Genomic DNA, 69,663 nt, shown 5'->3' with positions numbered 1-69,663 from the left:
GGCTCGCCCACCAAGTCCCACCATGCCCACCAAGCCACGCCCACTGAACTGGTAGTAAAAATAATTTGGATTTCACCACTGCCCCATACCATCTTGGACAAATGACTGTCCAGTTTCTTCTTGAAATCCTCCGGTGATTGGATCATCAATTTATCATAATTGATGTTAATTTATACCCAGATTATAGGACAAAGAATAATAGAATTGGAAGGGACTTTGGTGGGGGCTAGGTGGCTCAGTGGCTAAGACGCTGAGCTTGTCGATCAGAAAGGTCGGCAGTTCGGCGGTTCGAATCCCTAGTTTCGGTCTCCTGCATGAGTAGGGGGTTGGACTAGATGACCTCCAAAGTCCCTTCCAACTCTGTTACTGTTAAGGTCTTCTAGTCCAACCCCCTGGTCAACCAGGAGACCCCATATCATCTTGGACAAATGGCTGTCCAGTCTCTTTTTGAAAACCTCCAGTTAAAGATCCATCTTATTCTGGGTTCCCTTTTTTTTTGAACTATTACCATTTGGCAGACGGTACAGGATAAAAAAAAAAACCAAGGACAAATAGGCTGAAAAACAGCTTCTATCCCAGAGCAGTAACTATATCGAATTCTACTGTATATAGTAGAATTAGGGGTTTCCAATTCAAGTGTATAGAATGTGAAGGATGTGTATTATTTTTATAGCTTTCTTTATGTACGATGTACAGTGAAGGTGGCATTTAATTTCATCGTACGAGTTGCGATGACGATAAAGTAACCTAACCCACCACTTCTGGCAGGCAAATCGGTCTACGGATTAATTGTTCTCACTGTCAGGAAATTTCTCCTTCGTTCTAGGTTGGATCTCTCTTTGATTACGCTTCCATCTGTTACTTCTTGTCCTTCCCTTAGGTGCTTTGGAGAACAGGTTGACCTTCTCTGTGTCAGCTGCTGAAGTATTGGAGGACTGTTATCATGGTCACCCTAATCCTTCTCTTCGTTAGACTGGACGTACACAAAATGTTTTTTTCCAAAGCACTCACATGAATTTCCATGGCAATCTATACTGGATTATCAGGCTAATATTTTCACTCAGATCGCCAAAGTGGAATTTCCCCTTTCTTCTCCCAGCAGATCCCTTCCTTATCTATCCTCATTTCTCCCTTACTTTTTTTTAGAATAGAATAGAATAGAATAGAATAGAATAGAATAGAATAGAATAGAATAGAATAGAATAATAAGTAGAATGGAATAGAATGGAATGGAATGGAATGGAAGAATAGAATAGAATAGAATAGAATAGAATAGAATAGAATAGAATAGAATAGAATAGAATAGAATAGAATAGGTTCTGCAACCCAAGAAGACAGACACAGACTTCAGAGGATCATTAGAACTGCAGAAAAAAGCCATGGCTACCAACTTGCCTTCCATTGAGGATCCGTATACTGCACGAGTCAAAAACAGGGCTGTGAAAAATATCTTCACATCCTGGACATAAACTGTTTCAACTCCTACCCTCAAAATGACGCTATAGAGAACTGCACACCATAACAACTAGACACAAGGACAGTTTCTTGCTGAATGCCATCACTCTGCTAGACAAATAACGGCCAGATCCTGAAGAGGAAACTCAAATACTTTGGACTACAAGAAACTCAAATTTCTTCGACTACAGCCAAGAAATTAAAAGAGGCTTGCTCCTGAGGAGGAAAGCTATGGCAAATCTAGACAGCATTCTAAAAAGCAGAGACATCACTCTGCCAACCAAAGTGCGTATAGTCAAAGTGATGGTTTTCCCAGTTGCAATGGATGGCTGTGAAAGCTGGACCACAAGGAAGGCTGAGCATTAAAGAATTGAGGCCTTTGAACTCTGGTGCTGGAGAAGACTCCTGCGAGTCCCTTGGACTGCAAGGCGATCCAACCGGTCAGTCCTAGAGGAGATCAACCCTGACTGCTCTTTAGAAGGCCAGATCCTGAAGAGGAAACTGAAATACTTTGGCCACCTAATGAGAAGGAAGGACTCTCTAGAGAAGAGGCTAAGAGGGAACGATGGAGGGAAAAAGTAGAAGGGGACAGCAAAGAATGAGGTGGCTGGATGGAGTCACTGAAGCAGTCAGTGTGAGCTTAAATGGACTCCAGGGGATGGTAGAGGACAGGAAGGCCTGGAGGAACGTTGTCCATGCTCTGTTTGGGTCAGACACAACTTCACAACTAACAACAACGACATACCCATATACATCGTCTATATACTGCTCTGTTTGCTAAGCATCCACACCAACTCTTTAAACAAGACAAAGAAAGATTTACCGGCTATCAGTAACTGGACCTTGTGGGTATGGTTGGTCTCAGCCAGTATCTCCCTGCAGACGTAGTGACCTTCGTCCTCCAAGCGCAATCCCGAAATGTGTAGGGAGCTGTTTCCCACAAGGGAAAAGCGGCTGTCTGAAGGCAGCGTTCCATCGGAGGAGAAGAGCATGGGTATCGTACCCGGCTCGCCGTTAAACCACTGGACCACCAACACTTGAGAAGACTCGTTCCAGCATCGCAGGGACACCTCCCCGTTCAGTTCGCCAACTGCCACTTCTTCCGTTTCTGGGGGAGATAAAGTTTATTTATCTAAATTTTCCTAATTTCTGGGAGCGGAAGTCCACATTGCCTTAAAAGTTGCCAAGGTCGCAAAACACCAAATTAGAATTTCCATCCATCTAGCCAGTGGTGGGTTTCTACCGGTTCGCCCCGGTTCAGGCGAACAGGTAGCGGCGGGGGTGGAAGGCTCTGCCCATTCGCCTGGACGTCATCACGGACACTCTGTGCATATGTTCCGAACTGTTCTGAACCAGTAGCGAAAGTAAGTGAAATCCACTACTGCATGTGAGAGCCAGTTTGGTCTAGTGGTTAAGTAGCAGACTAGAAATCAGGAGGCTGTGAGTTCTAGTCTCACCTTGGGCTTGAAGGCATCTGGGTGATTTTTGGGCCAATCAGCAGGAGACTGTGAGTTCTAGTTCTGCCTTAGGCATGAAAGTCAATTGAGTGACTTTGGGCCAATCAACAGGAGACAGTGAGTTCCAGTTCTGCCTTAGGCAAGAAAGCCAGTTGGAGGATTTTTGGACCTATCACTAGAAGCCTGGGAGTTCTAGTCCCGCCTTAGCCATGAAAGCCAGCTGGATGAGTTTTGGGCCAATCAGCAGGAGACAGTGAGTTCTAGTTCCTCCTTAGGAATTAAAGTCAATTGGGGGACTTTGGGGCCAATCAGCAGGAGACAGTGAGTTCTAGTTCCTCCTTAGGAATTAAAGTCAGTTGAGTGACTTTGGACCAATCATCAGGAGACAGTGAGTTCTAGTCCCATTTTAAGCAGGAAAGCCAGTTGGGGGACTTTTGGACTAATCACTAGAAGCTTGGGAGTTCTAGTCTGACCTTAGCCATGAAAGCCAGCTGGGGGGACTTTGGTTCACTCCCTCCCTCTCAGCCCAACCTACCTCACAGGGTTGTGGTTGTGGGGAAAACAGGAGGAAGGAAGTGTGCTAGAGATGTTCGCCAAGTTATTCGTACAATAAAGGCGGGATGTAAACACAAAATACATTGGGCCTGTCACCCTAAGCCGCGATTTAGACACACTTGAGTAAATCAAACAGGGTGTGCTCGGTTTTAACAAAGTGCACCGAAATCCCATTAACTCTTGGAAGGTGATATGAGAGAAGAGCATCGCAGTTGCACTAAAAGCAGCGCCTGGGCTTTTATCCTTGCCAAGCAGAATGCAGACTCATCCTGCTCTATTAAGTCTGTGTCCAAGAGCACCATTCCTCCCTCGGAAGTCTGCATACAAATAGCAGCGTTTTAAATTTTTCATTCTGTCAGCCTACTTAGCTTGGTTGAATGGGTCAGACTGAAATGCACTGAGACATCGTCTATAAATTCATCATCATCTGGCTATTTTTGTAGGCTCAAGAGTTTGGGGTTGACCAGGAAGAAGCCGGGTTGAACTTTGTCCAATTCACAAATTCATTCTAGTTTCCTTTTGTAATTCTACTTGTCTTCTATTCACAGGTTCTCTTTCTTTCTTTCTTTCTTTCTTTCTTTCTTTCTTTCTTTCTTTCTTTTTTCTTTTTTTTTCTTTCTTTCTCTCTCTCTCTCTCTCTTTCTCCTTCCTTCCTACTACTTACCTTCCTTCCTTCCTTCCCTCCTTCCTTCCTTCCTTCCTTCCTTCCTTCCTTCCTTCCTTCCTTCCTTCCTCTTTCTTTCTTTCTTTCTTTCTTTCTTTCTTTCTTTCTTTCTTTCTTTCCTACTACCTACCTACCTTTCTTTCTTTTCTTTCTTTCTTTCTTTTCTTTCTCTCTCTCTCTCTTTCTCCTTCCTTCCTACTACTTGCCTTTCTTTCTTTTCTTTCTCTTTCTCTTCTCTCTCTCCTTCCTTCCTCCTTCCTTCCTACTTTCTACCTTTCTTTCTTTCTCTCTCTCTTTCTCTTTCTCTCTCCTTCCTTCCTACTACTTACCTTTCTTTCTTTCTTTCTTTCTTTCTTTCTTTCTTTCTTTTTCTTTCTTTCTCCTTCCTTCCTACTACCTACCTACCTTTCTATCTTTTTTCTTTCTTTCTCTCTCTCTTTCTCTTTCTCTTTCTCTCTCCTTCCTTCCTACTACTTACCTTTCTTTCTTTTTCTTTCTTTCTTTCTTTCTTTCTTTCTTTTTCCTTCCTTCCTACTACCTATCTTTCTTTCTTTTTCTTTCTTTCCTTCTCTTTCTTTCTTTTTCTTTCTCTCTCTCTCTCTCTCTCTTTCTTTCTTTTCTCTTGTTTTCTCGCTCTCCTTTCTTTTTTATTTCTTTCTCTTCCTTTCTCTTTCCTTTTTTGCTTGCATTTCTTCTCTCCCTCCCCCCTCCCCCATCTCCCTCCCTCCCTCCCTCCCTCCTCTTTTCCTTTCTCACAAAAGTGTTTTGCGTCTTGTCCCTTTTCCTAACCCAAACAGGGCAAACGTATCAACTGCCTCTCCCTCACGCTCACCATAACCCAACACTTAGAAAAGCTGTAAAATAATCGTAGAAAAATTATGCATCCGACATCCCCCACCACCACCCGCCCCAATTTTAGCCTTCGGAAAAATAGGAACAGGCAGTCGCGACCGGAAGCTCTTTTGAAGCTCGGGGAAACAAAAAACAAACAAACAAACAAACCGAAATTTGTAGTTGTGGGTCGGGGAGGTGTGGGTGGTGGGGAGAGAAAGAGGGAGGCGAACGGCGTCATAAACCCCTCTAAATCCCGACCGGTTTAAAACTCGGTGGAACGGTGATCTCTTTTACGCGAAGCGTCCCCTCCACGATCGTTGCAAATCAATCTCCGCGCCTTCAATCAGATTTCAGCGAAGGAGAAAGGAGGGGACCGGTGGGGGAGGGGGGAGAGGGAGAGGGATGGGGCGACGATCCCGTCCCGCAGAAACTTCGGAAGGGAGGCGAGAGTTACGATCCTTGTTTGGGCAGAAAAACAAAACCCCAAAGCGAAGGCGACGTCTCCTTCGCCCTTAGCGGAGAAGAATCCTTGGCGGAGGCGTAAGAAAGATGCTTTAACGTCTAGTCTAGTGGTCCCTCTTTCCGGGGGGGGGAGAATCTCCTCGTGGTCTCCTTTCGAAATGGGACCCCCCCACACACACACAGAGGCTCTTCCCGGCTCAGCTGCCATCTCTCCAACCTTGACACCTGCTCTGCCCTGCCCTCTCCTGCCCCGCCGATCGCGCCGGCCGAGGGGTACCTGCAGCGCCGCCGCGCCCGCAAAGGATCAGGACCAAGAGGACGCAGCAGGCGGCCACCCCGCTCGCCATGGCAGCTCGGATTGGGGGAACCGAAGCCAGCCGGCTCAGCTCCGCGGATTTACGGCTGGGGAGGGCGGGCAATGTGGATGGAGAGGCGGGGAAACTTGCCTCTCGTCGGAGGCGGAGCGGCTGCGGGCGTCGCGCTTCGCTCTTTCTTGATCTACCTGGCCGCAGGTGACTGGGAACTTCCCAGCCATCCAGTACAGCTGGTCCTCGACTTACGGCCCAAATCGAGCCCCCACATTGGTGTGGCTCAGGGAGACATTCCTTAAGTCAGTTGGGCCCCATGTTACGAATTTTCTGGCCGCCGTTGCTAAGGGAATCATTTGCCGTTGTTAAGTGAGTAACCCGGTTGTTAAATGAATCCGGCTTCTCCGTTGACTTTGCTTGTCAGAAAGCGGCAAAAGTGGGATCTCACAACCCCGTCGTAAATATGAAGCAGTTGCCAGGGGTCTGAATTCTGACCACGGGGACGCAGCGAACGGTCGTAATTGTGAAAAATGCTCGTAAGTCACTTTTTTCAGTGCCGTTATAACCTTGAAATGGTCACTAAACGAATGGTTGTAAGTTGAGATCTAGGACCCAGCCGTGCACCTCCAACGAATTACAAATCAAGAATGACAGAATTGGAAGGGACCTCGGAGGTCTTCTAGTCCAACCCCCTGCTTGAGCAGAAGACCCTATACCAGTGATGGCTAACCTTTTTGCCGTCACGTGCCAAAAGTGGGGTGAGCGTGGGGGGGGGCGTGTACATGCCTTCCCACACCCATAATTTAATGTCCCCCAGCGCTCCCTCCACTTTTGGCACGCGACTGCAAGAAGGTTACTGGTGGGTCTGGAAGGCCTGTTTTTTGCTCTTCCCCAGGCTCCAGAGCCTTTCTAGGAGCTTGGGGAGGGCAAAAACAGCCTCCCCCCCACAGGAGGCCCTCCAAAGGCTAGAAACAGCCTGTTTGCCGGCTTCCAGTGGGCCCGGAAAGCCCAAAAATAAGCTGGCTTGCTTGCGTGCGCATGTGTGCTGGAGCTGAGCTAGGGCAACGCTCGCGTGCCCACAGATATGGTTCCGTGTGCCACCTGTGGCACACGTGCCATGGGTTCGCCATCACGGCCCTATACCATTCCAGAAAGTCCAATCTCTTCTTGAAAACCTCCAGTGATGGAGCCCCCAATATTTCTGGAAGTTATACCGGTTAATCGTTCTCACCGACGGGAAATTTCTCCTTAATTCCTAGGTTGGATCTCCCTTTGATGTCGATGCCATTTTAATTTGGCCGGGAAGATGCTTCGAGCCCCTGATCTGTTTAGGAACCTCACTTGGGGTTGCTGGGATGTAAGGCAGGAAGTGGGTTTGTTAACACCTGTAGAGAAGCATCGCTGGAGGTTTTCCAACATTGACTGGACAATTCAGTTGACAGGGATATAATAAGGTCTCCTGCCTTGGGCAGGAATGTGGGGGATGGACTAGAGCAGGAGTCACCATCCTTTCAGACCTCAGGGGCCACTAAATCCATAATTTTACTTCCTTCCTTCCCATCATTCTGAAATGATAGCCAGGCAGCTCCGATCTGGAAGGAAGTAGAAGAGAGAAGGAGCTAGGAAAGAGAAGAGGAGGAAGAGGAAAGGAAGGAAGAGGGATAGAAGAGGGAGAAGAAAAGAGTAGGGAGGAAGGAGGAGAGGAGGTAGATAAGAGAAGGGGAGGATGGTCGTGGAAAGTAGAAGAAGGTAGAGAAGGGAAGAGAGTAGGAAGGAGGCGGTGACCGGGCAGGTCCGATTAATTGTATATGATGGTACATTAAATATGTTATTGGATATGAATGTTAAAATAAAACTTTTTATTAAAAAAAATCAAAAAAATTTCCATAATTTTAAATCCCATGGACCAGTAATAGGATCTGCCTAATGACTGGCTGGGTGGGTGGGCGTGGCCAATTCAATGTCACTCACGTCGACTCACTTCAAGGGGTGCCTTGTTAGCCTCTGTTCGCCCCTCCCCTCCCCACCTGGGCTCCTTAGGGCCCCAACAGGAAGCAGGAGTTGGAGCTAAGAGAAAGAGTTGGCAAAACAGCTCAGTTCAAATTGGATCTGATGGAGAAGGAGGCTCGGTAGAAACACCTCACTGAGGACTAGGAACATAGACTTTCCAGGCAGAGAGAAGACCTGCAGGAGTGCAAGGCCAGGTACTGGCGCCTGGAGGCTCAGCGGGCTGAGATGGTCAGCCAGTTCCAGGCCATGATGCAGTCCCACTGGAACGAAGCCCTCCAACTCTTTGCCACCAGCGGCGCTTCCCTCCAGCCAGCACCAGGAGGCCAAAGCAGACCCCAAAATGGAATTTCTGCCCCCCCATCCGACCCACACAAAAAGACCCTCGAAGGGGAAGACACTCCGCAGCAACACAAACGTTCATTGCACGTATCCGTCCCAGGGGCCGTAGTTTGAGGACCCCTGATTTAGTGCAAGAGAAAAAGTGCAAATAACTTTTCTGTGGACCACCAAAATTTTCTCGCGGACCACCAGTGGTCCACGGACCACCAGTTGGTGACTGCTGGACTAGAGGACCTCCAAGGTCCTTTCCAGCGCTACGGTTTTGTGGTCCTGAGCCTGCTGAATCCATGACAGGACAAGGCCAGGCTCTGAATCCATCAGAACCGACTCTCCTTGCTTATTCCGGAGTCATCCCTCCTGAGTCATTCACCTTTGCTGCAGTGTGCCGAGCTAGAAAACTGTATTATCTCTGCAGGCATGGCTGCTAATGGTGGGTGAGCATGTGAAGAGAGACACCAGGATGTGCTGCCCAGGATCTGGAGGGACCCCACAACTTTGGGGTTCACTTACCTTCACTATCAGTTCACAAATGTGAGTGAGTGCGCGCAGTCGCTTAGCTGACATGCGCCGCCTCCGCCCACGCACAGGGGCCTTCCGCGCATGTGCAGAGCATCAACAACATAGATAAGTGGGATGTGATAACAGCCGGGCGGGTGGGCGGAGCTACCGGTTTACTTGAACCGGATGGAACCAGCTGAATACCACCACTGGACCCCACTTGATAATGTTAACTAGCTTGGCAGTGAAACATCTTGAAGAAAACAACAAAGCTTAGAGAACATCAAGGGCCCTATACTCCCTCCTCCTCCTCCTCCTCCTCTCCACAAACCCTTCTAACACTGATGATGTTACCTACTTGGGTAATAAAACATCTACAAGAAAACAACCAAGCTCAGAGAGCATCAAGGACCCCACAGTTGTCCTCCTCCTCCTCCTCCTCCTCTTCCTCCTCCTCCTCCTCCTCTTCCTCCTCCTCTTCCTGCTCCTCCTCTTCCTCCTCCTCCTCCTCCTCCTGCTCCAACCTAACTCCCTTCTAGCACTGATGATGTTACCTAGTTGGGTAATAAAACATCTACAAGAAAACAACCAAGCTCAGAGAGCATCAAGGACCCCACAGTTGTCCTCCTCCTCCTCCTCCTCCTACTCCTCCTCCTCCTCCTCCTCCTCCTCCTCCTCCTCCTCTTCCTCTTCCTCTTCCTCCTCCTCCTCCTCCTCCTGCTCCCACCTAACTCTCTTCTAGCACTGATGATGTTACCTAGTTGGGTAATAAAACATCTACAAGAAAACAACCAAGCTCAGAGAGCACCAAGGACCCCACAGCCCTCCTCCTGCTCCTGCTCCTGCTCCTCCACCTCTTCCCTTTCTCCTCCGCCTCCTCTCTGCAAATCCCACTCCTTCTAGGACTGATGATGTTACTTAGTTGGGTAATAAAACATCTACAAGCTCAGAAAAGCACCAAGGACCCCATAAAACACAACCTAATAAGATTTATTAGCGTCTTCTGCGAAAAGGATTTTTATTTAAGGAACTCAGTGAGATTCAGGACATTTATTTGAAATCAAGGCCCTTGAAGAAGCTAAATTATACTACCCACATCCAAAGCGTGCAAAGACTTCAGAAAAAGTATTTCATCATTCCCACCCCCCTTTTACTATCATTTAACGGAGGAAGATTTCTCAGATGAATTATCATCAGAGTTTGCTAACATGGGCAACGCCCGAATGCTTTTAATTGCTCTAAAAAACAGCTTCATATATTAACAGCAGCACGTATAGCCTACGCGCAAAATTGGAAGAAGGAAAATCCACGAACAGAGGAAGAATTAATTAAAAAAAAACCACTAGAATGTGCAGAGATGGACAAACTTACAAAAGCAATCAAAGAGAAAGAGGATACAGAATATTATAAGGTCTGGCGCAAATGGTATGAATGGTTAGAAAATAGGAAAGATAAGAACAATGAACAACAAGGTAAAATGTAGATGAAAAGGTAGATAAATAGAAGTAGAATAAAATAAAATTAAAATATGTATAAATAATAGGAAAGGACTGCCTGGAATAACTGATAAGAAAACAGTGATATGTATATAAATGTTGTATGTTTTGCCTTTCATTTTAATGCGTTTAAAATAAAATAAAAACTTTACAAAAAAAATAAAAATAAAAAAACACTTAAAACTGGCTAGGTTTCAACTCCCAGAATGCCCCCAGCAAGCATTCCGGGACTTCAATTCCCAGAGTTCCTTTCTTCCGACAGGGCTGCTCCCCCAACTCAGCCAATAGGAGCAAGAAGGAGAGGCCCCGCCGCCTGGGATTGGAGGAGCAACCTGCCATTCCGAAGGCCGCCCCCCCTTCTCCCTTTAGCTGGATGAGTCTCTCGCGCTGCGTTTGCTTGCTGCAGCGAACTGGGAAGAATCTCTCGGGCGCTCGTTTCTTTGGTGCAAGCATGCCGGTAGACTTGAGCGGCTGGGGAGGCTCATTAAACCTCCCCGAGGTGGAAGACAAGCCGGTGCATCCTCTGCGGGTCCGCTACGGGTCGGTGGAAATCGAGGAGCTCGGTCAAGTGCTTACACCGACCCAGGTAGTAAAAGTGGGTAGTAAGGGGCCGCCTGCGCTGGGTTTGCAAAATTGCATCGCCTTTTGTTCTTGCAAAAGGGACGGACTTTTTCTCGTCCTTCGGCCGGCAAGGAGCTGGGGCTTTTGCACAACCCCATCCCTCCCTCCCTCCACGACTGGAATTTCCACGCACGTTTTTGTCCTCCCCCACCACCACTTATGCACCGGCGCAAAAACGTTTGCAACGGTTAAAATTAGGGGGAACCCCCCATCCCCCCCCCATAAGGGAGTTCGGAAACTCACTCCGCTTTGCAGGATCCCGATGCATTCATTGGCTGACCTGCATCTGGATCGTTTCAGATTCTTTCCACCCACCCACCCCCACCCCCCCCACCCCCAAATGTGCAGTCCCGTAATAATAGGGATCCCGTCTTTCCCTTGTTGCAAACGGCCAGCGTGCCGCAGATTGCAACCGGGAGGAAAGTCCCGTTTGGATGCCCTTCTCGGGACTCGGCTATTTGCAAGGGAAGCTCAAAAATTTATTTATTTTAAAATATATTTTATATGTAGCAGGGAGACCATAATACACATTCACATGCATGCTTTTATATCTATCTATCCATCTCTAGCTATCTATTTATCTATCTATCTATCTATTTATTAAAAAGCATGCATGTGAATCTGCATTATGGTCTCCCTGCTTGGCACGACCCTTAGAAGGCCCGAGAATCCTGCGTGGCTTTTTGGAAAAAAGGGAAAAAAAGGCACGCGATCGTTTTTAATGCAAACGCTTTGTTTTTGCAAAATCGTGTTTTTTTTTAGCCTGGCCTTAAAAATAGAAGAGCAAGGTGCAGGTTTTTTTTTTTTTAAATTAAAAAAAAGCCCACCCTAAAAATATAAAGGCCCCCATTGCCAAGATGGCCATCTTCCCAAAAAAGAGAGGCGGAGACCAGCAGCAGCCAAGCGGCTCGGTTCTCCCTTCCCGGCCCCGGCCCTTGCAAGGCCGGTTGCAAGGCCCGGGAAGCGCGTGCCCGCTGGGGGAGGGTGTGTGTGTGTGTGTGAAGGCCGCGCACGTTGCAACATTCCAGCCGGAGCCTTGAGCTGAATTGGAGGCGAATAAATAGTGCATGCAATGCAAAATCGTTTGCTTTGACAGGGAGCCGTTTTAACCTAGGAGGTGGGGTTGTGGTGGGGGGCATATCTGGGTGAAAAGGACACCACGGTTTAATTTCTAAACCCAAATGATAGCTTTTTTTTTTTTTACTTCAACCCGCTTCCACGTTTTGCAGATGTCCAGCTTTCCATGTTTTTTGTCAAGCCGACTGCCTGCCAATACAATTATTATGGCTAGTTTATGATGCTAAACGGTGGAGACAAGGGTGGTTTAAAAATCTAATTTCTTTATATTTCCACTGAAAATAAGGCCTCTGATCTCCATCGCTATTCAAGTTAAAACTGTTGGTGAATTGTGCCATCTTTGGTGCTTTCTGAGCTTGGTTGTTTTCTTGCAGACATTTCATGACCCAACTAGGTAACATCATCAGTGCTAGAAGGGAGGGAAGTTTGTGGAGAGGAGGAGGAGGACTGTGGGATCCTTGGTGCTTTGTGAGCTTGGTTGTTTTCTTGCAGACCTTTCATGACCCAACTAGGTAACATCATCAGTGTTCGGAGGGAGAGGGGTTTGCATGGAGGAGGAGGACTTGATGCTCTCTGAGTTTGGTGGTTTTCTTGCAGATGTTTCATTATCAAACTAGGCAACACCAGTGAACTGATGATGTGACCTAGTTTGGTAGTGAAATGTCTAGAAGAAACAACCTTGGTGCTCAGAGGGCACTAAGGAGCCCACAGTCTGTCCTTTCTCCTCCAACCCTTCCTCCTCCTCCTCCTCCTCCTCCTCCTCCTCCTCCTCCTCCTCCTCCTCCTCCTCCTCCTCCTCCTTGCACACCCAACTCCCTGATGTTACCCAGTCTGGTAATGAAATGTCTACAAGAAACCACCCACTCAGAGGGCACCAAGGACTCCACAGACCGTCTTTCTTCCTCTTCCTGTCCGCATACCCAACTCCCTTCTAGCACTGATGATGTTACCTAGTTGGGTAATGAAACATCTGCAAGAAAATCACCAAGCTCAGAGAGCACCAAGCACCCCGCAGTCGTCTCCCTCCTCCTCCTCCTTTTCCTCCTCCTCTCCACAAACCCCACTCCCTCCTAGCACTGATGATGTTACCTAGTTTGGGTCATGAAACGTCTGCAAGAAAACCTCCAAGCTAAGAGAGCACCAAGAACCCCACAGTTGTGCTCCTCCCCCTCTCCCTCCTCCTCTTCCTCCTCCTCTTCCTCTCCACACATCCAACTCCCTTCTAACAGGGATGATGTTCTTAGTTTGGGTCATGAAACATCTCCAAGAAAACCACCAAGCTCAGAGAGCACCAAGAACCCCACAGTTCAACCCTGAGCTACAAATATTCTTATCAGTTGGGGAATTCTGGGATCAGAAGCCCAAATATCTTGAAGTGGCTGAGATTGAGAAACTTTCGCTTTTAAGCTTCAGTTTCCACTTTCAGGAACAGGAAATGCTGTTTTTGTTTTTTTAAATTGCCTGTCCATTTGCTGAAAATGCAGGCTGAACAGGAGAAAACATTGCTAACTCTACTATAGAGCCGACTTAGTCAGTGGACATTTCTTCTGCTTTGTCTTTCTTTTGTCCCCCACCCCACCCCCCGTTTTAAAACAGGAGCAAAAAAATATTATTTCTTCTTTATTTGGGCAGGTCAAGAATCGGCCAACCTTGATCGAGTGGGAGAATTGCAGCCCGGATAAATTCTACACATTGGCTCTTACGGATCCTGATGCTCCCAGCAGGAAAACCCCCAAATTCAGGTGAGTTGAGTTGGGGGTGCTTGGAAAGTGCAGGGGTGACCCCCCGATGGAGCGTTTCTTCGCGTGTTGCAAGGTGGGATTTGCAGACGCGGAGACCCAATTCTCGTTCTCTTTTTTTTTTGTTAGGGAGTGGCATCACTTTTTGGTGACTAATATGAGAGGCAACGATATCAGCAGCGGGAACGTTTTGTCTGACTATGTTGGATCTGGGCCTCCTAAAGGAACAGGTGAGTGGCCAGCCATTCCCTTTCAAGGCCAAGTGAGTAGTTGCTACATGCATTGCTTTTCAAAATGCGGCTACTGAACAAGTATCTCAACTCATAACAAAAATAGATAGATTAATAGATAGATTGATAGATGCATGATAGATGCATGATAGGAGATGGATGATAGATCCATCCATCTTCCTCCCATCCATCCTCTTATCCATCCCTCCATCCAATTTTCCATCCATCGTTATCCTCTTATCCTTCCTCCCATTTATCTATCCATCCATTCATCCAACCTCCCATCCATCCACCTCCCATCTTATCCATCCAATTCCAATCCATTCCATGCAGTCTTCCATCCCTCCATCCTCCCATCATCATTCTCTTATCCTTTCTCCCATTTATCCATCCCTCCACCTCCCATCCATCCATCCAATTCCAATCCATCCCTCCATCCAATTTTCCATCCTCCCATCCATCATCATCCTCTTAACCTTCCTCCCATGTATCCATCCATCCATTCATCCAACCTCCCATCCATCCACCTCCCATCTTATCTATCCAATTCCAATCCATCCCATGCAGTCTTCCATCCTCTTATCATCATCCTCTTATCCTTTCTCCCATCTATCAATCCATCCATCCACCTCCCATCCATCCAATTCCAATCCATCCCTCCATCCAGTTTTTCATCCCTCCATCCTCCCATCATTATACTCTTATCCTTCCATCTATCCATCCATCCATTCATCCAACCTCCCATCCATCCACCTCCCATCCATCCATCCATCCATCTCCAATCCATCCCTCCATGCAATCTTCCATCCATCCATCCTCCCATCATCATTCTCTTATCCTTTCTCCCATCTATCAATCCATCCATCCACCTCCCATCCATCCAATTCCAATCCATCCCTCCATCCAGTTTTCATCCCTCCATCCTCCCATCATTATACTCTTATCCTTCCTCCCATCTATTCATCCATCCATTTATCCAACCTCCCATCCATCCACCTCCCATCCATCCCTCCATCTCCAATCCATCCCTCCATGCAATCTGCCATCCATACCTCCATCCATCCTCCTCCTCTTATCCTTCCTCCCATCTATCCATCCATCCAACCTCCCATCCATCCATCTATCCCCCCATCTCTCCATGCAGTCTTTCCTCCCTCCCTCCCTCCAATCCATCCTCAAATTGGTCTGCATCTTGACTCCCCAACAGCTCTGAGGAGGCGGGCAGAGGGCTGGGTTGTACCCTCCTTAAATGGGGGTTTCTGCTTATTTTTCTCCCGTCCATTTTCAGGCCTTCACCGCTACGTCTGGCTGGTCTATGAGCAGCCCCAGCAGCTGAGTTGCAACGAGCCCATCCTGAGCAACCGTTCGGGGGACAAACGTGGCAACTTCAAAATAGCGACCTTCCGCAAGAAATACAAGCTGGGTCCCCCCGTCGCCGGCACCTGCTACCAAGCCGAGTGGGACGACTACGTGCCCAAACTCTACGAGCAGCTGTCTGGGAAATAAAACCGCCTCTCGTTTTCTTGCCGTAGTTCCTCTTCCTTGGAAATTCTTCCTTTATCCTAAGTGGGCCTAGGTTTACTCCGGATGCATTATTGAAAACAAATTCCCATTGAATCGGTAACATGAATTAATCTACGTTAATTCATTATGGGCCCTTTAATCAGCAGCCTTTATGTTTTTAAAAGCTTTTTTTTAAAAACAACAACAACAACAACCTGCAACTGAATTGCACGTTGCGTTGCTGCTTTTGAGAAACTTCCATCCTGAGAATAGAAAAACACCCATTTCCTATAACCGTCTTGATATTACCTGAGCAACTTAGCTGGTTGTGAAGGGGAATTGCACCTCTGCCTTGCCTTTGGAAAAAAAAAAAAAAGGCACAAATGCCAAAAATTCGGTGTAGGACGCCCCAACCTGCACTCCTATAGAGTCCGTAGAATGATAAGTGCAGCATTTCTAGCCAGCAATGGGATTGTGGAGCCCAATGCATCTGGAAGGTGCCAGTGAAATTGAGTAATATCATAAAATTGGAATATAATAAGCATCTCTTTAACCGTAAGTTTGGGAGGGATCTGGTTCATCGTGGTTTGCAACCAAAGCAATCCTGTAATATCTAGCTTCCGGTGATTTTCCATTAAAGAGGAATTTTGGCTACGGATCCTACACAACTCAATTTTACTGTTTGTTTAGAGATGTTATCTCGATGAACTGTCTCTGCTGTTAACTGGATATCAAAGTTCTGTTTTAGAAGGCTGGGATTGTTCAAGTTGGATTTCTCTCATTTTACCGATAACATTTCTGGATGTCATTGTTTTTTTCCCCCCTGCCCTCTAAATTGCTGTTAAATAAACTAGATAGCCACCATATTTAGTTATAGTTATTCGCTGATATTGTAGCTGCCCATTGAGAAGCGAAAGCATCTTGCCTGTATGGATTTGGTTTGCTTTCTTGTTGAGAAGTTTTCCATTAAAAATGAGGGTTGCCTTCACTTTTTATGCTGTTCCTTCATAGAAGCTGGATGAACCCGGAATAGTTCCATTCTAAAGCTTGGCTCATTAACCTTAGTTAGGCTTTTGATGGCTTAATCCATTGCTTCTTGTCCTGCCCTCAGGAGCTTTGGAGAATAAGGGACCTTGGAAGTCATCTAGTCCAACCCCCCTGCCCAGGCAGGAAACCCTACGCCACTTCAGACAAATGGTTATCTAATCTCTTCTTAAAATCTTCCAATGTTGGAGCATTCACAACTTCTGGTGGCAAGTCGTTCCACTGGTTAATTGTTCTCACTGTCAGGAAATTCCTCCTTAGTTCTAAGTTGCTTCTCTCCTTGATGAGTTCCCCCCCCCCCTTGCTTCTTGTCCTGCCTTCAGGTGCTTTGGAGAATAGAACACAGAATGACGTAGTTGGAAGGGACCTTGGAGGTCATCTAGTCCAATAGCTTTGACCACCTTCATTTTTGTAGGAGCCCTTCAAATCCTGGAAGACCGCAGTGAGGCTGGGTCAGTTCCTTCCCTCCAGTGTGCAGCCGTTGTTTTCAGGCCACGGCTGTGGTGGCCAGTTAGGAAAAAAAAAAGTCCCCATTAAATGACAATTTTGTGCTAGGACTAAGACCAGAAATTGCCAAAGGAGCCATAGATTCACACATTGTGAAGAATGGACAGTTCTTGGTGCTTCAGAAGTAGGGAGCCAAAATTCTGTCTCCACTTTTTAAATTTCTTCTTTCTCTCCCTCCTGTTTTCCTTCCTCTCGTTTTCCTTTTTTTCCTTCCTTCCTTCCATTTCTTTTCTCTTTCTCTCCCTCCCTTTTTCCTTTTTTCCTTCCATCCTGCCATTTTTCTTCTTTCTTTCCTACCCTCTCATTTTTTCCTTCCTTCTACTTTCCTTTTTTCTTTCATCCTGCCTCCCGTTTTCCTTCCCATTTTCCTTTTTTCCTTCCTTCCATTTTCCTTCCTTCCTTTCTTTCTTTCCTACCCTCTCATCTTTTCCTTCTATTTTCCTTTTTTCTTCCATCCTCTCGTTTTCCTTCCCGTTTTCCTTTTTTTCTTCCTTCTCTCTCTCCCATTTTCCTTTCTTCCTTCCATCCTCCCATTTTCCTTCCTTCTTTCCTTCCTACACTCAAATTTTTCTTCCTTCTATTTTCCTTTTTTCTTCTATCCTCCCTCCCATTTTCCTTCCTTCCTTTCCTCCCATTTTCCTTTCCTTCTGCCCCTCCCATTTTCCTTCCTTCCTTCAGTTCATACCTTCTCATTTTCCTTCCTTCCATGTTCCTTTTTTTTTCTTCCATCCTCCCCCGTATTTCCTTTCCTTCTTTCTTTCCTTCCTTCCCATTTTCCTTCTTTCCTTCCATCCTTCCTCCCATTTTCCTTCCTCTTCGCTTCTCTCCCCTCTTTCATCGTATTGCAAAATTTCAGTGGCGACGCGTTAAAAACAAAAAGTCAAGAAAGAAAACGAATGAATTGATTATTCTCTTCATTAAAAAAGAGTCCCGCGAGAGACCGTTGGGTCGCTCTACTCTTTTCCTAGCTCTCTGCGGCCGAGACGGGTGGGGCGGGACTGGCAGCGGGGGTGGGGGTGGCTCAAGAGCTCCTGGCTTGCTTATTTGCGCCTGCGCGCAGAAGAGCCTCTCCTGCTGTTCTTTGAACCACGTGGGGGGTGGTGTTCCAGAACGCGATTGCGTCACAGGGAGTTTCAAGGAGATTCCGGGCGTCTCTTTCCCAGCTGCTGCCGGAGCGAAGCAGCCGGTGCAACCGCAGCCAGCGACCTCGACATGCCCAGGGGCAGCCGGAGCGCGCCGCCTCGCCCGGCCAGGTAGGCAGGACGGGGGGGAGAAGGTAGCCCACCTGCCCACCTTTCGAGTGGGCTAAATAAAAGGACACCAGCTTTGCTCCTGCCACTCTTTCGCTCCCCCACACGCTCCCCCCCCCGGGTAGGAGCCCAACGACTCCTCTCCAAGGTCAGAAGGCAGGAGAAGCGCTCTGTGCATGCTCAGGAGCCCTGTCTTGGGGAGGACAAGAGGGGGGGAATCCTTGTGTTTAAAAGGCCACGGGTGGGGGTCTCAGCTGACTTCAAAAGCTTTTGGAGTTTCTCTCTCTCTCTCTCTCTCTCTCTCTCTCGCACTGTTCCCTCCGAGGAAGGGAGACAAGGAGCGCTCTGTACATGCTCAGGAGCCCCGTCTTGGGGAGGACAAGGGGGGGCGTCTCAGCCGACTTCAAAAGCTTTGGGGGGTTTTCTGTCTCTCTCTCTTGGACTCTTCCCTTCCGAGGAAGGGAGACGGGGGGCGCTCTGTGCATGCTCAGGAGCCCCGTCTTGGGGAGGACAAGGGGGAAGGAGAAGTGGGGGGTCTCAGCCGACTTAAAAAGCTTTTGGGGTTTTCTCTCTCTCTCTCTCTCTCTCTCTCTCTCGCACTGTTCCCTCCGAGGAAGGGAGACAAGGAGCGCTCTGTGCATGCTCAGGAGCCCCGTCTTGGGGAGGACAAGGGGGGGGCGTCTCAGCCGACTTCAAAAGCTTTGGGGGTTTTTCTGTCTCTCTCTCTTGGACTTTTCCCTTCCGAGGAAGGGAGACGGGGAGCACTCTGTGCATGCTCAGAAGCCCTGTCTTGGGAAGGACAAGGGGGGAGTCCTTGTGTTTAAAAGGCCACAGGTGGAGTCTCAGCCAACTTCAGAAGCTTTTGGGCTTCTCCCTCTCTTTAGAAAGGGGCCTCAAGGACTCTTCCTTCCAAAGGAGGGAGACCGGGAGCACTCTGTGTATGCTCAGGAACCCTGCCTTTAGGAGGACAGGAGTTGCTTTTATATAAAAAGGCCACGGGTGGGGGTCTCAGCTGACTTCAAAAGCCTTTGGGGTCCTCCCTCTCTCTTGGACTCTTCCCTCCGAGGAGGGGAGAGGAGGAGCACTCTGTGCATGCTCAGGAGTATCTTTTGGGGGATTTTAGTTTGCTTTATTAGAAAGGTAGAGGTTGTACAGAATTAAGGATTGTAAAAAAAAAAAAGAAGTAAAGTTGTACAGACAAAAATAAACAGCTGGTGAAAATAGAAGGTAGGAATATTGAGGCCTTAAGCAGGAGACCTATACTAAGGATTAGAACCGCTGACCTTTCTGATCTACAAGCTTAGCGTCTTAGTCACTGAACCACCTAGTCAGACTAGTGATAGTGAAAGGCCCTGGTGATTTTGTTTTCCAAAGAAAGATCAAAAGAAAAACAACGTAGGCGTGGTTCAAGAGGACTTTGATGCTTCAATTAGATCTTGCTTAATTAGATCTCTTCGGGATTCAATATCAAGTTCTCTTCTTCCTCACCCCCCCATCTCATTTTTGGCCCCCTGGAAATCCCTCTTTTGCTCATTCCTACTCCGAATGAATGGCATCTCCAGGTCTTAATATATTTGATATTATTACAACTTATATTTTTCCCTTAGCATACACAGTATGTCCTCCTTTCCCTTTTCCTCCACAACAACAATCTTGCGAGGTAGCCTGGGCTCAGGGCGAGAGCATCTGTGGCTGAAGGCGCGAGGAAGATATCCGTCCTTGCTCAGTGACAAAAATAAGGTGGCAAAGTCTACTTAAAGCTCCCCAAAGACGCTTCCAAGCAGACGGATCAGCTTAAAGCTGTCCAGTCTTATTTAAATCCTGTTTGTGTGTGTGAGAGACACACACACACTCGTTGTGGGAAGAAAAGGCCAAGCCTTAGCATGTGGGCGGCCAAAGATCTTGAGAGATTGCAAAGTCTCCGATGGAAAAATTAAAAAAAAAAAACACCCCCTGAATTTTGCTCAGTTTACCTGTTGAAAAAGACAAGACACCCTTTGAGTGGCTGTGTTGTGCAGGACTAGGATTTACTTTGAGAAAAAGTTTGGAAAAGAATGTCTGTTGGGATTCGCATCCAGGTTTTATTTGTCCCAAAGTTGCTTTTCCAAAAGGCAACTGGACTTTCTTGGTTGTTGTTTTTTTCCGCCCTTGAAAACATTTCTCATCCGAATCGGATTAGGAAAATATTAGAATGTGCAGAAATGAACAGATTAACGCTTGCAATTAAAGAAAAAGAACAAACTGAATATTATATGATATGGGGATTATTTTATCAATGGTTAGGGAATAAAAATGGAAGTTGGAAATAAAAGAAGGAGATTAGAGAATAGTAGAAAATATGTTAAGACAGAGATGTAAACAATATATTATTATGACTATTGGGATTATTATGCTTAATATGCTGAGAGCATATGCACCAAGACAAATTCCTTGTGTGTCCAATCACACTTGGCCAATAAAGAGTTCTATTCCATATTATAATATTTTTATTAGAAGATACGTCAAGAGGGAAAAATGAATAAGTTTACTATGTTCAGCGTTACAATTGTAAGATCCGAGAATGAATATCAATGTAATGAATGCTTTTGTAAAGCTTGACGGTTATTGTACAGAGATATTTGTACCCAGACGACACGCCGTTTAAAGGAAGATGGAATGTTTATATTAAAATAATAATAATTAAAAAAGAAAACATTTCTCATCCAAGCAGCTTCTTTAGTTCTGTAGAATAGAAGCAGAATGTTTTCAATGTGGAAAAACCAACCAACCAACAAACAAGAAAGTCCAGTTGGAAAATTACCTTTGAATCGTTTGGAAAAACAGGTGACCTGGGTGGATTATGGGTGAATAGAAAAGTAGATTTATTCGTTCAGACTTGTTGCCTTCTGGATGAGTCAGCTAAAAAGGGAATCGAGAGGAGAGGTCAGGTGAGACGGCCGAATATAAGCTGTCGAACCAAAAGCCACCAGGGAGGTGGAGGTTTTAGTGCTTGCTCAGCCACAGAGACTTCCTGGGCGATTTTCGCCAGCAGCCAAAAAAAAAAAAAAAAAAAAGCGAATACAATCTTTGGTTGTAAAAACGGAGGCATCGAATCAAAACCACAGAAAGTCTTAGTAGCGCTTTATAAATCCGTAGTAAGGCCACACCTGTAAATACTGCATCCAGTTTTGGTCATCACCACGTTACAGAAAAAGATGTTGAGACTTTGGAAAAAGTGCAGAGAAGAGCAATTGTTGTTGTTAGTTGCGAAGTTGAGTCCGACCCATCGTGACCCCATGGACAACGTTCCTCCAGGCCTTCCTGTCCTCTACCATCCTCCGGAGTCCATTGAAGCTCACGCCGACTGCTTCGGTGACTCCATCCAGCCACCTCCTTCTCCGCCGTCCCCTTCTTCTTTTGCCCTCCCATCGTTCCCAGCATTAGGCTCTTCTCCAGTGAGTCCTTCCTTCTCATTAAGTGGTCAAAGTATTTGAGTTTCATCTTCAGGATCTGGCCTTCTAAAGAGCAGTCAGGGTTGATCTTCTCTAGGACTGACCGGTGGGATCGCCTTGCAGTCCAAGGGACTCGCAGGAGTCTTCTCCAGCACCAGAGTTCAAAGGTCTCGATTCTTGAAGAGCAATTAAGATGCTTAAAAGCCTGGAGACAAAAAAACACATGCAGAGATTGGGTATGTCTTGTTTAATGACGAGAAAGGATTAGGGGTGACGTGGGAGCAATATTCCAATATTTGAGGGGCTGCCACCAAAAAAAAAAAAGTGTGTGTGTCAAATTATTCTACAAAGCACCAGAAGGCAGGACAAGAGACAATGGATGGAAAACTAAGCAAGGAGAGAAACAACTTGGAATTAAGGAGAAACAGTGAGGACAATTGTCCCCAAAAGTGCTTTTTTCATGAACCTGGATGATTGAGAATCTCTACAGACTTTTAGTGAGGACAATTAACCAGTGGAACAGCTTGCCACCAGAAGTTGTGGGTGCTCCATCACTGGAGGTTTTTAAGAAGAGACTGGACATCCGTTTGTCTGAAATAGTACAGGGTCTCCTGCTTGAGCAGGGGACTGGACTAGAAGACCTCCAAGGTCCCTTCCAGCTCTATTCTGATTCTGATTCAAGATGGTGAGTTCTAGTCCTGCCTTAGGCATGAAAGTTGATTGGGTGACCTTGGGCCAATCAGCAGGAGACTGTGAATTCTAGTTCCACCTTAGCCATGAAAGCTAAGCATGATTTGGACCAATCAATTAGGAGACAGTGAATTCTAGTCCTGCCTTAGACATGAACGTTGATTGGGTGACCTTGGGCCAATCAGCAGGAGACTGTGAATTCTAGTTCCACCTCAGCCAAGAAAGCCAACTGGGCGACTTTGGGCCAGCCTCTCTCTTTCAGCCTAACCCACCTCACAGGGTTGTTGTCGTGGGGAAAATAGGAGTAGGAACAACTGTTGGATATGTATGCCCCCTTGAGTTATTTGTCAAAACAATCCAATGCAAGATACAAACAAATAAAATAAAGATAAAGGTAAAGGTTCCCCTCGCACATATGTGCTAGTCGTTCCCGACTCTAGAGGGCAGTGCTCATCTCTGTTTCAAAGCTGAAGAGCCAGTGCTGTCCGAAGATGTCTCCGTGGTCATGTGGCCAGCATGACTCAATGCCAAAGGTGCACAAAACGCTGTTTCCTTCCCACCAAAGGTGGTCCCTATTTTTTCTACTTGCATTTTTACATGCTTTGGAAACTGCTAGGTTGGCAGAAGCTGGGACAAGTCACGGGAGCTCACCCCGTTACGCGACGCTAGGAGTTCAAACCGCTGAACTGCCGACCTTTCGATCAGCAAGCTCAGCGTCTAAGCCAACTGAGACATCGAGTCCCTGTGAGCCACCGTGTCCCAGAAAATAAAATAAAATAATATATAAAATAATATAAAATAAAATAAAATATAAAGTAAAATATAAAATAAATTAAAATATAAGATAATATATAAAATAATATAATATAAAACAAAATATAAAATAAAACATAAAATAAAATAATAAAATAAAATAATAAATAAAATAAAATAATAAATAAAATAAAATAAAATAATAAATAAAACAAAGGCTACAAAAACTCACCTTCTCTTTTTTCTCCCTCTCCCTCCATCCCAGCAATGCAGTAGCTTCTCATGCTCATCCTCCTGCTCATCCTCCTCCTTCCGCCATGGCCGCCCCGACTCAGCCTCAGCAACCTGGCTTGATGGCCCAGATGGCTACCACAGCAGCAGGGGTGGCCGTGGGCTCCGCCGTGGGCCACGTGGTCGGAGGCGCTCTCACGGGAGCCTTCAGTGGCGACAGCAGCTCCTCCCAGCCCGACAAAGTGGTTAGCAGCCCTGTCCAGGTAAGTCTCACATTGGAAGAACTCCGGGACCCTGTTCCCACAACACGTGTAACGGACTCAGGTCTCACCTGGTCAACCTTCACGCAACATGGAGTCATGGAGTAGCGTTGGTGGGGTCTGCTTTGGGAGATTGTAGGAAAGGAGGAAGGGGACATTGGGAAGGTGGTTCTCGTGATGCAGATGCTGGATCTTGTTGTGTCTGCGCCCCCCGAGCCGGGCCCCCTGCCAGAAAGTGACTTGGAAAGTGAGGGGGAAGGGCCATCAGGACTTACCTTGGGAGCACCGGCTTCCCTGGCTCAGCTCCAGGAGCCAGAGGCAGGCCAGGTGGAGGAGATAACAAGGCCTCCGTCCCCTGACTCTTCCCCCCCCAGGCCAGACCTCCAGACCCAGCTGATGGCAGTCAGGCCTGGCTGGACCCTAGGTTTTGTAGGCAGGAGAGGAGGGAACAACAGAAGCAGGGATGGGGCAGGCCTAGGAAGTGCTGAGTCATGGAGCCACACCCCACAGGATATAAAACCAGCGAGGGCTGCTATGCCTCTTCGTAGCAGGCAAATCAACTGCTTGACTAGAGCTGAAGTACTATTTGTTCCTGGGTTCCTGATTCCTCATCGGCATCAAGGGAGATAACAGAGTCATTTGGCATACGCTTGCTAGTTTGCTGCCAGAGCTGATAGTGCCGGCTAATTAAGACATCGCTCGGACGGAGGCAAGGGGGGACAGAACATACCTGAACTGGGAAGTCTCAGAGAAGGTCCTTGGGGGACCTTGAGTTAATTCAGCGAAAGAGCCAGCTGTCAGGGTCCCAAGTAACACAACCCCAAACGAAAGAACTCCGAGGCGCTAGAACTCCTCAAAAAACATTTCATTAAAGATAAAGGTGTTTTTTTTTAAAAAATAGCATTTTTTTAATTGCTTTTTCTTCTGTCTCTTCCTTGGCTGCCTCTAGGAGACCAGGCAGATACCAACCCACCAGCCATCTCAGTATGGACCTTGCCTGTACGAGATGAGGCAGTTCCTGGATTGTGCGACCAACCAGAGTGACCTGACCTTGTGCGAGGGCTTCAACGAAGCCTTGAAGCAATGCAAGCAAGCCAGCGGTGAGTATTACCACGATGGGGGAGAAAGGTGACATCTTGGTGAAGGAAGGAAGAGCAATAGCCCTTAGACTTATATGCCGCATCACGGTGCTTTGCAGCCCTCTCTAAGAGGTTTACAGAGTCAGCCTCTTGCCCCCCAACAATCTGGGTCCTCATTTTACCCACCTCGGAAGGATGGAAGGCTGAGTCGACCTTGATCTGGCCAGGATTGAACTCCTGGCTGTGGGCAGAATTAGTCTGCAGTACTGCATTCTAAGTACTGTGCACCATGGATGGATGGAAAAGGAAGGAAGGAAGGAAGGAAGGAAGGAAGGAAGGAAGGAAGGAAGGAAGGAAGGAAGGAAGGAAGGAAGGAAGGAAGGGAGGGGAACAGCAGTAGCAATTGTCCTTAGACCTATATACCTGTGAAGCGGTATATAACTCTAAGTGCTATTGTTATACCACTTTATAGCTTTCTCTAAGCAGTTTACAGAGTCAGCCTCTTGCCCCCACAACAATCTGGGTCCTCATTTTACCGACCTCGGAAGCATGGAAGGCTGAGCTGGCCAGGATCGAACCCTTGGCAGTTGGCAGAATTAGCCTGCCATACTGCATTCTAACCACTGCGCCACAACGGCTCATGGAGGGAAGGGAAGGGAAGGGAGGAAGGAAGGAAGGGAAAGGAAGAGCAATAGCAATAGCACTTAGACTTATATACCGCTTCATGAAGCTTTACAGCCCTCTCTAAGCGGTTTACAGAGTCAACCTCTTGCCCCCAGCAATCTGGGTCCTCATTTTACCCACCTTGGAAAGATGAAAGTCTGAGTCAACCCTGAGCTGGTTGGAATCAAACTGCTGGCAGTTGACAGAATTAGCTCTCTTTCTCTCTCTCTCCCTCTTTCTCTCTCCTTCTCTCTCTCTGAAGTTCCTTCCTTCCTTCCTTCCTTCCTTCCTTCCTTCCTTCCTTCCTTCCTTCCTTCCTTCCTTCCTTCCTTCCTTCCCTCCCTCCCTCCCTCCCTCCCTCCTTCCCTCCCTCCTGTTGCCCCTTCCCTCTCTCCCTCCTTCCCTCCCACCCGCCCTCTTTCTCTGTCTCCTCCTTCCTTCCATCCCTCTCATTCTCCCTTCCTTCCCTCCCTCCCTTCTCTTTCACTTTCCCAAATAACATCTGAAATGATAGATCTTTACTTGAGAGGGCAGACATTCCATTCCTCTTCCCTGTCCATCCTTGGATGCAATTCAGGGCCCAGTTCAGCCAGTGTGTCCCCATCGCTTTTATGAAACCGTCTTGCAGGTTGACGTCAACTTGTCATGTCTTTTTTTTTGCAGGTGTGGCTTCCCTTTTGTGAAGCAATGAAGAAAGGTCAGCACCGAACCACAAGGAGACAAGAGCATTAGCAGAGAATCTGGCCAGCTCAATCTGGCTTTCTCAGTTGTAGTTTTATAAGCAAGGGAAGGATTTAAAATGCAAAGGACAAATTGATTTTTGTACAGAGGAAAGTCAAATAAAAGCAGATGGTTTATTTAAAACTAGCACCTGAATGCCTGTTTCTGTTTGTTTAAGTCCGGGTGAATCGGGTTGATGTGTACCGTATTTTTCGGAGTATAAGAGGCACCTTTTTCCCCCCAAAAAAGAGGGTGAAAATCTGGGTGTATCTTATACTTCGAATGGAGCTTCAGAAAAAAAGCCCCAAACGGAGCTTAGGAAAAAGCCCGAAATGGAGCTTCAGAAAAAAAGCCCCAATGGAGCTTCAGAAAAAAAGCCCCCAAACAGAGCTTCAAAGCCCCAAACGGAGCTTAGAAAAAAAGCCCCAAACGGAGCTTAGAAAAAAAGCCCCAAACCGAGCTTAGAAAAAAAGCCCCAAACGGAGCTTAGAAAAAAAGCCCCAAACCCTTAGAAAAAAAGCCCCAAACGGAGCTTAGGAAAAAAGCCCCAAATGGAGCTTTAGAAAAAAAGCCCCCAAACAGAGCTTCAAAGCCCCAAACGGAGCTTAGAAAAAAAGCCCCAAACCCTTAGAAAAAAAGCCCCAAACGGAGCTTCAGAAAAAAGCCCCAAACGGAGCTTCAGAAAAAAAGCCCCCAAACGGAGCTTCAGAAAAAAGCCCCAAACAGAGCTTCAAAGCCCCAAACGGAGCTTAGAAAAAAAGCCCCAAACGCTTAGGAAAAAAGCCCCAAACGGAGCTTCAGAAAAAAGCCCCAAACGGAGCTTCAGAAAAAAGCTCCAAACGGAGCTTCAGAAAAAAAGCCCCCAAACGGAGCTTCAGAAAAAAGCCCCAAACGGAGCTTCAGAAAAAAGCCCCAAATGGAGCTTAGAAAAAAAGCCCCAAACGGAGCTTCAGAAAAAAGCCCCAAATGGAGCTTCAGAAAAAAAGCCCCCAAACGGAGCTTCAGAAAAGAAGTTCCCAAACAGAGATTCAGAGGCTTTTTTTTTTTGAAGTTCTGTTTTGGAGGCTTTCAGAGGCAGAAAAATGTTTTTTTCTGAAACAGAGTTTCAGAGGCAGAAAAACAACAACAACAAAAAAGCAAGGCATAGAGCTCACAATCAAGGAACGCGGCTCTCCTGAGCTCTCTTTTTGCTGGCAGAGGCACCGCGGGCCAGTCCTTTACTGTTGCCAGGGTGGCCCCATGGGCCTTGAGTTTGACACCCCTGGTTTAGTACAATCCACTGGAGAGTGCTTCCTTTTCCAAATTTGCAAGATATGGGAATTGAAGAGGGCGGGATTGACCAACTCCATAATTAAGAATGTGGCAGCAAAGGAACTTAAGAGAGGAGTGAGCCACTTTGACCCATGGGTTGGAGTGTTCTGTCTTCGTTCCCACTTTGGAGTAATGAGCTGGCCTACGGCCAGTGGAATCACGGCTCCTATCAGTCCTGGCCGAGAAAACGCAGCTGCCTGCCAAAAAGTTCAAACAGATTAAGACTTCAGCCCACTTCGAAACGATTCAGCTAATTTGCTTCCCATGGAACTGAGAGCAGTCGCAAAGCTCCTTATATATCCTGTGGGGTGGAGCTCCTGCCCCACCCTTCCCTTTGATGATGCCGCCTCTCTAATCTTCTGAAGCGCGGATCGATCCAGGCTTGATTAGTATTATTATCAGTTGCGTCTGAAGGCGTAGCCTGAGGAAGGGAGGAATCAGGGGATGTCGGCCTCATTACGTCCTCCGACTGACCTGGTTCTGGCTCCTGGAGCCGGGTCAAAGGAATTGGTGCTTCTGAGGTAAGCCTTACTGGCCCTTCCCCTTCACTCTCGGAGTCACTTTCGGGCATGGGGCCAGGTTGGGAGCTGGAGCCACAACATGGAGGTTCTTGGCTTCTCCAGCTGGGATGGGTTTCAAAACACATTGCTCCTGGTTCGCTTGTGGGTGCACACGATGCTTGATGCTCCTGCTGCCGCTGCTGCCGGTTCGCCTGATTTGAGGCGAACCGGTAGCAACCCACCACTGTTCTCCAGTACTTATTTTCTGTTGTGGAATGACCAAGAGGAACAAACGGTTGGACGCATTCCAAGTACAGGGCCTCGATTGTTATTTTTCGGTTGGTAAATGCTGGACTTCTTCAGATGTGGGAGATAACAGTGTGGGGGCGGAAGAGAGAGGAGAGAGAGGCAGAGAGATGTTCAAGCTTAACTTAATGACCCTTTGCTGGTCTTAATTTAGACCTTAGCTTATTACATAAAGCATGCAAGGGCAGAGGTGTCAGGTTAGGTCTGCCAATGCTGATCTGGGCCTTGGAGATTAGCGCTCACAGCTTGCCAAGGATGAGGTAACCTTGGGAGAAAAAAAAAGATATCCTAATTCAGGGATGGCGAACCTTTTCGGCAACAAGTGTCCAAACCAGAACGCGCGTGGATGTGCGTGCGTTCTTGTGTGGACTCGACCGATTGTGTTACTTGGAACCCTAACAGTGTGCGTGTGTGTGCGCCGGAGCGCCGGAAACCTTAAGACCAGCTGGCCGACACGCGCATGCCTGTTTTTTGGGCGTTTTCGGACTGTTTTGGGGGGGCCGTTTTCAGGCTGTTTTCTGGGCCGTTTTTGGGGAAGTTATATGCAAATACCCCAGAGATGGGAGTTCATTTGCATTCTTTTTTTTTTTTTGGGTGGATGGGTGGGTGTCTGGTCTATAATTAGTTGTATTTTCGATGTTTCTCTACCACTGCCTTCAAATCAACATTTCTATCAGAGAGAGATGCCAAAGTTGTTGTTGTCTTTTTATAAAAAAAAATAGAGATTGTCAGTTTTGCAAAACTGGTTTCTAATATGACCCTGCTAGCATCTTCACTCTTGCTTCTGGTGCTCCTGATAGCAAGCACTAGGGGTAATATTTTATGCCCAAACAGCAAGCTTTGGCTGCAAATTGCTTCATTGTTGGATGAGGGGGAGAAATGCAGGTTAAATTAACGATGGATGACTTGCCTGCAGAAGTTGTAAATGCCCCAACACTGGAAATTTTTAAGAAGATGTTGGATAACCATCTGTCTGAGATGGTGTAGGGTTTCCTGCCTGGGCAGGGGGTTGGACTAGAAGGCCTCCAAGGTCTCTTCCAACTCTGTTGTTGTTATTATTATTATTATATTATGACAGAGAGGGGGGAGAAATGCAGGTTAAATTAATTGTACTTGGATCTTATGGAACTGGCAGAGTTTAAGCCACGATCAGTTGGTTTCGTTAGGAATTGATGGACGGACAGAACCCTTTCATGCAGATTTGGGGAGAATAGACCTCGTAAGGGGCTTACGACACAAGAAGAAACAAGCTACGGAAAGGCCAAAAAAGAAAATATAGAAACATCGTAGGTCGGAGAGGGGACCTGTTTGCCCTTCAAGTTGGCCAGATGAGAAAAAGAGAATCCATGAATTTGATAACTCTACTTTGTTGATACAGGTTAACAAAACCTTGAAAGGCTGATGGTTTTGTCTTCCTTGGGAACAAGTGGGAATTGAGTTTCCAGCTTCTTAATGTTGTCCGTGGTTCCAAGGTCTTCAAGCATGGTTGGGTTTTTGCAGACCATCTCCGAGGTCATCTCAGTGGTTCTCTACAAGAGCAGCTACCACCACCATTCTTTCTACCAACTGGTCTCGGTTGAGCAGTAATCGTAAAATTACTTGGGCGACCCAAGTATTAGCTGGAGAAAGTGGGGTTTTGAGGAAGGACTAAGGGTAGGAGATTTCATGGAAGAAGAACTTGGAGTTGCAATTCTAGGTCTACCGGGCAGTGAGAGGAAACAGGGTAGCTTTTATCTCAAGAAAATCAAAGGGCAACTTGGTATCTTCTGCTGCTTGTCCAACCGAGTTACAAAGGATGGGTTCCAGGACTCCTGGCATCACAGCAACATCTCAAGAACCTTCAGAAAGGAACATCGTTATCCTGATTTATGCGGTGTGTGTGCTTGTGTCTTCCAACCTGCAGGAGATGCGACAATCTCATTCGTCCAGCCTCCCTCCGTGTCGGCAACCCTGGGAAAAGCCATTCAGATCCCTTGCACCCTTTCCGGCGACACCATCACAACTCACACCATAAGCTGGTTTCAGTATCAGCTGCCAAACCCTCCCAGATATCTCTTGTATTATAAAGATGAATCCAATCAAGGGAGGAAAACCAGTGTCTCCGATAGATTTGGGGCTTCCAAAGATGCCGGCCTGAACGCCTGTTATCTAACCATCTCGGAGGTCCAAGCAGCCGACGAAGCCGCCTATTATTGCCTATCTTCCACGGGTTCAGAATACCACTGTGCTACACACTATGGAGTGACGAAAACAAAACTCCTACCCCCTTGGGGAATTCGTTCACAACAGCTGGTAAGAGACGGCTGGCCGATGGATTCAGCTTAAGGCCTGAAGAGGTTCCCCAGCTCTGATCTGTAACGGAGTTAATTTGGGAAGCCAGTTGGCAGAACTTGTAATTCAGAGGTGGGGTTGGACTACACACATTTGCACGAGGGGTGGGCTTCAAAAATTTTAGCAAGGGGTTCTTGGCCTGGTTGCTGGGTGGGCGTGGCCATGGGGGGGCATGGCCTAGTTGGCCTCCTGCACCATGGTGCGGGGGGGGGCATGTTTTTGCCCTCCCCGGGCTCTGGAGGCTTTCCTCAAGCATCAGAGACGGTGAAAATGGTCTCCCCAGGCCCCGGAGGCCCTCTGGAGACCCGTTTCCAGCCTCCCCGAACTTCCAGTAGGCCCATTTTTTGCCATGACCTGCACTTACCTGCATCCAAAACGGGATGCATGGGGACTCCTGGGAGGGGCAAGGCAGGGTGGGCGGGGCCAGCCAGGAGTGGGATTTGGGGGTTCTCCAAACTGCTCAGAATCTTAGCTAGCGGTTCTCCCGAACCCCTGCGAACCCCCAGAAGCCTACCCCTAATTGGCCTTATGAATCCTTCTCCTTCATCTGTGAACGAGCATTAATGTTGTGCCTATGGAATTCTCGATCTGGATCCAAACTAGGTTAATTAGGGCCTCTGGTGGCTCAACAGACTAATGCAGTCTGTTATTAGCAGCAGCTGCTTGCAATTACTGCAGGTTCAAGTCCCACCAGGCCCAAGGTTGACTCAGCCTTCCGTCCTTTATAAGGTAGGTAAAATGAGGACCCAGATTGTTGGGGGCAATAAGCTGACTTTGTATATAATATACAAATGGATGAAGACTATTGCTTGACATAGTGTAAGCCGCCCTGAGTCTTCGGAGAAGGGCGGGATATAAATGCAAATTAAAAAAAAAATTAGACACGGTTCCTGTTGAAACGCACAGGGTTGGGTTGAGTTGATCGATTGGTCAATCGAGCCTGGAAAAAAGAGAAAGTCATGCGGTCACTTTCAAGGTGAGCATATACATGCAAAAACAATGTTATCTGCAAGTATCTCTACCAACTTCAGCCAACAGGAAACTATCTGTGTGTGAGGGTTGCGTCTGTCTCACCATACTTCTTATTTGTGGTTAACGGTCATTCGGATTCCGGAAACCACGGCTATTTTTGCTGCATTTGTCGCCACCTCCCACGGGAGGAAACCCTTTGTTGATCTAAACTTCTGTTTGATTCATTCAAGCTGAAGAACCTTCTCACCCAACTCAAGCCAAGATAGTGATTCAAAAGCCTTGCCACCAGGTGGAGCTCTAAGATCAAAAAATAAATTCCGGCTCCTAAGATTCCAAAAGTTGGCTTGAAACTCAACATTCAGAAAACTAAGATCATGGCATTTGGCCCTCTCAATTCCTGGCAGATAGATGGGGAAGAAATGGAGGTAGTGACAGATTTTATTTTCCTGAGCTCCAAGATCACTGCAGAGGGGGACTGCAGCCAAGAAATTAAAAGAGGCTTGCTCCTGGGGAGGAAAGCTATGGCAAAGCTAGACAGAGTACTAAAAAGCAGAGACATCACCCTGCCAACAAAAGTGCATATGGTTAAGGCGATGGTTTTCCCAGTTGGAATGGATGGCTGTGCAAGTTAGACCATAAGGAAGGCTGAGCCCCAAAGAATTGAGGCCTTTGAACTCTGGTGCTGGAGAAGACTCCTGCGAGTCCCTTGGACTGCAAGGCGATCTAACCGGTCAGTCCCAGAGGAAATCAACCCTGACTGCTCTTTAGAAGGCCAGATCCTGAAGAGGAAACTCAAATCCTTTGGCCACCTAATGAGAAGGACGGACTCCCTGGAGAAGAGCCTGATGCTGGGAATGATGGAGGGCAAAAGAAGAAGGGGACGGCAGAGAATGAGGTGGCTGGATGGAGTCACTGAAGCAGTCGGTATGAGCTTCAATGGACTCCAGAGGATGGTAGAGGATAGGAAGGCCTGGAGGAACTTTGTCCATGGGGTCGCGATGGGTCGGACACGACTTCGCAACTAACAACAACAAAGGTTCCTAAGCTTTGAGATCTACATGAACTGGTAGAAAAGGATCGATTCTCCTCTGCCTGCTGAGGTAGATGGTATCTGCAGAATACCATGGAACTATAATATAAAATATAACATATGACACTCTTAAGTCAAGGATCTGTACTGGCCCCAAAAGAAACCCGTAAAAAAAAAAACCCTTTGAGCAAAAAATTGTTTGACCCACAATCATTCCACGCTCCAGGAAGGAAGCGCCAATTTGCATACAGGACACCTTTTCTAGCCCTCACAAGACTTTAAATTGAGAAGAATGGGAGAACTTTGCCAAGCTGCTCTGGTCTCCATTCACCACCATGGCGAATTGCTATGGAGTCCTCGCTGTCCTAATTTCTTGCTTTGGTGAGCATGGGAAGGGTTGACGCTGAGTAGCGGCACTGTAACAAGAATCGGAGTTGTCCGTGTCATGGTTTTAGCCAAGGATTTTGCCTCGGTTTCCCAAAGCAGTGTTGGAGAACCAGAGTGGCATAGTGGTGAAGGTGCTGGAGTAGAAACTGGGAGACCTTTTGGTCTACTCTGATGCAAGGCATGGAAGCCAGCTAAATGGACCAGTCACTCCCTCTCAGCCCAATCTCCTTCGGGAGGTCACGGTTGGGAAAATACAAGGAGGAAGCCTTAACTATGTCTATGTCTTTCTTCTTCTTCTTCTTCTTCTTCTTCTTCTTCTTCTTCTTCTTCTTCTTCTTCTTCTTCTTCTTCTTCTTCTTCTTCTTCTTCTTCTTCTTCTTCTTCTTCTTCTTCTTCTTCCTCTTCTTCTCCTCCTCCTCCTCCGCCTCCTCCTCCTCCTCCTCCTCCTCCTCCTCCTCCTCCTCCTCCCTTCCTCTTCCTCAATTTACAACAAGACAGGATTCCTTTGCAGTCTTGCAAGGCAGGAGGTTGACCATCTCATTCTTTGCAGGTGTCTTCTCCCAGGCGCAGGTGATTCAAAGCGACCCCCTTTCAGTGGGCCTTGCAGGAACAACCGTCATAACCTGTACCCTGCAAGGCGTGGAGTTTATCAGCCCCGCGAACCCATCCTGGTATCAGCAGAAAGGAGACCAGCCTCCCAAGTTGCTCATCTACAAATCCAGGGAAAGGGCCAGCGGGATTCCCGCCCGTTTCTCTGCCGACACTTACGGCAACAGTGCCAAGTTGACCATTTCGAGTGTTGAGGAGGGCGACGAAGCGGGTTATTACTGTGCTGTGTGGCATAACGATCAGTTACACACTGTTGCCTTCAGATGCAGAAGTGAAACAGAAAGCCCTGCTCACTGCCCTATTCTATTCTCCTTTCTTCTTTCCTTATTCTATTCCTTTTTTCTATTCTATTCTATTTTACTCTATTCTATTCTATTCATTTTCTATTCTATTCTATTCTATTCATTTTCTACTCTACTCTACTCTACTCTACTCTACTCTACTCTACTCTACTCTACTCTATTCAAATTATGAGTAGTAGAAGAGGGATATTACTACAGCTAGTCCTCAATGTATGACCACAACCGGGAGTAGAATTTCTGCTGCTAAACACGGCGGTTGTTAATTGAGCAGCATCCAATTTTATACACCATTTTTGCTAGTCTTGTTAAGCGAACCACTGCAAACGTTGAGCGAATCCTGCCGTCGTTAAGCAAATCCCATTGACTTCAAGTGTTGGAAGCCGGGAAGTTTGTAAATGAGGCTCACCAGACCTTGGGACAGTGCAACCGTCATAAATTTACATGCCCCAAATTTGGATCACATGATCGTGAGGATGCTGCAATGGTCACAGTTGTGAGGACTGCTCACAAGTCACCTTTTTTCAGTGCCTTTGTAACTTCAAACAGTCGCTAAATTAGTTAGTTTACTTTATTGTCATTGCACCTCATACAACGAAATTAAATACCATTTTCAGTGTAGGTTATAACTATCAAAATAAAACACAAACACACATCCTTCGCATTCTGTACAATTGAACTGAAAACCCCTGATATTGCATTAATATTGCACTATACAGAAGAATTCAACGTAGTTGCTGCTCTGGGATAGAAGCTGTTTTTCAGCCTATTTGTCCTTGTTTTTATTGCCCTGTACCGGCTGCCAGATGGTAATAGTTCCAAAAAAAAAAAAAAGGAGTGCCCAGGATGAGATGGATCTTTAAGAATGTTTTGAACTTTCTTAAGGCAGCGGGAGCTATAAAGCTCTTCCAAGGAGGGAGAGGGCAACCGATGATCCTCTGGGCAATGACGTTAACCCTCTGGAGTGCTGCCACTGCTAATGCAGTCTGTTATTAACAGCAGCTGCCTGCAATTACTGCAGGTTCTAGTCCCACCAGGCCCAAGATTGACTCAGCCTTCCATCCTTTATAAGGTAGGTAAAATGAGGACCCAGATTGTTGGGGGCAATAAGTTGACTTTGTATATAATATACAAATGGATGAAGACTATTGCTAACATAGTGTAAGCCGCCCTGAGTCTTCGGAGAAGGGCGGGATATAAATGCAAATAATAATAATAATAATAATAATAATAATAATAATAATAATAATAATAATAATAATAATAATTGGCAAACCGTAAACATAAATGATCTGGTTTGTAAGTTGAGAACTATCTACATGTCCATCTGGGAATCCCTGAGTGATTTTACGGTTCTGCTGACTGTTTGTCCAATTCTTCTTTCCGGTCTATCTGCACCAGGGGTGAAATGCTCCCAGTTCGGACCGGTTCGCGCGATCCGGTAGCGATGAGGACAGGTAGTAAGGAGAACCGGTAGCAAAAATCCCTGGCTCCCCACCACCCCCCACGCCTTGCTGTTCTTCTTCTCTGTCCCTGAAGCACTCAGTGGTGATATAGCTGCAATCGGCCTTAAATGACTGCTGCGGCACTTCAAAGGGCGGCACTACAGCTGATCAGCACCGTAGTATTTTTAAAGAAGGTAGACCGGGGCCTGTCAGTAAAAGGCAATTGGTAGACCGGGGCCTCTATTTTTAAAGAAAGACCGGTGCCTCCCAAGTTTTGTATACCTTATTATTTTTATTATTTATTATTATTGACCATGCCCATTCAGTCACTTGACCACCAAGCCACACCCACCAATTAAGCCACGCCCACAGAACCGGTAGGGAAAATTTTTAGGTTTCACCCCTGATCTGCACCATTCAAGCAAGGCTGATAATAACAATTTATCTCGTGAAGACAAGAGAGCTGAGCACAATGATCTTACTGAACGGGAGAACTGGGACAAAACCTTCTTCATCAGTGCTCACAAGAGCCTCACTTAGTTGCAGGTGGCTGAGCATAGGAGTAACCACACGGAACAATTTTCAGTAAACCCCCCTCCCCCTCAAAAAAAAAACCACAAGTGTCTTGAAATAGAAAGTGAGTTGAACCAGCTAGGGAAAAAGTGAAGTGAGGATCTGGCAAACCGGACAAGATGAACTAAATCTTCTTCACTGCAAAGCTCAAACGACAGAATCTTGCGAGTCTCAATCTCAATCAGAATTAGAGCTGGAAAGGACCTTGGAGGTCTTCTAGTCCAGCCCCCTGCTCAAGCAGAAGACCCTATATCATGTTAACTTGCAAAGCATCCCTGATCTGCTCTCAAGTTGCCATAGGCAAGAGGGATGGGAAAACAGCGAAGCAGCACAGCAGGCAAAAAAACAAAAGTACATTCCAGACATCTCTCTCTCAAGGCTGTCTCCCAGGGTAACCCACAGCGGCCGGAGGGGAGTGATCTCTACAACAATTGCTTTGTTAGCAATTGTGACACTGATTCAGGTCCTTGAACAGATATGACCAGATGCTGAATTGAGTTTGGTCTGGAAATTTGGGGAGGGCTTAAGTGTGTTTTATCGGAAGAGCCATCTCTTTGTTTTTAGCAAAATTTACACTAACCTTGCAGTCAAGTCACTTCACTGAATTAGGAGGGATCAGATTTGGATTACCTCCCAAATGGACTACCACAATGTGCAGTAGCCCTTGAAGGGTATGCATAAGCTGAAAATTATCCAGGTTACACCTCTGTTTCCTGAGTTGCACTAGATCCTAGTAGGCTTCTGGGGGCCATTCAAGGTTCTAGTCCTCCTTCTAAAGCTTTCCTGGCATGGGGGGTAGCTTACTGCAGGGAACACCTCTTTCCAATATCTGTCTAGCTGTCCATCGGATCATATGTCCAGCCAACATACTGAAATCTGGGAATCCTAAAAACAGATCAATTCAGGATGCTAATGGAAGAGACATGGGGTTGGAGTCTCTGCCTTTTTTCTTTCAGTGGAGACTCACCAATGAAATCTCCTGCCGATCAACTCTTGTCTTTGTCCTAGAAATAGGTCTAGAGGCTTTAGAAGGGAGAAACAGGAAGGAGATTTGCATGGCTTTGCAGCCTCTCTTTCTGGCAGCTCAACTTAAGCGTTGAGGAGCAGAGGCCCACCTAGAAGGAACGTTGGTTTCAGAAGATCAGTCCTGACCTTGCCCAGTTCTCTGCCATGGCCCAACCATTTCTCTTCCTCCTCTTCCTCCTCACCTACTTCACTGGTAAAGTATCCTGCTGACTGGCAAAGATCATGCACCTTCTTCTCTTCCTTGGAACGTGTCTACTTTGCTGGAATTGTTCCCTTCTCCTTGCTCTTTTTTTCCTTTCTTTCACCTGAATATTTATATATTTACATCTGACTGCAACTCAGTTGCATTTTATTCCCTTTTCTCTGCCCTGCAGGTGCCTTGGCCCAGTTCACCCTGACTCAGCCACCTTCTCTGTCGGTATCCCTTGGAGGAACCGTCAGGTTCACCTGTACCAGGGCAGGGGGTAGCTTTTCTGACTATTATGTGAGCTGGTATCAGCAGAAACCTGGCACGAAACCCTTAGCAGTGATCTATAAAGATAGCGAGAGAGCTTCTGGAATCCCTGAGCGATTTTCTGGTTCTGTCGATTCTTCCTCCAATTTGGCCACCTTGTCCATCTCCAACGTACAACCAGATGATGAGGCTGGCTATTACTGTTTGTCTAGCGATGAGAATCTTCAGAGCACAGCGATTTCCCCTTATGGGGAAGTGTGACAAAAACCAGAAGGTGTCACAGCCTTCCTTGAACGCTTCGCTCAACATTGGTTGCAGATGGTTTGACAGAAGAATCGCACACAGCCAGGGATTGTGTTTTCTATTGTTTCAGTATCCTCTTTTCATGTGATGCCTTCTATGACCTTCCCAGCCAGCTTCTGAGTAGCAAATCCAATTGTCGTGTCCCACTCCCACTCCGATGAACGAGTCAAGGAAGTCCGTAACAAATTTGACAACGAAGCCTTTGCAGCTTGCCAAGTTCCTTCGAGGTTTATCAGGGCAGGCAGGAGTCCAAGTTGTGACTTCAGCGATGGAATCCGATAACAGCAAACTAGATGAGACTTTGCTTGACTCAAGGTTGGAATGCCAAAAGCAGGTCCTTTATATAGGCTGTGGGGTGTGGCTTCATGACTCAGCTTTTATCCAGGCCTGCCCCACCCTTCCTTCTGCTGGTGTCGCCTCTCAGATCTCTGGAAGCGAGGGTCCACCCACACTGAATTGTTTTCAGCTGGATCTGCTGTTAGCGTCTGGGAAAAGGAGGGGTCAGAGGGAATAGGCCCATTTAATTCCACCACCTGGCTGGCTTCCTGCTCTGAAGGCTGAGCCAAAGGAACACACGTTGTATGAGTGAGGTTTATCGGGCTTGTCCCTTTACTCCTGGAATCCTCTCCGGGCATAGGGCCAGGGCCGGGGGCTACAGGCATGACAGGCCGTTCATCTTCATTATTAGACTTGGAGTCTGATAAAAGGCCCGGTTGGAGATGGCCCAGCTGAGGAGAGGAGGGAGGACGAGTCACAACACCAATGTGGGAAACCGGATTGGCTTCACAAGTGTGTAATTCACGTTCAAAAAGCAGCCATCTGTTTAACAGCCATGGCAAAAGGATCATAAAATCGGTGTGACTCATGTTAGGACCGCTTTGCTTTGCAACAGCAAAAAAAAAAAAACAACTGTTTTCAGCTATGGTCATAAGTCAAGGACTACCTGCCCTGATAGTTTTCATACAACACGCTGACTCAGGTCCTTGAACAGATATGAACCAGATGCTGAATTGAGTTTGGTTTGGAAATTTGGGAAGGGCTTAGCATGTTTGATTGGAAGTGCCTTCTCTTTGTTTTTTTAGCAAACCTTACACCAGGGGTGTCCAAACTTGGTCCCTTTAAGACTTGTGGACTTCAACTCCCAGAGTCCCTCAGCCAGCAAAGCTGGCTGAGGAACTCTGGGAATTGAAGTCCACAAGTCTTAAAGGGACCAAGTTTGGACACCCCTGCCTTACACTAACCTCGAAGTCAGGTCACTTCCCTGAATTGGTGGGGATCAGCTTTGGATTACCTCCCAAATGGACTACTCCAATGCGCAGTCAATGGGATTGCCCTTGAAGAGTATATGTAAGTTGAAAAGGTGTCTGTTAATCCAAGTTACAGCTCTATTTCCTGAGTTGCACTAGTTCCCAATACGTTTCTGGGTTTCATTCAAGGTTCTGATGGACCTTATAAAGCTTTCCGGGCATGGAGGCAACTTACTGTAAAGACCACCTCTTCCCAATGGTCCACCTGCCCATCGGACCCTTTGCGTAGGATCTAGTACACTGAATCGTGATAATGCGAAAGGCAGATTGGTTCTGGATATTAAGGGAAGAGAGGTGGAGTTGGACTCTCTACCCTTCCCCTTCTTCCTTCCTCCTTCAGTGGAGACTCACCAATGAAATTTCTCACCAACCACTTCTTGTCTTTGTTCTAGAAATAGGTCTAGAGGCTTTGAACGGGAGAAAGAGGAAAGAGATTTGCATGGCTTTGCAGCCTCTCTTTCTGGCAGCTCAACTTAAGCGTGAGGAGCAGAGGTCCACCTAGAAGGAACGTTGGTTTCAGAAGATCCGTCCTTGCCCCATTTCTCTGCCATGGCCCAACCGTTTCTCTTCCTCCTCTTCCTCCTCACCTACTTCACTGGTAAAGTATCCTGTTCACTGGCCAAGATCAAGCAACTTCTTCTCTTCCTTTGAACATTTCTACTTTGCGGGAATTATTCCCTTCTCCTCGCTCCTTTTCTCCCTTTCTTTCAGCTGAACTAAAACATTTCCATCTGACCGCATCACAGATGCAATTTCATCCCTTTTCTTTCCCCTGCAGGTGCCTTGGCCCAGTTCACCATGACTCAGCCACCTTCTCTGTCGGTACCACCTCAAGAAACCGTCAAGATCACCTGTACCAGGGAAGGTGGTGGCATTTCTGGCAACTATGTGAGCTGGTATCAGCAGAAATCTGGCACAAAACCCCTGCCGCTGATCTATCAGCATACTAACAGACCTTCTGGAATCCCTGAGCGATTTTCTGGTTTTATCGATTCTTCCTCCAATTCGGCCATCTTGTCAATCTCCAACGTTCAACCAGAAGATGAGGCTGACTATTACTGTTTGTCTTATGATAGCAATTATCAGTGCACAGTGATTCCACCTTATGGGGAGCTGTGACAAAAACTAGAAGATGGCTCAGCCTTCCTTGAAGGCTTCGCTGAACACAGTTTGCAGATGGGCTTAAAAAAGAATTGCGCACAGCCAGGGAGAGTATTTTCAATATTTCGAGCAGCCTCTTTTCATGGGATCCCTTCTATGACCTTCCCAGCCATCTTCTGAGAAGCAAATTCAAGAAGAGAAGTCGGATTGGTTTCAAAACGGTGTAATTCCCTTTAAAAAAAGCAATCCTCCGTTGAACAACCTTGGAAAAAGGTGGTTAAAATTGGTGTGACTCATGTGAAGACCGCTGTCAGCTTTGGAAGCCATACTAGGCTGAAGGCTTCCATGCGCTGCCACAATTCTCCTCTGTGGGAAAAAAGGAGGGGAGGAGGGTGCAAGGAATGATGAGACATAATAACATTTTCTGCCGGTCAAGGTCAGGCTGGATTCGCATCTGGAGAAGAAGTGGCCGGAGTGACGCTTCGACATGGGACGGTTGAGGATTAGAGCATGTGACTGGCAGACGGTTCACGAGGGTGGAGATTTTGGGGTTTGTATTACTGAGGGAGGAACCCGGAATCTCCAGTTCCGATTTTCCTCCAACTGTGCCTGTTTACCTATGCTAGTAAAAAAACTTTGAAAGATGTTGGTTTCGGAGTCTTTTCTGCAGGAGGGGTTTTCTGGAACGCTGACAACCGTACTGCTTTGCAAGGAAAATCCTGGTTTAAACTGTGGTCATAAGTCAAGGACTACCTGCCCCGATAGTTTTCATACAACACACTGACTCAGGTCCTTGAATGGATATGAACCAGATGCTGAACTGAATTTGGGGAGGGGTTCATTTGTGTTGGGTGAAGCCCACCCCTTTGCTTTTAGCACATCGTGCACTAACCTCAAAGTCAGCTCACTTCCCTGAATTGGGGGCAGCAGCTGATCGATTTCAACCCCCTAACCCCACCCCATAGGGGAGTCCTAAAAATGCGATCCTATGTGAACCCCCTTTTTAGTTGCTGAATGTATGAAGGGGACCCCTAAGAAACGGATAGACACAGAAAATATTTGCATTATTTAGCAACGCCTCTTCTTGCTACTTAATATAAAAGTTGTGAAAGGGACAGTTGAAATGAAATGTTGCTTTCAGAAATATAAGTGTTGCCCACTTCTCTGCCGTGGCCCAAATGTTTCTCCTGGGGTTCTTACTCCTACCCTACTCCAGTAGTAAATTATCTCTTTGTATGAAGAGCTCAACATTTAATTCTCCTCCTAGGAACATTTCTAGTTTTGTGGCAATTTGGACCTCCCCTCTTCTCCTTTCTACCTTCCCAACCTTAATAAACTGCATTTCTGTCTGATGGCATCTCAGCTTCTCTTGGCCTTCTTACTCCCCGGATAAAATCTTCCACTGGGAAATGTCCCTTTAATTGTCAAAGGCATTTGTCTCATCTGGAGAAAATCCCAGAGCGGTTTTTCTGGTTATTCTCTCCCTTCATCCAATTCAGCCACTCGTCCATCTCCAACTTCGATGCAGAAGCTGATTATTGCTCTTGGTGCCCTGATGGGGGCCCCCAAGTCATATTGAAAAGAGAGATTGGCAAAGAGCTAAGAAAGTACCTTAACGTCCACTTCCAATCGTGGCAGGTGGCTGTGCATGCCGATTTTTAGTAAAGAATAAAAATAACAGGTTTGAACCAGCCTTGGAGAACATGGAGTGGAGATGACATAAGCGGAGTAACATGTGTGTGTTTTGTGTGATTGTGTGTGGATACTTGGTGTTTGATCCACCCTTTCATTGCCTTACAGTTCCCTTCTCTATCTTTCCTTCAGGGGAGAACTAATCCTCTACCAGACCTTAGGTGCCTCCTTTCCCATCATTTCTCTTTGGATCTTTGGAAAAGTCCAATTTCTAGGTCATTTGTGCACTGGCCCTCAGGCTCCCATACTGGGTAAGGGGCTACTGAAGACCCCATTGAAGTCATCAGTTGGTTACTGGGGAGATTCTTTCTTGATGTCTGGAGGATGTAGGGATGGATGGGCTAGAACTAACTTCAACTCTAGTCTTGCAATTGAACGTGTTTGGGGTTTTGGACTTTCCAGGTGTTGTGATCTTCCATCCTTGCTCCTGATTGTGATTGCGCAATATCCAACAGAGCCAATGTGCATTCAGGGGAAGTCAACCCTCCAATTCAAGATAAACTAAATCTACTTCATCGTACGGCTATATTAATGTAACTTTTGCAAGCCTGAAAGTAGAAACTTCCCACTTCCAATTGGTGGGGATCTTAAGGGTGGGTCTTTCCTATGATTCTTCTTATGACCACTAAGCGATTCTGGGCTCTTGATCCCCTTCTCTGATTGTTTCCCAGGCAACATCTCTTCCTTCCTTCCCTCAAGGTCAACCATGCATTCCATTACAGGGGACTTCTCTGAAATCCTGGCTCCTGTTGGAGGAGGAGATGAAAGTCAACCCCAGAAGGATTGTTGCACAATTTGCACTGTGCAGGTTTTGCATCCTTTCCTGGGCAAGGATACACTGCTTATGGTCACACATGCTTTGGTCGCTTCCCAAATGGACTACGACTCCAACATGCGATCAATGGGGTTGCCCTTAAAGTCAACCACAAGCAGACAGTAGTTGAAAAGGTATCAGGTTACACCTTTGTTTCCTGAGCTGCACTAGCTCCCAATATGCTTTTGTTGTTGTTGTTGTTTACATTTATACCCCGCCCTTCTCTGAAGACTCAGGGCGGCTTACAGTGTATAAGGCAATGGCTTATGGGAGCCATTCAAGGTTCTAGTCTTCTTTCTAAAGTTTTATTTATTTTTTATTTATTTATTCATTTATTTTGTCACACAGTATATATAAGCATAAGCATGTAATAACTATACAATATATAAGCATATATATAAGTATGATTATGTACTAACTATATTAATTGGATATAACGAAGGAAAGCAATAGGACAGGAATGGTAGGCATGCTTGTGCTCTTATGCACGCCCCTTACAGACCTCTTAGGAATGGGGGGAGGTCAATAGTAGACAGTTTTTGGTTGAAGCTTTGGGGATTTTGGGAAGAGACCACAGAGTCAGGTAGTGCGTTCCAAGCATTAACAACTCTGTTACTGAAGTCATATTTTCTGCAATCGAGATTGGAGCTTTCATGGCATGGGGGCAACTTACTGCAGGGATCACTTCTTTCCAATGATCTACCTGTCCATCCCATCCTTTGCTTAGGTTCCAACATGCTGATAGCTGGGAATCCTAAAATCGAGATCAATTCTGGATGTTATGGGGAGAGAGGCTGGTCCTCCTCCCTCTTTGAGTGGAGACCCACCAATGAAATCTTCTGCCAGCTACCTCTTGTCTTTGTGCTCAAAATAGGTCTAGAGGCTTTGAACGGGAGAAACAGGAAGGAGATTTGCATGCCTTTGCAGCCTCTCTTTCTCGCAGCTCAACTTAAGCGTGGGGAGAAGAGGTCCACCTAGAAGGAACCTTGGTTTTAGAAGATCCGTCCTTGCCCCATTTCTCTGCCATGGCCCAACCGTTTCTCTTCCTCCTCTTCCTCCTCACCTACTTCACTGGTAAAGTATCCTGTTCACTGGCCAAGATCAAGCAACTTCTTCTCTTCCTTTGAACATTTCTACTTTGCTGGAATTATTCCCTTCTCCTCGCTCCTTTTCTCCCTTTCTTTCAGCTGAACTAAAACATTTCCATCTGATCGCATCACAGATGCAACTTCATCCCTTTTCTTTCCCCTGCAGGTGCCTTGGCCCAGTTCACCATGACTCAGCCACCTTCTCTGTCGGTACCACCTCAAGAAACCGTCAGTATCACCTGTACCAGGGAAGGTGGTAGCATTTCTGCCTACTATGTGAGCTGGTATCAGCAGAAATCTGGCACAAAACCCCTGCCGCTGATCTATCAGCATACTAACAGACCTTCTGGAATCCCTGAGCGATTTTCTGGTTCTATCGATTCTTCCTCCAATTTGGCCACCTTGTCCATCTCCCACGTTCGACCAGAAGATGAGGCTGACTATTACTGTGCGTCTTATGATAGCAATTATCAGTGCACAGTGATTCCACCTTATGGGGAACTGTGACAAAAACTAGAAGGTGGCTCAGCCTTCCTTGAAGGCTTCGCTGAACACAGTTTGCAGATGGGCTTAAAAAAGAATTGCGTACAGCCAGGGAGAGTATTTTCCATCTGACCGCATTTTGAGCAGCCTCTTTTCATGGGATCCCTTCTATGACCTTCCCAGCCATCTTCTGAGAAGCAAATTCAAGAAGAGAAGTCGGATTGGTTTCAAAACGGTGTAATTCCCTTTAAAAAAAACAGTCCTCCGTTGAACAACCTTGGAAAAAGGTGGTTAAAATTGGTGTGACTCACGTGACGCATGAAAAGGTGGTTAAAATTGGTGTGACGCATTGCTTTGCAATGAAGAATACTGGTTTAAACTGTGGTCATAAGTCAAGGACTACCTGGCCCGATAGTTTTCATACAACACGCTGACTCAGGTCCTTGGACGGATATGACCCAGATGCCAAATTGAGTTTGGTTTGGAAATTTGGGGAGGGCTTAGTGCGTTTTAGGGGAAATGTCTTCTCTTTGCTTTTAGCAAACCTTGTTTTCAATGGTTTCTGCACCATCTTTTCATGTGATCCCCTGTATGATCTTCCCAACTAGCAACCTACGAACAAAGTCAACGGCGGAACCTGGATTCCCTTAACGACTGCATGATTCACTTAACAACTGCAGTTCCTTGCTTAACAACCGTGGCAAAGAAGGTCACAAAATTGGATGTGACTCGTGTGAGAACCTTTCTGCTGGTTTCAGTTGTGTCGTAAATTGAGGGTTGCCTGTATACAAGGTGTACATTCAGCACAAGGAATCAGGTCCCTTAATGGAGATGACCACATGCTGAATTGAATTTGGGGAGAGGTTAGTGTGTGTTGGGATGATGACCACCTCTTTGCTTTTAGCACTCCCTGCAAGAATAAAAAAAAAAAGCAAAAAAAAAAAGAATTATAAAGGGGGTTCAGATAGTATCTCATTTTTAAGACACCCTTATGGGGTGGGGCTAGAGGGGTTGAAATCTATCAGCTGCTGCCCCCAATTCAGGGAAGTGAGCTGACTTTGAGGTTAGTGCAGGGAGTATCTCAGTATCAGTATCTCCTGGAGGAACAGTCAGGATCCCCTGTACCAGGGCAGGTGGTAGCATTTCTAACTATTATGTGAGTTGGTATCAGCAGAAATCTGGCACAAAACCCCTAGCAGTGATCTACCACACTACACCACACTACACCACACTACTAACCAGAGCATATAAAACATTTGCTAGACCAATTCTAGAATACAGCTCACCTGTTTGGAACCCTCACCACATCTCTGACATCAATACAATTGAGCGTGTCCAGAAACATTTTACAAGACGAGTTCTCCATTCCTCTGAAAACAATAAAATACCTTATCCCACCAGACTTGAAATCCTAGGCTTAGAAAACTTGGAACTCCGTCACCTTCGACAAGACCTAAGCTTAACTCACAGAATCATCTATTGTAATGTCCTTCCTGTTAAAGACTACTTCAGCCCTAATTGCAATAATACTAGAGCAACTAATAGATTTAAACTTAATGTTAACCGCTTTAATCTAGATTGCAGAAAATATGACTTCTGTAACAGAATCATCAGTGCTTGGAATACTTTACCTGACTCTGTGGTCTCTTCCCATAATCCCAAAAGCTTTAAACAAAAACTTTCTAATATTGACCTCACCCCATTCCTAAGAGGACCATAAGGGGCGTGCATAAGCGCACAAACGTGCCTACCGTTCCTGTCCTATTGTTTTTCTTTTCTTCTTCCTATATATATGCTTATACCTCCTTATATTTACCCATATATGTGTTTATTTACTATATAATCTTTTTGTATGATACCTACATATTTGTTGTGACAAAATAAAATAAATAAATAAAAATAAATAAATAAATAAATGATGGCAATGCTCAGTGAACAGTGATTCCACCTTATGGGGAACTGTGTCAAAAACTAGAAGGTGGCTTAGCGTTCCTTGAAGGCTTTGCTCAACATCGGTTGCAGATGGTTAGAGAGAAGGATTACAAAGTCAGGGAATGTATTTTGGACAGTTCGAGCATCCTCGAATCATGCGATCAGTCTCTGTGACCTCCCCAGCTGGCTTCCAACAAACCAAGTTAATTGGGGCAAACCAGTTTTGTTTTGCAACCAAGAGATTCATGTAACCACTGCAGTAATTCGTTTCACAACCATGGCAAAGAAGGTCCCAAGACTGAGCGCAACCCACTCAACAATTGACCTGCGGTCCTTTGTGGCAACCACAAAGCCACACAAGCAAGCCAGTAAGGTTGAGAAGGGCAAGAACACAAAAGCACAATGCTCCAGATGTATACATAAGTTTTACCTAAATGTCTTTTTTTTTTTCAAATCCAAGTATTAAAATCATCAGGTGACTCTTGGTGAGATATTCTGTAGGAGAAATAATAAAGGAGGAAAATTCTTGTCCTCTTTCATCTCATTCTTTTTTTTTTTTTGCCTGCCCTTCCTCTGATGTTTGAACAGAAGAACGAAATGCTGCATTTCTTCAGCCAATGTGGGGACCATGCAGATGTCGCAACATCAGTGGCCAGTAGGGGCTGCTGGTGCCCTTTCATGTTTCTCCACAAAAAACAAAAAAAAAACAAAAACACGACTTAAGCAAAAGGACGGCCCGGTGTGGTTCCTTCTAAGTCCAGTCTCTTCCACTAGAGTTTGGGAGGAAGGAGGGCATGATCCTTTGCAGAACATGAGAAATATGTGGGATAAAAGAAAATAGTTAGTTCCACCAACTCTGTTTCTGGTGGCACGTTTCAATTTTTTTTTTAATAAAAAACCAGTATGAGGATTGTTTATGAACTGCCCTACTTTGTATGTCCAATCGGAGGATCGTTCTCCTCTTTTTCCACTCTTAGAGAGCCCTATTTGAGTAAAATTAATACTGCATCCAGTTTTTTGGTCGCCACGATGTAAAAAAGATGTGGAGAGTCTAGAAAGAGTGCAGAGCAGAGCAACAAAGTTGATTAGGGGACTGGAGGCTGAAACATATGAAGAACGGTTGCAGGAACTGGGTACGTCTAGTTTGATGAAAAGAAGGACTAGGGGAGACATGATAGCCGTGTTCCAATATCTCAGGGGCTTCCACGAAGAAGAGTGAGTCAAGCTATTCTCCAAAGCACCTGAAGGCAGGACAAGAAGCAATAGGTGGAAACTAATCAAGGAGAGAAGCAATATAGAACTAAGGAGAAACGTCCAAACTTTGAGAACTGGAATGACTACCCTCCAGAAGTTATAAATGCTCCAACATTGGAGTTTTTTAAGAAGATGTTGGATAACCATTTGTCTGAAGTGGTGTAGAGTTTCCTGCCTAAGCAGGGGGTTGGACTAGGAGACCTCCAAGGTCCCTTCCAACTCTGTTATTCTGTTAATCAATGAGCTTGCTCTTTGTCCCCCCAATCCATCCCACCTACACCCCGAAGCATTGCTTTTCTCCAATACCATTTCCTTAACTCCTGCAGATCCGAAGAGATTCATGGAATGCCCTCCAGAAATCCTTCAAGCTATTCAGAGACTGTGCTTTGCTTCTTCCTCAGCTCCTTACTACCAGAAATACTGCTTTTCAACCAGTCACATCTTAGCAGCTTCTTCCTTTCCTCTCTAATCAGCCTCCCGAAGGGTTGGGTTGGCAGTTGAAGGGCAAGACATTTGCATGAGGAGGTCCTGTCTTGTCCTTTGGGGATTTAAGGAGAGGTGGAGAGGAGGCAAGGGGAAAATCCATTTGCTTCAGAGAAGGGATTGGCCCCTTTTGAGTTCTCCCATCATGTCCCGGGCGCTTCTTCTCTCCATAATCTTGATCTCTGTTGGTAAGAGAGGAGGCACAACACTTTCTAGAACTAAACTCAGAAGAGCCTCCTTGCCAGGTAGCTAGGTTTGTTACTCGTGGTCCTTTGGACCTTCCATTGAACAAGCAACATCTTGCTCTCTTTCAGGCCCCAGCCTTCAACAACTGCAGACCCTGAAGGACCCAGAGTTTGTCGCAGCTGGAAGGGCAGTCACCCTATCTTGTCGATACAATGGTGGAAATCTTGGGGATAGCAACCATCCTTGGTGGTCCCAGCAGATACCTGGGAATAAACCTCGAACGCTGATCCATGCAACCAGTTCCAGACCACCAGGGGTTCCAGATCGTTTCTCTGGGTCCAGATCAGGGAACGTGATGTCCTTGACTATCACTGGGGCTCTCCTTGAAGACGAAGCCACCTATTATTGTTGCGTCTGGACGGGTAGTCAGTCTCACAGTGATTCTTTCAGGTGCGGAAGTGAGACAAAAACCCTTCTCTTCATTTCCTTTCCTTTCCTTTGTTTTTGTCCTGTGTGCATCAGTAAAATTTGACAAGAAGGGAAGTGAGACAAAAACCTTCTCTTTGCATTCATTTCAGTTTCTCTTTCTTTAAATTGCCCCGTGCGCAGAAGTGAAATTGGACAGGAAGAAAGAAATGCCGTCTTTGGGTTGATATAAGACCGGAGAAGAGGGACTTTATGAAGACGCAGGCTAAAAAGTGGCCACTGGGTCAAGTTTGGGTCAAAGTTAGAGGATGTTAGGATGAAGACTTCGTAATAATTTGCACACTTGCTTGTGATTCTCTTAGATTAGATGCTGAGCTTTACAGATGATGCGCTGTTGTGGCTCCAGCCCCTGAACCTGGCCCCATGCCCGAAAGTGCCTCGGAGCCGGGCCTGCTGCCAGAAAGTGACTTGGACAGTGAGGGGGAAGGGCCGTCAGGACTTACCTCGGGAGCACCGGCTTCCCTGGCTCAGCTCCAGGAGCCAGAAGCAGGCCAGGTGGAAGAGATAACGAGGCCTCCATCCCCTGACTCTTTCCCCCCCACAGGCCATGCCTCCAGACCCGGCTGATGGCAATCAGGCCTGGCTGGACCCTAGGTTTCATAGGCAGGAGAGGCAGGAACAACAGAAGCAGGGGAGGGGCAGGCCTAGGAAGTGCTGAGTCATGGAGCCACACCCCACAGGATATAAAAGGCAGCAAGAGCTGGTGTGTCTCTTTGTAACAGGCAAATCCACGGATTGACTAGAGCTGAAGGTTGTGACTCACCAGCATCTTGGCAGCTAACGAGGGCTCTTGGCAGACGCTGGCTCTTTTGCTGCCAGAGCTGATAAGAGCCGGCTAATTAAGCGATCATTCGGACGGAGGCGAGGAGGACAGAACATGCGCACAATGAAATACCTGCAAGCAAACAACCAAGCTCAGAGAGAACCAGGGACTCCAAAGTAGTAGTAGTCCTCCTCCTCCTCCTCCTCGCCCCTCACTTCCTTCTAGCACTGATGAGCACCAAGGACCCCTTCAATGATGCATTTCTTCAACACAGATGTTGCAAAATCAGTGGCCAGTCGGGTTTCTGCTCCTGACCTTTCACGATTCTCCAAAAACCAACTTAAGCAAAAGGATGGCCAGATGTGGCTCCTGAAATGTGTCCCACCTCTTCCTCTAGAGCAGAGGTCTGCAAACTTGGCTCTTTTAAGACTTGTGGACTTCAGCTCCCAGAATTCCTCAGCCAGCTTGAGTTGAAGTCCACAAGTCTTAAAAGAGCCAAGTTTGCAGACCTCTGCTCTAGAGGAAGGGAAGGAGGCGGGCGCGGATCCTTCACAGAAGAGCTGACCTAAGCAGGAGAAAAGGACATGGTCGGGTCCAAGGACTCTGCTAGCTAGCTAGCTAGCTAGCTAGCTAGCTAGCTATTTATTTATTTATTTATTTATTTATTTATTTATTTATTTATTTATTTATTTATTTATTTATTTATTTATTTATTGATTGATTTGATTTGATTTGATTTGTATACTGCCCTTCTCCCGAAGGACTCAGGGCGGTTCACAGCCAATAAAAATGCATATAATACAAGATTAAAAAAACAATATAAAAATCTATCCACTGTTGACCTCACCCCATTCCTAAGAGGACCATAAGGGGCGTGCATAAGAGCACAAACGTGCCTACCGTTCCTGTCCTTTTGTTTCTTTCCCTATATATATATATATGCTTATAGAATAGAATAGAATAGAATAGAATAGAGTTTTTTATTGGCCAAGTGTGATTGGACACACAAGGAATTTGTCTTGGTGCATATGCTCTTGGTGTACATAAAAGAAAAGATACCTTCATCAAGGTATGACATTTACAACACAATTGATGGTCAATATATCAATATAAATGATAAGGATTGCCAGCAACAAGTTATAGTCATACAGTCATGAGTGGAAAGAGATTGGTGATGGGAACTATGAAACGATTAATAGTAGTGCAGATTCAGTAAATAGTCTGACAGTGTTGAGGGAATTATTTGTTTAGCAGAGTAATGGCCTTCGGGAAAAAACTGTTCTTGTGTCTAGTTGTTCTGGTGTGCAGTGCTCTATAGCGTCGTTTTGAGGGTAGGGGTTGAAACAGTTTATGTCCAGGATGCGAGTGATCTGCAAATATTTTCACGGCCCTCTTCTTGATTCGTGCAGTATACAAGTCCTCAATGGTCCTTGTTTCTCCTCATATATTTGTTTATACATTATATAATCTTAATAATGCTATGCTTGTATATATTGTTTTGACCAAATTAAATAAATAAAAAAATAAAATAAGCTAATTCAATATATCGCCTAAAAATTGAAATAAGATTAAAAACCCCATTTAAAAACCCCATTTAAAAAATGCATTTAAGCTAACCCTGCGCGATGGAACAAAAGCGTCTTCAGCTCGCGGCAAAAGGTCCGGAGGTCGGGGAGTTGACGAAGCCCCGGAGGCAGCTCATTCCAGAGGGCAGGAGCCCCCACAGAGAAGGTGGCACCTTCCACCAAAATACAAGAATTGCTTACGACCTGCCTTGGTCCAGATGTCCAAATGGGAGTATAGTCCCCTTTTGGGTTTGTTTTTTTCTTTTCTTCCTGTTTGGAAGAAGGAGAGCTGCACAATTATATGTATCATTGTCATGTCAAGGTCAGGTATCAAGTAGAGTGCTTGGAGAAATTCAAATGATTTATTTATTTATTTAATTTATTTATTTTGTCACAACAGTATATATAAGCATAAGCATGAAAGTAACTATACAACATATAAGCATAAGTATTCAATAACTATATTAATTGGATATAGTGAAAGGAAACAATAGGACAGGAATAGTAGGCACGTTTGTGCTCTTATGCACGCCCCTTACAGACCTCTTAGGAATGGGGTGAGGTCAATAGTAGACAGTTTTTGGTTAAAGCTTTGGGGATTTTGAGAAGAGACCACAGAGTCAGGTAGTGCGTTCCAAGCATTAACAACTCTGTTACTGAAGTCATATTTTCTGCACTCAAGATTGAAGTGGTTAACATTAAGTTTAAATCTATTGTTTGCTCTTGTATTATTGCAATTGAAGGAGAAGTAATCTTTAACAGGAAGGACATTGCAATAGATGATTCTATGAGTTAAACACAGGTCCTGTCGAGGGCGGCAGAGTTCTAAGTTTTCTAAACCCAAGATTTCAAGTCTGGTGGCATAAGGTATTTTGTTGTATTCAGAGGAGTGGAGAACTCTTCTTGTAAAATATTTCTGGACACGTTCAATTGTATTGATGTCAGAAATGTGGTATGGGTTCCAGACAGCCGAGCTGTATTCAAGAACCGGTCTAGCAAATGTTTTATAAGCTCTGGTAAGTAGTGTAGTGTTTCTGGAGAAGAAGCTACGTAAGATTAGGTTTACAACTCTTCAAGCCCTTTTTGCGATGTAGTTGCAGTGGGCTTTGGCACTTAGATCATTGGATATGAAAACTCCAAGGTCTTTAACAGGGTGGGGGACATCTGTAAGGTAATGTCCATCGAGTTTGTATTTAGTGTTTAGATTTAAATTTAGATTTAATTTTAGATTTCCTGTTCCTCAACCATCAGAGTTGAATTTTTAATAGAGACCTTTTAATTAGTCCCGGTTTCCGAATCTCCTCTACGCAAATATTTCACAAGAAGAGTTCTCCATTCCTCTGAAAACAACAAAATACCTTATCCCACCAGACTTGAAATCCTAGGCTTAGAAAACTTGGAACTCCGTCACCTTCGACAAGACCTAAGTTTAACTCATAGAATTATCTATTGTAATGTCCTTCCTGTTAAAGACTACTTCAGCTTTAACTGCAATAATACAAGAGCAACCAACAGATTTAAACTTAATGTTAACCGCTTTAATCTAGATTGCAGAAAATATGACTTCTGTAACAGAATCATCAGTGCTTGGAATACTTTACCTGACTCTGTGGTCTCTTCTCATAATCCTAAAAGCTTTAACCAAAAACTTTCTACTATTGACCTCACCCCATTCCTAAGAGGACCATAAGGGGAGAAAGGGTTGGCCCATCCACATCTCCCACAATGTCCCGGGCATTTCTTCTCTCCATGGTCCTGATCTCTGTTGGTAAGAGAAATCCATTTAGAAGGTGGCCCAATTCTTTCTAGAACTAACCTCAGAAGCATTTCCTCGCTCAATAGTTGAGTTGGCCATTCTTGGTGGTCCTCTTGACCCTCCGTTGAACCAGCAATGTCTTTCTCTCTTTCAGACCCCAGCCTTCAACAACTGCAGAACCTGAAGGACCCAGAATTTGTAGCCCTTGGTGGCACAGTCACCATATCTTGTCGATACGATAGTGGGAGCCTTGGGGATGGCAACTACCCTTGGTGGTCCCAGCAAATACCTGGGAATAAACCTCGAGCTTTGATCTATACAACCAGTAACAGACCTTCAGGGGTTCCAGAACGTTTCTCCGGATCCAGATCAGGGAACGTGATGTCCTTGACTATCACTGGGGCTCAGCTTGAAGACGAAGCCTTCTACTATTGTTGCGTCTGGACGGGTAGTCAGTTCCACAGTGGTTGATTCAGTTGGGGAAGTGAGACAAAAACCTTCTCTTGGGTTCATTTCAGCTTCTCTCTCTTTTTTAAATTGTCCTGTGTGCAGAAGTGAAATGTGACAGGAAGAAAGAAATGCGGACTTTGGGTTGACATATGTCCAGCAGACAAAAGCATCCTATCCTCCTTTAGAAAGTCCAGCTGTTCTTCACGTCTTTTCTTTCTGTTTTTCTTACCATCCTCCGTTAGAGCTTACAGGTGTTTGATGGGCCTCATGTGACTCTGGGAGTCAAGCAAACTCCTGGCATTTGAAGGGTGCTGCCCTCTTTTATAACTTAGGGATGTTTGATATGAATCCGCACTTGTGTAGATATTACGAAATTCCTGAAAGCTGTCCTTCAGTCATGATAAATATTGGGCATTGAAGAGTGTCCCTTATCATCCAATTCATCACTAGTTATTTGGTGTGTTTTGCACCATGACTTCTTGGATTTTATTTCTAGCTTTTTTAAAAAATAAATGTATTAGGCCCAGATGCTTATTAGCCCTTGCATGTTATGCAAATAAATAGAGTTTCATAATTACATTTACATATAAGCATTTCCATGTCCCGTTCATGTAAAATGTAAGTTGTTTGAAGGAACCTTGAAGATTCAGTCAAGTTTAATTGTTGCACGGTGGTGAATTCTGATGGGGAAGTGTGACAAAAACCTTCCTCCTTCCCCTTGAGACTGAAACCCCATGCAGCATACCTTGATCTGCGACTGGGGACTTTGAGTCGAAGAAACAGGAGAGAAACTCCTGCAGGTTCTTTCCCATCTCCAAAAGAAGTCTTTTTGACTCTAGGAAGAGGGGTGAGGAATACAGGAAATAGGAAACAGGAACAGGAAAAGGGAAAAAAGCAGAGAAAGGCCACAATCTCAGTCCCCCGTGGTTTGAGTAAAAACTATCAAAAGGTAAGACGTGAAATTAGAGAAGCTACAGGTGATTTGCAGATGCTTCGACACCTGATTGGAGATGGGATAAAAGGGACACAGGCTAAAAATTGGCCAGTGGGTCAAGTTTGGGTGAAAGTTAGAAGATGTCAGGCACACCCCCATGTGGTTCTCCTAGATTAGATGTTGAGCTTTGGACATCATGTGCTGAATGTTCTTACCAGGAGAAATGAATGAGCCACTGAAAGCATGGAACTCCTCTGTCGAACAGGTCCCCTTCTTTCCCTCAAGCTCACCATGGAAGTCAAGAAAGAAAAGCACAAACAAGCATGATGCTCCAGACATACATATGATCTCTACTTGAAATCAGAGGGTTAAAAACATCAAGGGAGACATTGGGACATCTTCTGTAGGAGAATGAATAAAGACGACCCATTTTGTTCCATTCTTGTTTTCTTCCAACACATCTTTTATTTATTTTTTGTTCTTCCTCTAATATTTCAAATATGTGTCAAACTATTTAACACCACAGACAATACATCTATCATTCAAAAAGACCTTGATCATCTAACCGCTTGGTCTAAAACTTGGCAACTCCGAATCTCAACCAGCAAATGCTCAGTCTTACATATAGAAAAAAAGAACCCCAACACTAAGTACATACTTGATGGACGTTACCTTACAGATGACCCCATCCCGTTAAAGACCTTGGAGTTTTCATGTCAAATGATCTAAGTGCCAAAGCCCACTGCAATTACATAGCAAAAAAGGCTCTAAGAATCGTAAACCTAATCTTACGTAGCTTCTTTTCCAAAACACCACACTACTAACCAGAGCATATAAAACATTTGCTAGACCAATTCTAGAATACAGCTCGCCTGTTTGGAACCCTCACCACATCTCTGACATCAATACTATTGAACGTGTCCAGAAATATTTTACAAGAAGAGTTCTCCACTCCTCTGAATACAACAAAATACCTTATCCCACCAGACTTGAAATCCTAGGCTTAGAAAACCTGGAACTCTGTCGCCTTCGACAAGACCTAGGTTTAACTCATAGAATCATCTAATGTAATGTCCTTCCTGTTAAAGACTACTTCAGCTTTAATTGCAATAATACAAGAGCAACCAATAGATTTAAACTTAATGTCAACCGCTTTAATCTAGATTGCAGAAAATATGACTTCTGTAACAGAATCATCAGTGCTTGGAATACTTTACCTGACTCTGTGGTCTCTTCCCATAATCCTAAAAGCTTTAACCAAAAACTCTCTGCTATTGACCTCACCCCATTCCTAAGAGGACCATAAGGGGCGTGCATAAGCGCACAAACGTGCCTACCGTTCCTGTCCTATTGTTTTTCTTTTCTTCTTCCTATATATATGCTTATACCTCCTTATATTTACTCATATATGTGTTTATATATTATATAATCTTTTTGTACGATACCTACATATATTGTTATGACAAAATAAATAAATAAATAAATAAATAAATAAATATTTCAGGAGAAGGGTGATGATGGTCTTCAAAGGGTGAGAAATGCTTCCTTTCTTCTGCCCAGCTGGGGAGATGTTGCAAAATCAATGGCCAGCAGGGGGTGCTGCTGCCCTTTCATGTTTGAGCAAAAGTATGGCCAGATGTGGCTCCTGAAGTGTCTCATCTCCTTCTTGAGAGTAAGGGAGGGAGGAGGACCCTGAGCATTCACAGAATAAGTGAGTAGTGCAGGATAAAAGGAAATGGTTAGGCGGGTGTATTCCAGAAATTAAGAAAAACGAATATATGGATTACTTATGACCTGCCCTAGTCCACATGCCCAAATGGAGTAAGACCATCCTCTTTTTAGACGTGATGGACAGGCCTGTCACCATGTGATGAATTCATGTGCCATCAGATGCCACCAATGTAAGTTCATCAAAGCCTGGTATTCAACTGATGGATCTACCAACAGACACACCGATTTGGAACCAGGCTTCAAACCCATAAGGAGCCGTATCAGTCAAGTGGGCTGGCGGGGTGTGTGTGGACTAGATGGCCTACAAGGTCCCTCCCAACTCTGTTAATCTGTAACTGCAGAAGCGACCAACCAACAATGGCACCAAACAACTCTTCACGTGGTGACCATCTCCCACAATGACCAACCAGTCACACAGCAGGGCACATGGCACGAGAGGTCACATACAATGACCCATTGACCATATAAGATCAGTAAAAGTGATGTGAAGAACTGAAACAAGACTCTTCAACCAAATTCCCGCTGAAGTTGTCACCTAGCCTGATGATGAAACGTCCAGAGGTGAACAGCAATTTTAGAGAAGAGACCAGCAATACCTCCTCTTTGTCCTTAAATCTCTGGTCTCAAAGGCACATTTCCTCTCCTTGAACCATGGGAATGAATCAATGAAGTTGGAATACCTTCCATCAACCCATCCCATGTTTGTCCAAATTGAAATACATTTTCTGTAATAAGGCTTTGTAGACTCAAGCAGATCAAAACAGGTTCTCAGAATGAGCCCCAGATAGTCTTCAGTCTACTAAACAGCTCATTCTTGTCTCTTCCTTTCCTCCCACTGCAAGAAAATTATAATTTTAGACTAGACACATCTTAGCAGTTGCTCATCTCCTCTCTAATCAGACACCCAGAGGGCTGGGGTGATAGTTGGAGAGGAAGACATTTGCATGAGGGGGTCCTCTCTTGTCCTTTGGGGATATAAGAGAGGTGGAGAGGAGGCAAGGGGGAAATCCATGCACTTTAGAGAAAGGGTTGGCCCATCCACATCTCCCACAATTCCCGGTCATTTCTTCTCTCCATCATCCTGATCTCTATTGGTAAGAGAAATCCATTTAGAAGGTGGCCCAATTCTTTCTAGAACTAACCTCAGAAGCGCTTCCTCGCTCGATAGTTGAGTTGGCCATTCTTGGTGGTCCTCTTGACCCTCCGTTGAACCAGCAACGTCTTTCTCTCTTTCAGGCCCCAGCCTTCAACAACTGCAGAACCTGAAGGACCCAGAATTTGTAGCCCTTGGTGGCACAGTCACCATATCTTGTCGATACGATAATGGGAGTCTTGGGGATGGCAACTACCCTTGGTGGTCCCAGCAAATACCTGGGAATAAACCTCGAGCTTTGATCTATACAACCAGTACCAGGCCATCGGGGGTTCCAGAACGTTTCTCCGGGTCCAGATCAGGGAACGTGATGTCCTTGACTATCGCTGGGGCTCTCCTTGAAGACGAAGCCTTCTACTATTGTTGCGTCTGGACGGGTAGTCAGTTCCACAGTGATTGATTCAGGTGGGGAAGTGAGACAAAAACCTTCTCTTGGGTTCATTTCAGCTTCTCTCTCTTTTTTAAATTGTCCTGTGTGCAGAAGTGAAATGTGACAGGAAGAAAGAAATGCGGACTTTGGTTGACATATGTCCAGCGGACAAGAGCATCCTATCCTCCTTTAGAAAGTCCAGCTGTTCTTCACGTCTTTTCTTTCTGTTTTTCTTACCATCCTCCATTAGAGCTTACAGGTATTTGATGGGCCTCATGTGACTCTGGGAGTCAAGCAAACTCCTGGCATTTGAAGGGTGCTGCCCTCTTTTATAACTTAGGGATGTTTGATATGAATCCGCACTTGTGTAGATATTACGAAATTCCTGAAAGCTGTCCTTCACATAGTGCTAGTATTTGGAGAAACAGTCATGATAAATATTGGGCATTGAAGAGTGTCCCTTATCATCCAATTCATCACTAGTTATTTGGTGTGTTTTGCACCACGGCTTCTTGGATTTTATTTCTAGCTTTTTAAAAAAATAAATGTATTAGGCCCAGATGCTTATTAGCCCTTACATGTTATGCAGATAAATAGAGTTTCATAATTTTATTTACATATAAGCATTTCCATGTCCCGTTCATGCAAAACAAAATACCTTATACCACCAGGCTTGAAATCCTGGGATTAGAAAACTTACAACTCCATCGACTTCGACATGACCTGTGTTTAACACACAAAATCATCTATTGCAATATCCTTCCTGTAAAAGACTACTTCAGCTTCAATCACAATATTACAAGAGCAAAAAATAGATTCAAGCTTAATGTCAACCGCTTCAAACTTATTGCAGAAAATATGACTTCTGTAACAGAGTTGTTAAGGCTTGGAACTCATTACCTGACTCCATAGTCTCTACTCAAAATCCCAAAATCTTCAACCAAAAACTGTCTACTATTGACCTCACCCCATTCCTAAAAGGACTATAAGGGGCGTGCATTAAGAGCACAAAAGTGCCTACCGTTCCTGTCCTATTGCTCCCTTCATTATATCAAATTAATATAGCTGATGCATATTTTTTTACATATATGTATGTGTATGTATGTGTGTATATATATATATATATATATATATATATATATATATATATTCTTCATGATATGTTGTTTTATTTATGACAATGTTTGTGTATACTGTTGTGACAAAATGAAATTTAAAAAAAAGTAAGTTGTTTGAGGGAACTTTGAAGATTCGGTCAAGTTTAATTGGGAGCTTTTATGTCTCCCTTGATTTTCAAATCTCCAATCAAATCTGCCCTTTGGTCATTGGCTAAACTGGAAGACCTCATCATGCTTTTGGGGAATAAACTATTCTACTGGAACCAATGAGTGCAGATCTCATTTGCATGAAAGGAGAAAGCGAGGGGCATTTAAGGAAAGGAAAGGCGAAGCTCTGAAAAAGGATAGAATTTCCTTTCCTAGAAGGACATTCCTTGCCAAAATTGATCATGGGTTGGGCTGTCGTCTTCCTTGCACTCCTCACTTACTGCACAGGTAAAATTTTCCTGGGCCAAAAGAGAATTGGTGGCGATTCTCAAAAGAATTTGGACCCTTCTAGGTGGCTCAGAGTGAACAAAGATGCATCAATTTAACAGTATTCCTTCCTCCTTCTCTCTCTCTCTGTCTCTCTCCCCCACCCTCCCACCCTCCCACCCTCCCTCCCTCTCCTCTTTTAAAGGCATTGATGGTCAATTAAGTTGGACTCAACCTCCAACAAGTTCCATATCTCTGGGTGGAACGATTATGTTTTCCTGCACAACTACTCAGACTACTTACTGCATTGGCTGGTATCAACAGAAACCAGGAGAAGCACCTCGCTATGTCCAATGTACCGGATACGGCAGGGGAGAAGGGATCCCAGATCGGTTCACTGCCACCAGATCTGGGACTACAGGAATTTTAACCATCACCGGTGCAGAGGCTGGAGACGAGGCAGATTATTACTGTGGTAGCTGGAACAGTGCTGATACCATGTTCCACAGTGGTGAATTCTTATGGGGAAGTGTGACAAAAACCTTCTCTCTGCCTCTTCAGCCTGAAACAAGAGGCAACATACTTTGACTGGTGATCAAGGAAACTAGAGCTGAGAAGACAGGAGAGAAACTTCTGCAGGTTCATTTCCATCTGCAAAGAGGTCTCTCTGTCCCTATGGAAAGGGATGAAGAGTGCAGGAACAGGAAAGAGAAAAGTGCAGGGAAAGCCCACTATGGTTTGAATAGGTAAAGTAAAGGTTCCCCTCGCACATACGTGCTAGTCGTTCCCAACTCTAGGGGGCGGTGCTCATCTCCGTTTCAAAGCCGAAGAGCCAGCGCTGTCCGAAAATGTCTCCGTGGTCATGTGGCCGGCATGACTCAACGCCAAAGGCGCATGGAACGCTGTTTCCTTCCCACCAAAGGTGGTTCCTATTTTTTCTACTTGCATTTTTACATGCTTTCGAAACTGCTAGGTTGGCAGAAGCTGGGACAAGTCACAGAAGCTCACCCCATTACACGGCAGCACTAGGGATTCGAACCATTCAGCTGCCAACCTTTCAATCGACAAGCTCTACGTCCTAGCCCCTGAGCCACCGCGTCCCTGCTATGGTTTGAATAAGAGCTATCAAATGTCAAATTGGAGAGAAGCTGCAGGTGATTTGCAGGTGCTTCAACACAAGACTGGAGATGGGATAAAAGGGACTTTATGAAGATGCGGGCTAAAAAGTTGCCACTGGGGCAGGTTTGGGTCAAGGCTAGAGGATGTTAGGATGAAGACTTCGAAACGATTGGAACCATCTCATGTGGTTCTCCCAGATTAGACATTGAACTTTATAAGCCATGTGCTTAAATGTTCTTATCGGGAGAAGTCAATGGGCCACTGAAAACATGAAACTCTTCTGTTGAGCAGGTCCCTCCTTGACCTCAACCTCAAGCACACCATGAAAGTCAAGAAGGACAAATGTCCATGGAGATGCTCAGTCATCCAGGTCATGGTTGGTTGTCCCCAAGGAGCTTTTTCCCAGAGGCCACGTGACTTTCTGGTTTTTCTGAACCATCTGACTGGCTGGTGGGGAATGGATGGATCATCCAGTCAGAGCTGAAGAAGCTTCTCTCTTGAGAAGCGAAATGTCTTCAGAGAAAAACCAGAAAGTCCACTTGCCTTGTGAAAAAGCACTTTTGGGTCAGTTAGGAAAAGCATAGACATGCGAGATGCCCCAGAATGATATGTAATCTCTACTTGAAACCAAAGCGTTAAAGACATTAAAAGGAGGCTTTGGGACGTCTTCTGTAACATTTAAGGAGATGGATGTTGATGATCTTTAAAGGATGAGAAATGTTGCCTTTTTTCTGCCTGGGTGGGGAGAAGGCAGGTGTTGCAAACTCTGTGGCCGGCAGGGGGTGCTGCTGCCCTTTTATGTTTGAGCAAAAAAATGACATAAGCAGAAGCTTGGCCAGATGTGGTATGTTTCAAAAATTAAGAAAAATGAATGTGCGGATTACTTATGACCTGCCCTAGCCCTTATATTCAAATGGAGTATGGTTCTCCTCTTTTTCTCTAATTTGATCGTTTTGAAGGGACATTTGGGAATGAATCGATGAGTTGGGGTACATTCCATCGATACATATTTGTCCAAATGCAAATACGTTCTTGGTAATATAGCTTTGTAAACTCGAGATCAAAGCAGGTTCTTGGAATGAACCTGTTGTGACTTGTCCTCCCTCCTCTCCTCAGCCGGGCCCCTCCTGTCTCCAACTGGGCCTGTTATCAGTTTCCGAGTCTGATAATGAAGATGAACGGCCTGTCATGACTCCAGCCCCCGGTCCTGGCCCCATGCCCGGAGACGATTCCAGGAGTGAAAGGAGTAGCCCGATAAATCTCACTCATACAGTGTGTGTTCCTTTGGTTCAGCCGTCAGAGCAGGAAGCCAGCCAGGTATTGGAATTGCTCGGGCCTACTCCTTCTGACCCCTCCCTTTCCCAGACAGCAGATCCAGCTGAAGACAATTCAAAATAGGAGGACCCTCGCTTCCGGAGATCTGAGAGGAGACATCAGCAGAAGGAAGGGAGGGGCAGACCTGGATAAATGCTGAGTCATGGAGCCATACCCTACAGTCTATATAAAGGACCTGCTTTTGGCATTCCAACCTTGAGTCAAGCAAAGTCTTATCGAGTTTGCTGATACCGGACCCTATCGCTGAAGTCACAACTTGGACTCCTGCCTGCCCTGATAAACCTCGAAGGAACTTGGCAAGCTGCAGAGGCTTCGTTGCCAAGTTTGTCACGGACTTCCTTGACTCGTTCGTCGGAGTGGGGGGTGGGACACGACAGAACCCCAGGCAGTCTTCATCTGTTAAACACCTAATTCTTACCTCTCCTTTTCCTCCCACTGCAGGAAAATAATAGTTTTAGACAAGGCATATTTTAGCAGTTGCTCATCCGCTTTCTAATCAGAAACCCAGAGGGCTCGGTTGGTCGAAACTATTTGCATGAGGAGGTTCTCTCTTATCCTTTGGGGATTTAAGACTGGTGGAGAGGAGAGTCAAGGTGCAAACCGGTAGCATTTCACCCCTACCTGAGGCCCATCATGAAAGTGGAGATGAACAAGGAGAGATACCACAAATTTATGTGAAAGCTCTACCTACAATGTCTCTCTTCACATCAAAGTATTAAAAAAAACCAAGAAGGGAGGCTTTGTGACATCTTCTGAGAGAGAATTAAGAGAGAAGACACATTTTGTTCCGTTCTTATTCTCCTTCGGCTTATTTATTTTCTGTCCTTCGAGGAGAAGAAGGAGGATGCTCCTCAAAGGATGGTAAATGCTGAATTTCTTCAGCCCAGCTGGTGATAACTCAGATGTTGCAAAATCAGGGTCCAGTAGGGGTTGCTGATGCCCTTTCACGGTTCTCCAAAGAAGTCTCCTCTCTTCCTTTCCAAATGGAATATTGGTCATCTTCTTTTTCACTAGACCGATGGTTTTTCTTTTCTTTCTTTTTGGGAAAAAAATATTATGCGCTTGATTTTATTGCAATTGCTAATTAGATTTTACCTACTGTGGAGATTAAGTAGAACTGCACAATGACATGTATCATTTCCATGTCAAATTCACCTGTAAAATGATGCGTTTGAAGAAATTCACAAGCTTTCCTGCTCCACAAGCAGCACGGTTTGATTTTTAATTGAGACCTTTTAATTCCTCCCGGTTTCCAAATCTCCTCTGCGCAAATGTTTCCTCTGGTCATTGGCTAAACCAGAAGACCTCAAAACCGTTTTGGGGAAGAAAGTTTTCTAGTAGAACCAATGAGGGAAGATCTCATTTGCATGAAAGAAGAAAGCAGGGGCATTTAAGGAAAGGAAGGGAGAAGATCTGAAGAAGGTTATAATTTTCCTCCCTAGAAGGATATTCCTTGCCAAGGTTGACCATGGGTTGGGCTGTGATTTTCTTAGCACTCCTCACTTATTGCACAGGTAAAGTTTTCCTGATCCAAGAGAGGGTTGGCTTTTGAGTTGAATAAAAACACGATTCCCTGAAATATGTAAGAAAAATAAAGTGGATCCCAGATACGGTATTTGTTTCCTTTACTTCTCTTTCTCCCTTTTTAAAGGTATTGACTGTCAAGAAAGTTGGACTCAGCCGCCCTCCAGCTCCGTGTCCCCAGGTGGAACCGTTACGCTCCTCTGCAAAACTCAGGTTACTAATACCATCTACTGGTATCAGCAGAAAGATTTGTAACGAGACCTTCACTTTGATCTTGAAAGGAATTTCTCAGTCTCCTCTATGCAAATATTTGATTTGTCACTGATTAAACCAGAAGACTTTTGGGGGATAAAATATACTAGTAGAACCAATGAGTTCAGATCTCATTTGCATGAAAGGAAAAAGCTGGGGCATTTAAGTAAAGGAAGGGAGAAGAACTGAACAAGGTTACAATTTTCCTCCTTAAAAGATTATTCCTTGCCAAAGTTGGCCATGGGTTGGGCTGTGGTCTTCCTTGCACCTCTCACTTACTGCACAGGTAAAGTTTTCCTGGGCCAAGAGAGGGTTGGCTTTTGAGTTGAATAAAAACACGATTCCCTGAAATATGTAAGAAAAATAAAGTGGATCCCAGATACGGTATTTGTTTCCTTTACTTCTCTTTCTCCCTTTTTAAAGGTATTGACTGTCAAGAAAGTTGGACTCAGCCTCCCTCCAGTTCCGTGTTCCCAGGTGGAACCGTTCGCTCCTCTGCAAAACTCAGGTTACTAATACCATCTACTGGTATCAGCAGAAAGATTTGTAACGAGACCTTCACTTTGATCTTGAAAGGAATTTCTCAGTCTCCTCTATGCAAATATTTGATTTGTCACTGATTAAACCAGAAGACTTTTGGGGGATAAAATATACTAGTAGAACCAACGAGGGCAGATCTCATTTGCATACAAGTAGAAAACAGGGGCATTTAAGGAAAGGAAGGAAGAAGATCTGAAGAAGGTTATAATTTTCCTCCCTAGAAGGATATTCCTTGCCAAGGTTGACCATGGATTGGGCTGTGATTTTCTTAGCACTTCTCACTTATTGCACAGGTAAAGCTTTCCTGGGCCAAGAGAGGGTTGGCTTTTGAGTTGAATAAAAACACGATTCCCTGAAATATGTAAGAAAAATAAAGTGGATCCCAGATACGGTATTTGTTTCCTTTACTTCTCTTTCTCCCTTTTTAAAGGTATTGACTGTCAAGAAAGTTGGACTCAGCCGCCCTCCAGCTCCGTGTCCCCAGGTGGAACCGTTACGCTCCTCTGCAAAACTCAGGTTACTAATACCATCTACTGGTATCAGCAGAAAGCAGGAAAATCTCCTCATTTTGTGCACTGTGATGGCTGCAGTAGCAGAGGAGAAGGGATCCCAAATCGGTTCACTGCCACCAGATCTGGGACTACAGGATCTTTGACCATCACCAACGCAGAGCCTGGAGACGAGGCAGATTATTACTGTGCTAGCTGGAAGAGTAATGTGTTGCACGGTGGTACATTCTTATGGGGAAGTGTGACAAAAACCTCCTCTTTGCCTCTTCAACCTGAAACCAAATGCCACATCCCTTGACCTCACACTGGGGACCCTTCATCTGAAGATGCAGCAGAGAAAGATTTGTAACGAGACCTTCACTTTGATCTTGAAAGGAATTTCTCAGTCTCCTCTATGGAGGTGATAGGCGCAGTGAGAGAAGAGCTCAGGGGCGGGAAGAAGCCCCATAGTCTAAGGCAGCGGTTCTCAACCTGTGGGTCGCGACCCCGTTGGGGGGGGTCGAATGACGATTTGCCAGGGGTCGCCTAAGACCATCAGAAATATGGGAAGTATGGGCCTCTGGTGGCTCAGACTGGTAAGACAGTCTGTTATTAACAGCAGCTGCTTGCAATTACTGCAGGTTCAAGTCCCACCAGGCCCAAGGTTGACTCAGCCTTCCATCCTTTATAAGGTAGGTAAAATGAGGACCCAGATTGTTGGGGGGCAATAAGTTGACTTTGTATATAATATACAAATGGATGAAGACTATTGCTTGACATAGTGTAAGCCGCCCTGAGTCTTCGGAGAAGGGCGGGATATAAATGCAAAAAAAAAAAAAAGTATACTTGCAAGTCGAAGAATCGTGCTCCAATGATTGACTCCACAAGCCAGCTGCAGGCTCTTCAAATCGCTAGCCGAATTTGGCTTCAGGCGTGATGAATTAAAAAAGAGAGAAATCTTTGCTCTGATGTCTCCCTCTCAAGCCAGCTGCAATCACTCCCAATCGCTAGCCTAATCTGGCTTCAGGTGGCGATAAACTTAATAGGGGAGGAGTCTCCGCTTTAATGCCTCCGTCCTCAAGGCAATCGCAAGCAGTTCAGATCGCTAGCCAATACGGCTTCAGGCGCGATAAATTCAAAACGAAAATAATTTTACGGTTGGGATCGCCACATCGTGGGGAATTGTATTGAAGGGGTCACAGCACTATAAAGGTTGAGAACCACTGGTCTAAGGCTCTCTTGTTCTGAGCAGAAACTGTGAAAGGAACAGATGAAAAATTGGAGAAGGTAAAGATGGTTTTCAGCTGCTTCGGTGCTGAACAGACGGAATGATAAAGCGGATTGTAGAAGGACACAGCATAGAAAAGTGGTCACTGGGGCAGGTTTGTGGCCTGAGAAAAGTGTGACCAAAACCCCTCACTCTTCCTCTTCAGCCTGAACCAAGAAGCAACGCACCTTGATCTACGACGGGTGACTCTTGAGCTGTGTAGATACGAGCAGAACCTCTGCAGGTCCATCGCGGTTTGCAAAGATGTCCCCAAATGCCCAGCATTGGGGAATGATGGGCACAGGAGTGTGGGCGAGAAGGGTGCAGGGGAGCCCACAGACCCATGGTCCCAGTCCTTCCCCCTGAGCTATAAGTTCAAATTCTGAAAGAAGAAGATATTGAATTGTAGAAGTTAAGAGATGATGTTCAGATGGTCCGATACTAGATTGAAGACGGAGGAAAAAAAGAAATTGTATGAAGACACAGGCTAAAAAGTGGCCCCTGGGGCAAATGTGCTCCATGCCTGTAGGATGTAAGGATGAAGATTTTATAAAGATTGACACTTACATGTAGTTCTCCTATTTATTTATTTATTTATTTAATTTAATTTAATTTATTTATTTTGTCACAACAGTATATATAAGCATAAGCATGAAAGTAACTATATAATATATAACCATATATATATATAAGCATAAGCATGCAATAACTATATTAATTGGATATAATGAAAGAAAACAATAGGACAGGAACGGTAGGCACATTTGTGCTCTTATGCACGCCCCTTACGTGTTTACTATGTTAGACATTCAACTGAACCAACCGCATACTAAACATTCTTACCAGGAGAAACGGTAAGGACTCCCCCAAAACATGAAACGGTTCTGATGAGCATGTATGGTACCTACTTTTCGCAACCTTAAACATGTCACTAAAGTTGAGAAGGACAAGTCCAGAGACTTCTATATAAACTCTACCTCAAACGCCTTTCTTCAAATCAAAACATTAAAAGCAACAAGGGAAATCTTTGTGAAATCTTCTGTAAGAGAATTAAGAAAGAAAACACATTTTTGTTCTCCTTCCCCTTATCTTTTTTCCCTTTTCTTTTTCTGCTATTTAAATAGAAAGAAGATGATGGGCCTCAAAACGCTCCATTTCCTCAGCCCAGATGGTGATAACTTGGATGTCGTGAAATCAGCGGCCAGTAGGGGCTGCTGAGGCCCTTTCGTAATTCTCCAAAGAATGACTTCAGCCAAAGCATGGTCAGATGTAGCTCCTGAAATGTCTCCTCTCTTCCTCTACAGGAAGGGAAGGAAGAAGGTGCTGATCCTTCACAGAACACATGAAATATGCAGGATAAGAGGAAATGGTTAGGTCCACCAACTCTGCTTCCGGTGGCTTCCTCCAAATATTGAAAAAAAAAGAAAGAATATGAGAATTTCTTATGACCTGCCTCAGCCCATCTGTCCAAATGGAGCGTGGTCCTCCTCTTTTTCCCTAGAATGGTGGTTTTACACACTATTGAGATTAAGCAGAGTTGCATAATTACAAATATCATTTCCATGTCAAATTCACGTATCAAATTATAATATATGCTTGAATAAATTCACAAGTTTGCCTGTTCCACAAGCAGAACGTTTGATTTTTAATTGAGACCTTTTAATTCCTCCCGGTTTCCAAATCTCCTTTATGCAAATGTTTCCTCTGGTCATTGGCTAAACCAGAAGACCTCAAAATCGTTTTGGGGAAGAAAGTTTTCTAGTAGAACCAATGAGCAAAGACCTCATTTGCATGTAAGGAGAAAGCAGGGGCATTTAAAGAAAAGTAGGGAGAAGATCCAAAGAAGGTTAGAATTGTCTTCCCTAGAAGGATATTCCTTGCCAAGGTTGACCATGGGTTGGGCTGTGATTTTCTTAGCACTCCTCGCTTACTGCACAGGTAAAGTTTTCCTGGGCCAAGAGAGGATTTGGCTGTGATTCTCATAAGAACAGGGTTCCTTGGAAACAGTTCAGAGCAAACGAAGGTGCATCAGTTTAACAGTATTTATTCCTTTTTCTCTCCTCACTTTTTCCCCTTCCTACCTCCCACCATTACTTAAAGGCATTGATGGTCAGTCCACTTGGACTCAGCCTCCCTCCAGCTCCGTGTCCCCAGGTGGGACCGTTTCGCTCCCCTGCACAACAACTCAGAGTTCCTACAGCATCGACTGGTATCAGCAGAAAGCAGGAGAAGGTCCTCGTTTTGTGCACTGTGATGGCTGCAGTAGCAGAGGAGAAGGGATCCCAAATCGGTTCACTGCCACCAGATCTGGGACTACAGGAACTTTGACCATCACCAAAGTAGAAGTCGGAGATGAGGCTGTTTATTACTGCGGTAGCTGGAACAGTGCAGGCAACGCGTTCCACAGTGATAATTTCTTATGGGGAAGTGTGACAAAAACCTTCACTCTTCCTCTTCAGACTGAAAGCATGTGCGACATGCCTTGATCTGTGACTGGGGACACTTTTTTCCCCCCAATTTTTATTTTATTTTTTATAAACAAACACTTAATACATCAGTCAATCCTTCTGTGTGTCATCTCGGTGTTTCTTCAGTGACTTCGTCTTCTTTTTTGTTCCTTCTATCTTCATTTTCTCTTAATCTATTTCAGCATCTCCCCAGAAATACAATATTCTACATATACCATTCTCTTACATAACTATTAATTTGGTTATCTATATCTCTTTTCTAGCCAATGGTAAAATTGACCTCATATCTTAAAATATTCTGAATCCTCTTTAATTATCAAGGTTAATCTATTCATTTCTGCACAGTCTAAAATTTTCTTAATTACTTTCCCTTCCAGAGGTATTTTCTCTGCTTTCCATCTTTGTGCAAATAGAATCCTCGCTGCTGTTATTACATGTATAATCAAATATATATTTTCTTTACTAATTTTTTCCTGGTAGGATACCCAATAGGAACAGCTCCGGTTTTAAATCAATATGTTGTTGTGTCATTTCTTCTAGCCATATCTTAATTTTACTCCAATAGTTTTTGGCTTCTGGGCATGTCCACCACATATGATACTAAGATCCTGGTAACTGATGACATTTCCAACATTTAGCTGATTTATCTTTAAACATTTTTTGCCAATTTTTCAGGAGGCATATGCCATCTGTAGAACATTGTATATTGATTTTCTTTATAGGCAGTGGACATTGTTAATTTATAATTCCTTTCCGATAACTGTTGCCATCTATCTAGATCAACTGAATATCCAAAATATTTTGCCCAAGCTATCATTGTTTTCTTTACTTGTTCTTCCCCTAGTTCAATGCCAAGTAAAAAAATTATATATCTATATCTATATATCTATATCTATATCTATCTATCTATCTATCTATCTATCTATCTATCTATCTATCTATCTCCTGATTCCATTATAATTGAAAACTAGGTTTTACCTCCTATTGCGATTAAGTACGCTTGCAAAATTACAAATATCATTTCCATGTCAAATTCATGTATCAAATAATGTATAATAATAATAATAATAAATTTTGATCCTCAAAGGACAGAAAATGCTCCATTTCTTCAGCCCAGATGGTGATAACACAGATGTTGCAATATCAGTGGCCAGTAGGGGCTGCTGAGGCCCTTTCATAATTCTCCAAAGAATGACTTCAGCCAACGCATGGTCAGATGTGGCTCCTGAAATGTCTCCTCTCTTCCTCTACAGGAAGGGAAGGAAGAAGATCTGGAGAAGGTTATAATTTTCCTCCCTAGAAGGACATTCCTTGCCAAAGGTGACCATGAGTTGGGCTCTGATTTTCCTTGCACTTCTCACTTACTGCACAGGTAAAGTGTTCCTGGACCAGGAGAGGATTTGGCTGTGATTCTCAGAACCTGGTTCCTTGGAAATGGGCAAAGCAAAGAAAGATGCATCCATTTAACAGTATTTCTTTCTTTTTCCCCCCCTCACTCTTTCTCTTCAGCCTGAAACAAGAAGCAACGCACTTTGATCTTGAAAGGAATTTCTCAGTCTCCTCTATGGAGGTGATAGGCGCAGTGAGAGAAGAGCTCAGGGGCGGGAAGAAGCCCCATAGTCTAAGGCAGCGGTTCTCAACCTGTGGGTCGCGACCCCGTTGGGGGTCGAATGACGATTTGCCAGGGTCGCCTAAGACCATCAGAAATATGGGAAGTATGACAAAACCTTCACTCTTCCTCTCCAGCCTGAAACAAGAAGCAACGCACTTTGATCTTGAAAGGAATCTCTCAGTCTCCTCTATGGAGGTGATAGGCGCAGTGAGAGAAGAGCTCAGGGGCGGGAAGAAGCCCCATAGTCTAAGGCAGCGGTTCTCAACCTGTGGGTCGCGACCCCGTTGGGGGGGTCGAATGACGATTTGCCAGGAGTCGCCTAAGACCATCAGAAATATGGGAAGTATGGGCCTCTGGTGGCTCAGACTGGTAAGACAGTCTGTTATTAACAGCAGCTGCTTGCAATTACTGCAGGTTCAAGTCCCACCAGACCCAAGGTTGACTCAGCCTTCCATCCTTTATAAGGTAGGTAAAATGAGGACCCAGATTGTTGGGGGGCAATAAGTTGACTTTGTATATAATATATAACCATATATATATATAAGCATAAGCATGA

At 45.2% G+C, this 69,663-nt stretch overlaps 4 protein-coding genes and 3 gene segments (V, D, J or C); 6 read left to right on the top strand and 1 right to left on the bottom strand.

Annotated features, from left to right (window-relative positions):
- VSIG10 (V-set and immunoglobulin domain containing 10) overlaps positions 1 to 5,839 on the bottom strand; it is a 21,801-nt gene extending 15,962 nt beyond the window's left edge. The window contains exons 1-2 of the mRNA XM_058158870.1: positions 5,705 to 5,839; positions 2,279 to 2,563 (exon numbers count right to left, since the gene is read on the bottom strand). Coding sequence (XP_058014853.1) covers positions 2,279 to 2,563; positions 5,705 to 5,774 — 355 coding nt within the window. The 5' untranslated portion in view covers positions 5,775 to 5,839. The remainder of the gene's footprint in view (positions 1 to 2,278; positions 2,564 to 5,704) is intronic.
- A 4,598-nt stretch (positions 5,840 to 10,437) lies between these two features.
- PEBP1 (phosphatidylethanolamine binding protein 1) lies at positions 10,438 to 16,236 on the top strand. The gene is made up of 4 exons (XM_058158652.1): positions 10,438 to 10,664; positions 13,409 to 13,518; positions 13,645 to 13,745; positions 15,034 to 16,236. Exons 1-4 carry the CDS (start codon positions 10,452 to 10,454, stop codon positions 15,249 to 15,251), a joined length of 642 nt encoding a protein of 213 aa, XP_058014635.1. The 5' UTR covers positions 10,438 to 10,451; the 3' UTR covers positions 15,252 to 16,236.
- Positions 16,237 to 17,893: 1,657 nt separating this feature from the next.
- CHCHD10 (coiled-coil-helix-coiled-coil-helix domain containing 10) lies at positions 17,894 to 26,023 on the top strand. Its single transcript, XM_058158653.1, has 4 exons — positions 17,894 to 18,052; positions 23,189 to 23,417; positions 24,364 to 24,514; positions 25,820 to 26,023. Exons 1-4 carry the CDS (start codon positions 18,012 to 18,014, stop codon positions 25,837 to 25,839), a joined length of 441 nt encoding a protein of 146 aa, XP_058014636.1. The 5' UTR covers positions 17,894 to 18,011; the 3' UTR covers positions 25,840 to 26,023.
- A 1,911-nt stretch (positions 26,024 to 27,934) lies between these two features.
- Positions 27,935 to 30,416, top strand: LOC131185518 (immunoglobulin lambda variable 5-37-like). The segment is given in 2 exon segments: positions 27,935 to 28,805; positions 29,897 to 30,416. Coding segments are annotated over 2 exon segments (480 nt in total).
- A 1,123-nt stretch (positions 30,417 to 31,539) lies between these two features.
- LOC131185855 (immunoglobulin lambda variable 3-9-like) lies at positions 31,540 to 35,606 on the top strand. The segment is given in 3 exon segments: positions 31,540 to 32,707; positions 33,264 to 33,605; positions 35,521 to 35,606. Coding segments are annotated over 3 exon segments (474 nt in total).
- Positions 35,607 to 36,729: 1,123 nt separating this feature from the next.
- Positions 36,730 to 40,440, top strand: LOC131185890 (immunoglobulin lambda variable 6-57-like). The segment is given in 3 exon segments: positions 36,730 to 36,858; positions 39,122 to 39,327; positions 39,508 to 40,440. Coding segments are annotated over 2 exon segments (390 nt in total).
- Positions 40,441 to 43,297: 2,857 nt separating this feature from the next.
- On the top strand, positions 43,298 to 52,803 carry LOC131185854 (immunoglobulin lambda-1 light chain-like). The gene is made up of 4 exons (XM_058158784.1): positions 43,298 to 43,410; positions 43,591 to 43,904; positions 52,257 to 52,344; positions 52,487 to 52,803. Exons 1-4 carry the CDS (start codon positions 43,362 to 43,364, stop codon positions 52,801 to 52,803), a joined length of 768 nt encoding a protein of 255 aa, XP_058014767.1. The 5' UTR covers positions 43,298 to 43,361.
- Positions 52,804 to 69,663: the final 16,860 nt, after the last annotated feature.

Source organism: Ahaetulla prasina, chromosome 15 (genome assembly GCF_028640845.1).
Source record: "Ahaetulla prasina isolate Xishuangbanna chromosome 15, ASM2864084v1, whole genome shotgun sequence".
In the NCBI taxonomy this organism is placed as follows: domain Eukaryota; kingdom Metazoa; phylum Chordata; class Lepidosauria; order Squamata; family Colubridae; genus Ahaetulla; species Ahaetulla prasina.
This window is presented reverse-complemented; position numbering and strand designations above follow the sequence as displayed.

Bases quoted from the DNA above. Each gene is read 5' to 3' on its own strand.
- CHCHD10 (XM_058158653.1), top strand. From the start codon at position 18,012: ATGCCCAGGGGCAGCCGGAGCGCGCCGCCTCGCCCGGCCAG. The intron at 23,418-24,363 runs GTAAGTCTCACA...GGCTGCCTCTAG, and splicing joins TGGTTAGCAGCCCTGTCCAG to GAGACCAGGCAGATACCAAC. The intron at 24,515-25,819 runs GTGAGTATTACC...TTTTTTTTGCAG, and splicing joins GCAATGCAAGCAAGCCAGCG to GTGTGGCTTCCCTTTTGTGA.
- LOC131185854 (XM_058158784.1), top strand. From the start codon at position 43,362: ATGGCCCAACCGTTTCTCTTCCTCCTCTTCCTCCTCACCTACTTCACT. The intron at 43,411-43,590 runs GTAAAGTATCCT...TTTCCCCTGCAG, and splicing joins CCTCCTCACCTACTTCACTG to GTGCCTTGGCCCAGTTCACC. The intron at 43,905-52,256 runs GTGATTCCACCT...CCCATTCCTAAG, and splicing joins ATAGCAATTATCAGTGCACA to AGGACCATAAGGGGAGAAAG.
- PEBP1 (XM_058158652.1), top strand. From the start codon at position 10,452: ATGAGTCTCTCGCGCTGCGTTTGCTTGCTGCAGCGAACTGGGAAGAAT. The intron at 10,665-13,408 runs GTAGTAAAAGTG...TTATTTGGGCAG, and splicing joins AAGTGCTTACACCGACCCAG to GTCAAGAATCGGCCAACCTT. The intron at 13,746-15,033 runs GTGAGTGGCCAG...GTCCATTTTCAG, and splicing joins TGGGCCTCCTAAAGGAACAG to GCCTTCACCGCTACGTCTGG.